General features: G+C 49.3%; 1 protein-coding gene across 1 annotated transcript; it reads right to left on the reverse strand.

Moving 5' to 3' along the window:
- Positions 1-6,296: 6,296 nt before the first annotated feature.
- TTLL6 (tubulin tyrosine ligase like 6) lies at positions 6,297-44,883 on the reverse strand. The gene is given in 18 exon segments (XM_026513073.4): positions 6,297-7,006; positions 11,019-11,278; positions 11,745-12,111; positions 19,732-20,013; positions 20,879-21,053; positions 21,911-22,099; positions 24,397-24,572; positions 25,826-26,051; positions 31,854-31,939; positions 32,563-32,706; positions 33,648-33,804; positions 35,562-35,692; positions 35,831-35,949; positions 36,895-36,935; positions 37,802-38,014; positions 40,386-40,392; positions 44,780-44,807; positions 44,809-44,883. Coding segments are annotated over 17 exon segments (2,676 nt in total). The 3' UTR covers positions 6,297-7,006.
- Positions 44,884-53,311: the final 8,428 nt, after the last annotated feature.

Consider the following 53,311-nt stretch of genomic DNA (forward strand, 5'->3'; position numbering starts at 1 on the left):
CGCTGGGGCGCAGCCTAGAGAGCAGCAAGAGGGAGGCGCCTGGTAACTGGCTGTCGGCCCAGCCCTGGGCACTGCTGCCGGGAGCTCCGGCGCAGCTCCTCCAACCTCCGTCCTACTTCTTCCAGCCCCGAGCGGATCCTCCCGACCCGGCTGGGGAGAAGGCCGGCTTCTCTGCGGGAGCCGCGGGGACCCGCGCTGAGCGCGGCCTCCGGGCCGGGCTCCTGGTCTAGGGCCGAGGCGGGATGCGCGGGGCCGGGCCTTGCTTGGAGCGCGGCGTCGGGGAGGCAGGCCGGGAGCAACGGTCCACCCGGGATTTTTCCCCGCCCAGGAGAGCGGGACTCAGCGCCCCGAATCAGCCAAACTCCTCCGGTCGCATGGAGCAGCAACGAAGGCCTGGGTGGTGGGCAGCGAGGTTTTCTTCTCCGTGTGTCCCAATCTCCAGTTCTGCGCAAAGTCGCCCGGAGGCGCCTTTTCCGCACGCGGCTTCTCCAGCAGAACTTCCAGACCAGCCCCGCACAGGCCTTTCTCTCTCCGGCGGATCCCCAGCCCCACACTGCCCCTAAGTCCTCTCCAGATCTGGGGAATGGAGACCACGCTCCAAGCATGCCTTCCGCCTCCACTTTCCTAGGCCCCTCTGGGGAATGGCATTTCCCCTGCAGGGTCCCCAGACGGAGAGCAAAGGAAAATGCCAGGGAAAGAGGACAGGTTGTAGGGTTTGAGTCTAAAAAGGGATGCCCTTTTCCTTCTTCTGTCTTTCCTTCCCCTCAGACAGGCACGTTGGAAAATAAGCCAGAATTTTCAAAGAATCAGGATATTTGCTGAGGAATGGAGACTCAGAAGAGAACAGGCAACCCCATAGCTTTTCTTCTCTCCATAGGAACCCAGGCCCTAGGAACACAGTCACTCCAACAGATATGAATAGAGCTACTGTGCATCTTTCCATGAAGTAGAAATTTCCCAACCAGGCTGCAAGGAATGTGAATTTTCATAGGTACACTGAGCGCTTGAACCACCAAGAGGCCAGAAGAGGGTCTATTCAGGTGATGTCTAAACACAACCAAATTAGAACATGAAAACCAGAGATCTTGATTCAGATCTTCTATGTTTAAATAAAGGGGGGGGGACACTTTTGAAATATCTAAATAATGGGAAATATTCTTAAATATAGTCATCTCACTGGGACTCTGGTTGGTGGATGTGGCAGACAGAATCTGGGATGTCAACTAGTTACTTTCTGGTCTAAAAACAAACATATCCCCGACGCACACCTCCTTTGAGCCTCTGCTTCTCGGCTACAAAATGGAAAGAACCCAAGTCCCACGTAGATGGTGGGAATTGACTTCGGAGAGCTCAGAGTGGAGAGGTGGGAGGGCGGAGGGAATGGAAAAGTGCAGCAAGCCCGGAGTCAGAGGCTCTAAGATTAAGTCCTGGCTCTGTGTCTTTGATGGCCCCTGGCCTCAGTGTTCTCATCTGTAAGAGGGGGCTAATACTGATCTCACAGGACTGCTGTGAAGAATAAACAAAGTAATACATGTGCAAGAACTTTATCAGTATCAGATTTTCGCTGGCCTACCCCAAGTTGAAAGGGGACCACAGCAAGGAAAGCAATGGTCCAGCTTGGGCTCTGGCCCAGGGATCGGTATGAGCATCCCCATGGCTACTTGATGCCCTGACATGTGGCTCCGCTGGCTCAGTCTCCCCCTCTGCCCAATCCCAGGGGAAGCGAGAGTCCACTGGCCGCAGGCCTGTCTCAGCCCCTGTTTGCTTTGGCCACGTTGTGATGGCCCTGCTGGGTTTGCCAACAGGATTTTGGTGTTTGCTCTCCTGCCTGGCATGACTGCTGAGGCAGCTGGCATTCTGCTCCCAATTACCCCGCTGACCAACGACCCAGGTTGCTCGTATCAAGAGGGCTCGGTCTCAGCTCGACGACATCCTGCTGCTTCCACCTCTTTCTCAGATAGATGGGGGCCCTTTTCATTCCTAAGACTCCTAGGCTTGGGAAAGGAGGATGGGGGAGTGATGGCACAGTCTTTCCCTTTAAAAGAGCTGCCCAAGAAGTACATTCTCAAGGATTGAGAGGAATCAGGAAATAAGCCAGGAAAAGAAATCAGACAGAGAGCCAGAGAAACCAGGCACCGATTCTAGATTTTTTTTTTTAAAGACTTGTTTTGCTTTCCCACATTTCTTTCCTCATGTTTTCTGGGGATAGTAGATAGTTCAGGAATAAAGAGGAAGTGGGACCCTTGCTGAAGGTCATCCCAGACCAGTCAGAATCTACGGGTCAGGAAAGTCATGGTGGACGTATGATTAGCAAGTGCCTGATGGGAAGAACACATGCTCAGAGCAGTCACAATCCCTCCCACCCCAAGGCAGCTCCTGGAGCCTCCGGCCACCTCCCCCAGCACGCAGTGTGCACTCAGGAGTCATGAAATAGGGGCGCCTGGGTGGCTCAGTCATTAAGCATCTGCCTTCGGCTCAGGGTGTGGTCCCAGGGTCCGGTGATCGAGCCCTGCATCAGGCTCTTCTGCTGGGAGCCTGCTTCTTCCTCTCCCACTCCCCCTGCTTGTGTTCCCTCTCTTGCTGGCTGTCTTTCTCTCTGTCAAATAAATAAATAAAATCTTAAAAAAAAAAAAAGGAGTCGTGAAATACTCTCCACACGACACATTGCCTGCTTGGCATTCCCAGGCTGCTGGTTAATAACTTAGAGTCATGGCTGAAGAATGCAAAATAATTGAAAGCAATGCTTAGTAAATTGCAGTTCCACGGTCTTCATTGCCTTCCTAACAATTTGCAAAACCCATTTCATTGCCTTTTTAGATTCCTTGAATTGAAACGCCACTGTGTGCTGTAATTAAGCTAAGTGACATGCCAGCTGTAAAGACAAGGGTTGTGAATGATGACATTCGGCTCATGCAATCATCCAGTTCGGGTGGGGGAGGACGCTCCAACCAGCTGCCCATCTGCCTGACTGCTGCTTCCCGCCAGACTGGGAGGAGAACTGGAATCTCCAATGGCCCTTTTAAGGCTAGGGAGAGTTTCCCCGGCCTGGGCAAGGTGGGCTAGGGGTTGTCCAGTGTGGGGTGAGCCAGATCAGTGGTTCCCAAATATGGCCATGCATCAGAACCCTCTGGGGGAGCTTTTTTTTTTTTTTTTTAAGATTTTATTTATTTATTTATTTATTTATTTATTTATTTATTTGACAGAGAGACAGCCAGCGAGAGAGGGAACACAAGCAGGGGGAGTGGGAGAGGAAGGAGCAGGCTCACAGTGGAGGATCCTGATGTGGGGCTCGATCCCATAACGCCGGGATCACGCCCTGAGCCGAAGGCAGGCGCTTAACGACTGAGCCACCCAGGCGCCCCTCTGGGGGAGCTTTCTAATCCAGGTCGACGCCCTCCACCAGAATGACTACTCTGGTTTTCAGGGGATGGGAGCCCACATGTCTTTTCAGCGGCCCAGGTAGTTCTGAGCCTGGAGAACCTGCCCCGTCCAAGACGGCTATTTTTAACCATCTGGTCTTCAGGAAAATAATTTTTGCACTTGGAGGGGTTTCCTTCAGTGCTGCTCTTTTCAATACATCTGGGGACAGGAATTCACCCACCTGCTTTACAAAACGGATGCTCTGATCTCCATTCCCCCCAAAGCTCCTTCTCCCAATGTTTCTATTTTCTTTGAGGGGACTCTGTTCTTTTCTTTTCTTTAAGTAGGCTCCGTGCCCAGCGTGAAGTACGATGCAGGGCTTGAGCTCAAGACCCTGAGATCAAGACCTGAGCTGAGATCAAGAGTTGGACGCTTAACCAACTGCGCTACCCAGACACAGGACTCAGCTCTTTTGAAGCTGTCATTGTTGTTCCCTTTTTCAACTCCCTTCCATTCACTCAGCTGTGATGTCCCAGCTCTACAGGGCTTTTCTCGCCTGCCTCCTTCTCTTTCCCGTGGCCTGCCACCCTAAAGGGGGGTTCCAAGGGCTTGAAATCCAGGCCACCATAGAAGCCTCCTAACCACTCTCCCCCATTGGGTCTCTCCACCTGCCAGTCATCCATTCTACCATTTCCTACCAGATTCAACTTTCTAATGCTAAAATCCCCCATTCAAAACCTCCAGTGGTTTTCCACTGAATTATGTAAACACTTCCCAGAATAAAACATTTTAGACCCTCAATATTCACTCATTCAGCAAACATTTACTGAATTTTTATCGTGTCCGGGGCACTAGGCTAAAAGCAGGGGATATAAAGATTTAAAGACATGGTACGGCCCCGCAGAGAGACAGACACATAAACAAGTTCACCATCACGAGGATGAAATCAACAACGGCACCAGGGTCTCCATTACGGTCTCACACACTATCTTCCCATTGTCACCTCCCAATTTTCCTTTCAGATCCAGCCAGATTGGACTGGACTTTCCTTCTCGACTGCGTTCAGGGCTGCTTTTGTTTTCTTCGAGACCGGTATGCCTCATACCACACCTCATATCCACTTCTAAAAATCATATTGTGGAGAGCCTGGGTGGCTCAGTCAGTTAGGCACCTGAGGCTTGGTTTCAGCCCAGGTCATGGTCTCAGGGTCGTGGGATCGAGCCCCACCTCAGGCTCCACACTCAGCGGGGAGTCTGCTTGAGATTCTCTTCTCCCTCTCCTTCTGTCTCTCTCCCCCGCTCTAAAATAAATCTTTTTGAAGCAATTTAAGATCGTATTTATCTTTTCCTGCCATCCCACATATCACCTCCTCTGAAGAAGGGGACTTGATCCTCTCAGCTGGTGTGAGGGTATTTCCTTCTCAACTAAGGACACTCTTTGTTAGTGGCCCTTAACTCAGGCCAGCTGTCTGTGGACCTGCCTTACTCCATTGCACACTCCACGGGGGCAAGGTCTGCCACAAGCATTTTTTGTCCCCCACAAGGATTCGGCAGACCATTGCTCTGCATAGCCCTGTGGGTAAACAGGCAGGAGGTACATGGGGCCTGCCATTTTGCCTTCTCATTGGATAACCCAGACCTGTTGAAGTCTCTAAGCGGGACTGGCCACATGATGTGGTGGGTGTAAAATGAAAATGCGGGGCTCCTCGTTCACAAAATGCTCAGAATCTCAAGAGGGTGATAACAGAGTGTTTAACCAAGGGCAGGGCCCTTCTAGGTGTGGAGCCCTGTGAGACTACACAGCTAGCATGTGCATGAAGCTGGGCCTATTTCTAGGATCAAGGGTGCTGGCACCACATTGTCCCCTAGAAAGACAAATAATTCTAACTTCACCTTATTAAGACTTCCTTTTTATCAGCTTAGGAACCTTGAGTGGCTGGGGCTGGTGACTAGGGAGAAAAGGGGAGAGATGTAGAGGTTCTAGAAAGCCCCATTTCAGCAAGTCGTACAGCTTTTGTGTGGTCCAGACTATAATCTATAGCAACCTGATAATGACAATGGAAAAACTGGCCTCGAATCAGTCTGTCTGGAGGCTTCTAAATGGCATTGGGAAAGGGCTGGCAAAGGGAGAGTTAATTTTTTTTTAAGTCATCTCTATACCCAACATGGGGCTCAAACTCACAACCTCAAGATCAAGAGTCACATGCTCCACCAACGGAATCAGCCAGGTGTCCCAGGAGGGTTCATTTTTCTCTCGTCTCCCTCGTTGTAATCCAGGCTTCCTTCTTCTGCCATCCATGTGGGCCTTGACTTACTTACTAAGAAGAACTCTACACCAGGAGTCCTTGAAAACCAGGCCTAGGTGGACATGAAGGTGTTGTGTTTATGTGTGCTTCAGAGCTGGACACAAATGGCTTCTCCACTCACTACTTTGGATAATTAAGAGAGGAGTACCGTAGGCTTTGAGTATCCCAGAATCCCCTGACATCCTTCAGGCCAGAAACTCATCCCATTAGGACTTCATAAAGCAGAGCCGAATCAACATTGTGATGCCGGTTCTCGACTTCAGATCTCACCCTTCTCCCACCCCTGCCCCATACTCCTCCTCCAAAGCTCATTCCTGGGATCTAACTCAGAAAGAGCAAGTGAGGCAAAGTCTTGGATCACATTCTTGGAGAGGGTAGAGAATGAACTGGCAAAATGAAATGTTATGCCTGGAGTTTAGCCAGGGTTGACGTTGGGCAGACACATGGCAGCCACGGCTCCCAGCAAGGAGGGCAGGGCTTACCCATTCATCCAAAGAAATTCTTCAAAGGCTCCTGACGCATGTTCGGGAAATTTGGAGCTTTCTTAATGAGGAGTGCTCAGGAGAACTCTCTCTCCCACATCCGCCTTCCCATTCTCACTAAAGGATCAGTCTCACCATCCCGACATTGAGCATGGCAATTTATTTTATTAATGTACCCTTCAGGGGAAGATGCGTCATGTCTGCAGGTTGGTGGAAGAAACACCTGCAGGCTGGGTACTCTCACCTCACTTCTTCATCAGCAAGATTGATGTGGATGTGGACTGGTAAGGGAGGTAGCAGAAAGGTGTTGGGCCCTGAGGTGGCTCAGGTGGGAGGTGGTCTGGTCTGTACCCGGTAAAGTGACACCTGTCCCAATTCCCTTACTCAGGACTCGAATTCTCCATCACGCCTCACCCTTTCTCTGTCTTTTCTCTTTGGGGTTGAAAACCAACTGACACAGACCTGAAGGCTTTGGATTCCTGGAAACGTTGAGTCCTTCTCTGAAACACGCCTCCCCTCACGTTGCTTTACCTGGGAGGAGTGTTCTGGATGATGGTGCCAGTTGAGGGACCCATAGGAATGCCACTTCTGGGGCACCTGGGGTGTGTCCTGGGGCAGCACCAATACGTCTCAGAAGTCATGGTCCTACAGCACTGTAAGCTAACTGGGAGGGCACAAAAGACAAGGCTGTTGGCCCAGTGGTGTTCATGGAAGGTAGTTACAAGACCAGGATATCTAGATGAGGAAATAAAACTTTCAGTTGACTCTATGGACATTGTAGACACTTTAAGAAAAGATAAATCATTTCCTGGGAGGAAGAGGTGGAAAGGAGGGAAAATGGCAGATATCCAGTCTGATTCTGAAAAGAAAAAAAAAAATTTTTTTCTTAGATTTTCCTTTAAATTGGCCTCTAGAATATTCAGGTCGATTAACTGTCATCACCATCCTGTCTAGTAGGTCAGGAGGCACTCAAGTGATCCACAGCCACAGTCACCAGAAACTCATTTTACGTGCGCACCATTCATCTTCCCACATCCTTACAGCGCCAGACATTTGATATGGACCATTTAAGGGCAGCCAAGATGGCTGGTCAGAGACAAGAAGCAGTAGTGGTCACGTGCTCAGGTGTAGGAGCTCTGAGTGCCCTCGTGCAAATTACTTAACCTCTCTCACTCTTGGCTTTCTCGTTTGACAGAGAATTACAATGGCACTCACCGCATAGAGTTGCTCTGAGGGTTGAGAGAGTGTATGCAGAGCTTTTAGGACACCAAGAGCAAGTGTGTCGTGCTTCAGTCCCTGTTGGGCTCGTCACCATCAACGCAGTGTCATTACCGTCCTCACGCTCATGACCATCATCATCACTCCAGCTACCCTCTGTTCAGTAGGGTGCCAAGCACCCCACTTGAGCAAGCTTTTAATCATCTTAAAATCTACAAAATGCGCTATTTAGTCCTTAAAACTCAATTGTTGACAGATCTGAAACCCGGGGCTCATTGACCGACCCGCTGTGAAAGTGGATCCAGAGGAAGGATGCTGCGATTATAGTGATTTATGTAGAATCATGGAGGAATTTGTCAGGGCCCCCTTCCTCACATGGGTCACGATGGAAGACCATCATGCTCTTTGTCCAGAACCCATCACTCATGTGAGGTTGGGCGAGTCATTTACTGTCCCCAAACCTTGATTCTCTTCATCTGCAAATTGAGGATAAAGTAATGATGTCTTCTTGCCAACTTCACAGCATTGACCTGAGGATTACATGAGACGGGGTATCTCAACTTGATGTGTGGAAGGTATTACACTGACCAGGAGAGCCCATGATCCATCATTGAGACCTCTGCTCTACTCTCCTTCTTTCATTCAACCATTGTTTATTATGCAGAAGCTCTATTCTTCTGCCACATCATCCTCCATTTGTAAATCAATGCGTCGATAGCCGGGCATTGCCCTGTACGCAACGAGATTTTATGACCTTGCCTTGTACATGTCAGTCTTCTGTGGACTGATGAATTGGGGATTTTTAGAAGCCATCATTTGACATAAGAGCGGAGGGCCAGCTCTGAGATCTGGTGACTCCACATGGCATTCTAAGAGGCCCCGCCTGATCTTGGCTACCTCTGCTCCCTGCAGAAATGCCTTCACTGAAGAGCTATTTACTACGCCCTTAGCTCCAACAGAAGACTACTAAAAATGCCACTGGAAAGAGAGATGGTATGGTTTGGGAATCAGAACCAGCCGACTCAAATCCGTGCTCTGCCACATAAAAGCTCTGGGACCTCCCAAAGGTTAGGCCTTTTTGAGATTCCATTTTTTTTCTTTTCTAAAGGGCACAATGGTGATGGGAATGAAATTTGATAAAAAAAAATATATGTAGACGTGTTCTGCCACTTAGATGGTAGGCTACCCAAGAAGGGGCAACTATGACCATCATTAATATTCATTAAAAAGTCAGTGCTTTCGGCCACTGTCCACCACGGTAGTAAATGTCTGTAATAGGAGACTCCGTATGACAAACTGCTCTTAGAAATTAGAGCCAGGGAAACAAGTCTCTTCTAAAGAACTATCCACCTATTTATCTTTACTGTTGAACTTATTTTTACTCATTTAGGAGAAAATATCAAAAACTTCTCAGCTAAGAAAATCTCCGAGTTTCTCAGGGGTCTGAACCTAAGCTGGACTTGGCTAAAGAATGACACAAAGATGATGAAATGAGCGCTGGGTGTAACATACAACAGATGAGTACCTGAGCTCTACATCCGAGACCAAGGATCCACTATATGTTAACTAATTGAATTTATTATTTCTTTTAAAGATTTTATTTATTTATTTGAAAGAGAAATAGAGAGACAGAGAGGGAACACAAGTAGGGGCAGAAGGAGAGGGAGAAGCAGGCTTCCCGCAGAGCAAGGAATGCAACGCGGGGCTCGATCCCAGGACCCTGGGATCATGACCTGAGTCAAAGGCAGACGCTTAACGACTCAGCCACCCAGGTGCCCCAGTTAACTAACTGAATTTAAATAAAATAAGTTAAAAAGAAAAGAATGACACAAAGAGGGACACCTGATGTCAGAGGTTCAGCTAAGCGAGCAGCTTTCCCTGTTTCCAGCTCACCATAACCCAGACCTGGTGTTGAGTCCCCAGTCCCGTAAGTGCCAGTATGGGGACGCCTGGGTGTCAGAGTCGGTTAAGCCTCCAACTCTTCGTTTCGGTGCTTTCTCTTTCTCCGTGATATAAATAAATAAATCTTTAAAAAAAATTTTTTTTTAATTTTAGTACTGGAAAATTGCAAACCAAAGATAGTAATGGTGAGTTTGACCTCCATAAGGATCGGAGAGTTTTGTCCCAATAAAAGGCCCACAGGTCAGGCCTGGCTGTCACAGGTTCCTCCACCCAAGCCTGGTCTAGATGCAGGACAGTCTTCACTACCACACCTGAGATACTTAATCAAGAGACAGATTCCCAGGGTCTCATCCCAAGCCTTTTGTGTCAGGATTTTCAGGGGTGTGACCCAGAAAACTGTAGGCTTAACAAGCCCCCCCACCCGACCATGATTCACATTGTCAGGGAAGTTTGGGAAACATCAGGCTCAGTTTTTCTCTGAGGGTGGTGAGAAGGGCATTAGAATCGTGGAGAAGACCTTCTCAAATGCAGATTCCTGGGCCCCCACTAGGACCTGCTGGATCAGAATTTCTGGAAGCAGGCCCTGGGATATGCATTTTTTTTAAAGATTTTATTTGTTTATTTGACAGAGAGAGACAGCCAGCAAGAGAGGGAACACAAGCAGGGGGAGTGGGAGAGAAAGAAGCAGGCTCCCAGCAGAGAAGCCCAATGTGGGGCTTGATCCCAGAACGCCGGGATCACGCCCTGAGCCGAAGGCAGACGCCTAACAACCGCGCTACCCAGGTGCCCCTGGGATATGCATTTTTACAAGCACCCAAAGTGCTGTCTATGGGCTGATGTTCACTCACCTACCCTCCTGCAGCGTGAGGGGGGCGGGTCAAACTGGCGGTCACAGTCTGCTTAGCAGCAGGAGTGAGGGAGACGATCAGAATGAGTAGCCTTGGGGCGTCTGGGTGGCTCAGTCGGTTGGGCGTCTGCCTCTGGCTCAGCTCCTAATCTCAGGGTCCTGGTATGGAGCCCCATGTCAGGCTCCTGGCTCAGTGGGATGTCTGCTTCTCCCTCTCCCTCTGCCCGTCCCCCCTGCTCATGCGCTCTCTCAAATAAATAAATAAATAAGATCTCTTTTAAAAATGCTTTAAAAAGGCTCAAGGCAGCCAAGCAGTGCAAGTCCCTGTACCTCACACCGAGCTGCACCGTAGAGCTCCCCTAGTCGGAACCTGTCACCTTCCAGAAGCGGCCCTGATGTTCTGATGGAGGGTCCCTTGCTATCTCCTCCGTCCTTGCACACGGTGGAATCAAAGCTTCTCCAAGGTCTTTGTTTTCAGATCTCAGGCTCCACTGTCCTGTTGCTCTGTCCCTTCAGTGCACGTTATGACAGGGCCAGCTTCGGGGGCAAGCGGCCTGGGCCGAGGCCAGGCTGGCACAGAATAAAAGGTGTGGAAATCAACCCCTCACAGTTGACATGGTTCTACTTCTGGGACCCGGGTTAATGACTCTCAGTTTTAGCCATAAGTGGAAGACCAGCAAAGTAACCTCCAAAGCAGTGGGGACAGAGCGGTCATTGCAGAATCACACATTGCATGGGGGCGGGGTGGCACATTGTGACCGAGGTCGGTCTTCATTGTTTACTTACCTGGATGTCTTTTATCAATCCAGTCATCCACCTACCTGCCCGATGTTCCAGAAATACATACATGCGGCCCCTGCCAGTGAGAGAAACCAGCACGTGAAGGCCCTGTGGGCGGACCTACCTAGACCCTCTCACATGCTTTCTGGCCAGAGATCAGGCCGCGGCCGTAGGCTTCCTGACACAGGTCCCTCCCGGCGCCGCTGTGGCTCCTGCCCGGCCTCCGATCCAGTCGGGCTGGCGTGGCCACCACCAGCAGATCTTTGAGACACACCTCGGGGCTGGGAGGACTGTGCAGGAGCAGGACGGAGGACAGACCCAGCGGCCTCTTCTCTCCAGATCTTCGGCTGCGGAAGTAGCACTCCCAGGGCAGGCTGCGGTTTTCTGGAAAGGCGAAATCATTGGCATCATCCATTCGTGCTGCCGGCCGAGGCACACATGGCTGGCCGAGGCACCTCCCACCGGGGTCCCCTGGCTTCAAGCCAGCTCAGGTTCCTGAATCAAAGTCAGCCTCTGCTCCTCTCCTCCAAGGAGCTTCTCTTCCCTGTTTTCATGCTCCGTGTCCCTCCACTGATACACTCAGCCAGATGCGTCTCACCTGAACGGCAACCAGGAGTCATCGAACAGGGTGCTTGTCAAAAGCGTTCTGTTTTTACCTTTTTTCTGTATTTTCAGTAAGACCAGAGGCTCCCTAAGGATGTGGACTGTGTCTCCACCACCAGGCGGGGGGGTCCCCCTGAGGGCAGGGGGCTGCACACCTTCCCCCCCACCAGCCCAGACTGGGCGCTCCTCAAAGACAAAGACAGGTCCCCTAGGCTCTTGGCACACGCCTGGACCCGCTGGCACTCACGTGACTTGTGATTCGGTGCCAACTTTCGGTTGCTGAAAGCCGGGAACAGGGAGAGCTTCTCGCTCAGTGGAACCTTGGTGAACAGCTGGGACATCAGAGGCTGCTTCCCCGTGTGCTTCTTCAGCGCCGTCCAGCTCGGCTTCCGACTTCCTAAGAGGCTCTGCGGTTTCGTTGGAAGAGACATTTTTGGTATTTGCCCCCGGAGGAGGTCCTGGGGCAGGTGGTGCTGCTTGTATTTCAAGACCACCTTATCGACCTCGGGGCTACTGCCTTCAGAGCTGGTCGTCCGAGTCCCGCTCGACACAGACTCCGCAGAGTCAGAGAGCTGAGTGGCGGGATCGGGGCAGGTTTCTATGGAGGTTAAGGGCTGGAAGAGAAAACAGTCCAAAATGAGATCGTGGAAGCCCAGGGCTCCTTCCCATGCCTTCCTGATGTAAACAAAGAGACTAAGGAAGCCAAGTTCATCAGCAGCAAGAAAGATGAGGTTAGAATAGTTTCCTCACCAGGGACTGGGCAACACTAGGGCAGAGGATGGTGGGGATGTCCCCAGAGCTTCCACTGGGTTTTTGGTTTTTCGGGGATTTTTTTTTTTTTAACAAAGGAGAGATTTTAAACACTAGAAATTGGCCATCAGAAAAATAGCTGTTATTTCGCAGCTATTAGACTGGCAAAAATTAGAAAGCTATTGGTGGAATGGGACACTCTAGGGACTGTCCTGCACTGTTGATGAGAATGTAGACTGGTACAGCCCTTCTGGGGAACCATCTGGAAACCCTCGGTCACATAAGATGACAAATACTCTGTAACCCAGGATTTCTGCTTCTAGTATACATACTGTTAGTTATTAGAATATGCAAATGAGTTATTCGATAACTCATTTTTAAAAAGTATGTACACCAATGTTCCCAGCAACATCATTCACAATAGCCAAAAGGTGGACATAACCCACATGTCCACCAACAAATGAATGGATAGACAACTATTTTGCCTTGAAAAGGAAGGAAATTCGGATGCATACTACAACAGGAGTGAATTTTGAAACATTATGCTAAGTGAAATCGGCCAGACACAACGGCATAAATATTGTATGATTCTACTTATCTGAGGTACCTAGAATAGTCATAGAGATAGTAAAACAGAGAGGAATGAAATAAGGCAGAAAAAATAGTTGAAGAAATATTGAAGAAATGATAGTCATAAACTCCGCAAATTTGGTGAAAGACATCAATTTATAAAACCAACAAACTCAAGAATCCTAAATAGAATAAGTACGGATAAAATCACACCCAGATGGGGTGCCTGGCTGGCTCAGTCGGAAGAGCGTGCAACTCTTGATCTCTGGGTGGTGAGTTCGAGCCCCACATTGGGTGTGGAGATCATTTTTTTTAAGAAATTTTTTTTAAAGATTTTGTTTATTTACTTGACACAGAGATAGAGAGACTGCGCACAAGCCGGGGGATCGGCAGGTAGAAGGAGAGGGAGAAACAGGTTTCCTGCTGAGCAGGGAGCCCAAGGTGGGGCTCGATCCCGGGACCCCAGGATCATGACCTGAGCCGAAGTCATAGGCTTAGCTGACTGAGCCACCCAAGTGCTCCTGGAGATTACTTCAAAAAAAAAAAAAAATAAAACCTTTAAAAAAAATGACACCCAGACATATCATAGTCAAATTGCTGAAGTCCAGAGATAAAGAGAAGAGCCAGAGAAAAATGACATATTACATATAGGGGACAATGTTATGAATACAGTTGACTTCTCATTAAAAAAGAAAAAGAAGACCGGAAGATAATGGAACAACATTTTTTAAGTGCTGCAAGAAAAAGGAAATGTCAACCCAGAATTCTAGGTCCAACAAAAATAGCCTTCAAAATGAAAGCTAAATAAAGACATTTCCAATAAACAAAACCAGAAAATTCATCACCAGCAGAGAGATGTGCACTACAGTAAATGCTAAAGAGAGTTTTTCAGGGTAGAGAGAAATGACATCAGATGACATATACATATACATACGTGTGTGTGTGTATCATGTGCGTATATTACAGACATACATATATACATATTTTTTAAGATTTTATCTATTTATTTGACAGAGAGAGACAGCAAGAGAGGGAACACAAGCAGGGGGAGTGGGAGAGGAAGAAGCAGCTCCCAGTGGAGCAGGGAGCCCGATGCGGGGCTCGTTCCCAGGACCCTGGGATCACGCCCTGAGCCAAAGGCAGACGCTTAATGACTGAGCCACCCAGGTGCCCCATATACATATATATTTTTAAAATATCTTTCCTCTTGGGGCACCTGGGTGGCTCAGTCAGTTAAGCATCTGACTCTTGGTTTTGGCTCAGGTCATGATCTCATGATTGTGGGATCAAGTCCTGCATTGAGCTCCATGCTCAGGGGGAGTCTGCTAGAGATTCTCTCCCCCCTCCCCGCGCTCTCAGCCCCTCCCCTCCCCTCCCCCACTTACACCTCTCTCTCAAATAAATAAATAAATCTTAAAAAAATTTTTTTAAAAGAAAAAATAGGCAAGTTTCCAGAATATACAACGAATTCCTACAACTCAATAATAAAAAGATAAATAATCCTAATTTTGAAAAGAGAGGAAAGCAAAAACTTGACATACTCTTCACAAAGAAAGACATATGAATGGGGGAGCCTGGGTGGCACAGTTGGTTATGTGTCTGACTCTTGGTTTCAGCTCAGGTCATGATCTCAGGGTCATGAGATTCAGCCCCGTGTCCAGTTCTGCACTCAGCCAGGAGTCTGCTTGAGATTCTCTTTCCCTCTTCCTCTGCCCCTTGTTCTCATGTTCTCTCTCTCTCTCTCTCAAATAAATAAATAAATCTTAAACAAACAAAAAAGATCTATGAATGACCAACAAGCACCTGGCAAAGGGCTCAACACACTTAATCATCAGAGAAACGTAAATTAAAACCACAATGTGAAATCACAAATAGGGGCGCCTGGGTGGCACAGCGGTTAAGCGTCTGCCTTCAGCTCAGGGCATGATCCCGGCGTTATCGGATCGAGCCCCACATAGCTCCTCTGCTATGAGCCTGCTTCTTCCTCTCCCACTCCCCCTGCTTGTGTTCCCTCTCTCGCTGGCTGTCTCTATCTCTGTCGAATAAATAAATAAAATCTTAAAAAAAAAAAAAAAGAAATCACAAATAACCATTAGAGTGGCTAAAATTTAAAAGACAACACCAAATGTTGACAAAGATGGGAGCAACTGGAACTCTCATTCATTGTTGGCTGAAATGTACCATGATACAAGCACTTTAAATAAAGATTTTGGAGTTTCTTATAAAGTTATACATACATCTACCCTTTGACCTAGCAACCCTCTCTTAGGTAGTTATTCAAGGGAAATGAGAACGTAGGTCCACAAAGACTTGTACAGGAAGGTTCATAGGAACTTTAATCACAATAGCAATAAAAAAATAAAAACTGGGAACAACCCAAATGTCCATCAACAGGAGAATGATAAACTAACCACAGTATATTTGTACAATAGAATATAACTCAGCAATAAAGAACAAACATCGTGAAATGGATCTCACAGACATAATATTGAGCTGAAGAAGCCAAACACAAAAGAATATATACTGTATCATTCCATTTATAGAAAATTCTAGAACAGGCAAAATAGCCCAAGGTCAAAAAAGTTAGAGTCAGGATAGTGGATTTCTTGAAGAGGGACGCACAGGACAGGGGGGCAATTGCCTGGGAAAGAACAGGCGGGAACTTTACAGAGAGGTCAGAAATTTCTATACTATGATAGGGATATAGGTTACATGGGTGCGTTTCTTTGTCAGAATCATACAGTTAAGGGGCGCCTGGGTGGCACAGCGGTTAAGCGTCTGCCTTCGGCTCAGGGCGTGATCCCGGCGATCTGGGATCGAGCCCCACATCAGGCTCTTCTGCTATGAGCCTGCTTCTTCCTCTCCCACTCCCCCTGCTTGTGTTCCCTCTCTCGCGGGCTGTCTCTATCTCTGTCGAATAAATAAAATCTTAAAAAAAAAAAAAGAATCATACAGTTAAGATCCATGCACTATGGGGCGCCTGACTGGCTCAGAAGAGCATGTGACTCTGGATCTCGTGTTTCTGAGTTCGAGCCCCACATTGGGCGTAGAGATGTACTTAAATAAACTTTTGAAAAGGGGGGTGGCACCTGGGTGGCTCAGCCAGTTAAGCATCCAACTCTTGATTTCGGCTCATGATCTCAGGGTTGTGAGATCCAGCCCCGATTCAGGCTCCTCGCTCAGCAAGGACTCTGCCTGAGATTCTCTCTCCCTCTGCACCCCGCCCCCCCACTGTCAATGTGCATGCATTGCTCTCTTTCTAAAATAAACAAATAAATAAATCTTTAAAAAAAAAGATACGAGTATTTCAATGCATGTAAATTTAATTAAAAAAAAAAGAAAAAACAGGTTCAACAAGGAAAAGAATAGGTCATAGAATGAGATAAATGACCAAGTCACATTTAAATAAAGTTTAAATGCATATATTTTTTAAAAAATCCCTAACTTGCCAGGAAACATACTAATAAAAGATGGTGGATAGAACGGGAGGTGAGCATAGAGAAAAAAAGGGGAAAATAAATAAATGAAAGATGAAAAGGCTTTGAATGAACCAGGGCTTTTTATTAAATTAACCTTCTGCACGTGAAATCCAAAAAAGAAAAAAAAAACAATAAAATGTTGCTGCCTTATTTTTCAAAATCTCTTTGGAGTTGAGTAGTACTACTGTGCTTCTAGATTAATGAGAGAACAAAGGCCATCTTACGAAGTCGCAGCAGTATTAAAATAACAGCTAATGCTTCCTGAATCCTATGTGGCAGGGGCCACTCTCAACATTTTCATGCATTCTTCCATTTAAGCCTCAAAGCAATTCACTGATAGGTACTATTATTAAAATTCCATTTTCTAAAGATTTTATTTATTTGTTTGAGAGAAAGAGAGAGACAGAGAGAGAGTGCACGAGCAGGAGAGGGGCAGAGGGAGAGGGAGAAGCAAACTCCCAGCTGAGCGCAGAGCCTGACAAGAGGGGGCTGGATCCCAGGACCCTGAGATCATGACCTGCACCGAAGTCAGACCCTTAACCAACTGAGCCACCCAGGTGCCAAAATTCCATATTTTTTAGATGGGGAAACTGAGGCTTAGGGAGATAAGAGCGACTGGACGCAAGTCATAGAGGAGACTCCAGGATCCAAACAGAGGCAGCCAGATCCCAATGCATACTCTTTACCCTTTTTTTTATTGCAGGAAAAAAGAACCGCACATACACATAGACATAAGATTTGCTACCTTAACCATTTTTTTTAAAGATTTTATTTATTTATTTGACAGAGATAGAGACAGCCAGCGAGAGAGGGAACACAAGCAGGGGGAGTGGGAGAGGAAGAAGCAGGCTCATAGCGGAAGAGCCTGATGTGAGGCTCGATCCCATAACGCCGGGATCACGCCCTGAGCCGAAGGCAGACGCTTAACCGCTGTGCCACCCAGGCGCCCCTACCTTAACCATTTTTAAGTCTACAGTAAGTAGCGTTAACAATATGCATGTTGTGGGACAGACCTCCTAGAAGACCCCCCGCTGAGTAGGGAGCCTGACATGGGGCTCGATCCCACACCCATGAGATCATGACCTGAGCTGAAACCAAGAGCTGGATGCTTAACCGACTGGGCCCCCCAGGTTCCCCTCGTTTTTTTTAAAGATTGATTGATTTATTTGAGAAAGAGTAGGGGGACAGGCAGAGGGAGAAAGGGAAAGAATCTCAAGCAGACACCACACTGAGCACAGAGCCCAACGGGGACTTGACCCCACAACCCCAAGAGCCCAGCCTAAGCCAAAACCAAGAGTCAGGCACACAACCAACTAGGCCACCCATAAGTCCTTTGCCCATTTTAAAATCAGGTTACCTTGGGTGTGAGTTATAAGAGTCCTTTATATACTCTGGATATGAACCCCTTATCAGATACAGAGTTTGAAAATATTTTCTCCCATTTCACAGGTTGCCTTTTCACTCTGTTGATTGGTCAAGTTTGATATCTTCCCACTTAATCTATTTTTGCTATTTATTTATTTATTTATGTAATCTCTACATGCAACATGGGGCTTGAACTCATGACCCCGAAATCAAGAGCCACACACTCTTCCAACTGAACCAGCCAGATGGCCCTGCTTTTGGTGTCGTATCTGTGACATTCAACGTCATGAAGCTCCAAAGCCTGCTCCCTTAAAGGTGTTTCTCGATCTCTGGTTGTAGACCTTTAAATAAGTCGTGAAATTCATTTACTGGGTTGTAACTGGTAATTTTATTTATTTGTTTATTTTTTAAAGATTTTATTTATTCATTTGAGTGACAGAGAGAGAGAGCAGAAGCAGGGGGAGAGGGAGAAGCAGACTCCCTGCTGAGCTGGGAGCCTGACATGGGGGCTCGATCCCAGGACCTGAAGATCATGACCGGAGCCGAAGGCAGACGCTTAGCCAACTGAGCCACCCAGGCGCCCCAGGAACTGGTATTTTTGAAAGAATAGATCCGAACAGAATAAAAAAATACCAAAGGAGTCACCATATATAGTACAGCTAGTCATTGTTTTAGAAACTTTTTTTCCAGGGTGTGTGTATGGATGGATGAAATAAAACAGATTTCTACTGTGGGCTATGGTTAGAAACTTGAAAAGCATCACACTCCTCCATGCTGCACTTGGACCTGGCGAAGGCCCAACAATGCCAAAGATTTTCCAGTACTTACAATACAGTCATCACATAGACTTTGGTGAGCCTGACTACAGGAAACACGAAATGACCCGCTCTAGAACCATCAGTACCACATTCATGTGGCACCTTAGTGTCCGCAAAAATAAAAAATCAACTGTCACATTCTATTAATATTTTTCAGTGAATTGTATTGGTGATGTTTGTTTTGGTTTCATAGTTGTATAAGAGTTATAACCATAAAGATACTATATATCTGGTTTTATGCTTGTATGTATCTATAAAAGTTATGGAGGGCTACAACGGGGATCTGAAAAAGTTTGCTTCCCTTGAACAGGTGTCCATACACAAAGGGAGTCTGAGAAACACTGTTTAAGGGATGAGCTGGGTTTCAACAGTGCCTCAAAGCTCAGGATGTGACCTTATTCGAAAATAGGGTCTTTTTTTTTTTAAGATTATTTATTTATTTATTTGACAGAGAGAGACACAGCGAGGGAGGGAACAGAAGCAGGGGGAGTGGGAGAGGAAGAAGCAGGCTTCCCACTGAGTAGGGACCCCAATGTGGGGCTTGATCCCAGGACCCTGGGATCATGACCTGAGCCGAAGGCAGACGCTTAACAACTGAGCCACCCAGGCGTCCCCGGAAATAGGGTCTTTGCAAATATCATGAGCCAAGTTCAAGTGAGGTCATACTGGATCCGGGTGAGCCCTAAGTTCAACGACTGGTGTCCTTATATGAAGGCCACGTGAAGATCTACAGAGGAGAAACTCAAGGCGGGAGTCTGTGTGACGACAGAGGCAGAGGCTGGAGTCCCACTGCCACAAGCCAAGGAGCTCCAAGGATTGTTGGCACCCACCAGAATGTAGCAAGAAGCAAGGAAGGATCCTCCTTCTAGAACCTCCAGATGGGGCATGGCCCTGCCAACACCTTGGTTTCAGACTTGTAGCCTCCAGAACTTGGAAAGAATGCATTTGTGTTTTAAGCCCCCAAGGCCGTGGTGATTTGCTCCAGCAGCCACGAGAAGCTAACACAGCAGGTGGGAATACCCCTAAAGATGGGGTGCCGAAGACGGCCGTTGGAAAAGTCCTAAAAGTACGCGTCCGTTCTCCTAGCATGTATGCTATTGCACAACTTGGGCTTCCCAGGTGGGGACATCGAGGCTTAAGTGGCTTACTCAAAGGGAGGCAGCAAGTCAGGAGGATAGAAGGAACCAGAAAGCAAGACTCCTTCACTGCCCCCTGAGCTGAGCCCTTTAGGGAGGCAGACCGCTCTACTCACCCTGGTGCTGGTGAATATGTTCACTGCAGAGGCCGACTTGACCTCCTTGATTCTGGAGATGGGGTGACTGAGCTCCAGCCCGGGGTAGCAGAGAAGGTTCGAGTGCCTCAGATCAGGTACGGAGGTGTACCGCCTTGCGGATATAGGCTTGCAGGGAGGAGGGCTGGCCTCCTTCGTGGGGGTCTCCTGGTCGAGGCTGCTGTCGGTCTCATTCGTCTTTGCATCTCTGACACCCAAGAGTAAGTCAGGCGTCCAGGACACTAACGCCATTGGCTGGAGATGCTGGGAAGGAGGAAACCAAACACAGCCTGTGGGAACCCAGCTCTGTCCACTTCCAGATTCACCAGCACCTCCTAGAGGGCTCATGGACGGTTTCACGGGGTCTTTGAGCCACTTAAAACTGCAGGTTTAAAACTGTATCATTGTATACTTTATGGCAAGGGATACCATAGTTTTTATCAGTTTCTTCAAAGGCCTGTGACCTTAGCAAAGTGATAAAATACAAAAAAACAAAAATATCCTGCTTTCATCCTGTCCCTTCAGGTGAGGGTTCGAGAAAAAGGGAATGGACCAAAAACCCAACTGAGTCTTTCCACTGAGCCGGAAGAGACAGTGAAGCAGAGAGGGGCAATCCCAAGATTCGGATTGTAGGACAACGGGACAGCTGGCCCCCCCGTCCTGGGCTGGTCCACACTTTGAGAAGAAAGCAGGCTGGAAGGACCCAGCTGTGGTCCGTCACCCCACATAATGAGGAGGGTCCTGCCTCCCTGAAGCCCTTCTCTGCGGCCCCCTCTCTCAGCTGCGCCCCTGGCCTGCTGGAGGGGAGCATTCCAACCCAAACTGGGGTTGGGACCCATGAGTATAAACAGTCCTGGCGCCCGCTCCCTACACGGGGATCGTGCTCAGACTCCCCGCTGCTTTTCCTCCCGCGGAGGTGGCAAGAAGGACAGACCAGTGAGGGTCCTCTGAAGGATGCCAGGCTCCTCGTGACTTCCAGGAGCCCCCTCCTGCAGCCCACCCCTCTGTCAGCCCCATTCGTTCAATGCGTCAGGGCTCTGAGCAGTGGTCTCCTGAGCACTGGCCCACGGGGCGGCCCCAGCCGGGGAAGGGTGCAGGGCGCACACACTCCCCTCCCAGCCGGGTTTACTTGTTTGGAGGCGAGGGCGGCGGCCTGGTATTTCTGCTGTGGTTTCTGTCGGCAGTTCTTCGTGCTCTTGCCCCTCCCTTGCTCGCCTGCCGACTCCCCCTGCATCTCGACCTTCTTCTCCTTTGTTGGCAAGGACTTTTTCTCCTGTTTCAGCCTCAGGTCCTGGATCAGCTGCCTGTCCAGGAGGAACGAGGAGGGTCATGGAGGTTAGAGGATGGGCTGCAAATGTGGGTGCTCCCCCTGAGGGGCTGGATGATGCTTGGCGAAGCGTGCAGTACTCCACGCATCCTCCCCCTCCCCACGTGTCCAGTCTGCACAAATGATTGCAGGGCCCAGAGCAGGAGACGGAGGGGACACCCATGCCTCCCACCGTACTATTCCAGCCTGGGGAATAGCATCTAAGGAGGGATGCAAAGTCAGCAGCTCTACCCAGCTCCGCCACCTTCTCTCTCTCCGCACTTCCCAGCAGGCCAAATCCCACATGTGGCAGGTGCTGGGAAGAGGGTCTGGGTAGGCGGCCAAACTGAGGGGCCTCTGTATTGGACCACTTTATATCCTGGGCCTCTCTGGCCAATGATGGAGTGAGAATAATACAGTCACATGGGTCAGGAGACGGGGATCCCAATTCCCCTTTCTCATTGCCTGTTATATGACCCCCTCTGTGCTCTGACGTCCCCGTCCATAAAATGAGGTGATGGGTAGGGACTGGACTGGGGAGGTGAGTCCCTTCCACCTCTTAGATTTCATGTTTAGGTGAATCCAGGAGGGAGCTAGCTGCCAGGGACTGGGAATTCTGGCCTGTCTCAGGGGCAAGTTTCTAGAAACAGCTTCATATCTACTTAACTACCCCATACAAAGGAATATTATGATTCCTGGTCCTTGTGAGACTAAAGCAAATGTTCCCCCTGGCAACTTCTAGGTCGGGGACTGAATCTCAAAGACCCTCCTCACCATCCCAGGCTGGTCACCCAGAAGGTCAAGTATGACCCAACCCATCCCAGCACCCACCCACCTCGCCTGGAGCCTTCCTACCGGGCATACACCTCCCGAGCCCTGGAGGCAACAGTATTCTGGAAGAGGGAGTTGTTGTCCTGGAAAAACTTCTCATACTTCTCCGAATTCAGAGTAGGATAAATCAGGCGGAACCCCCCACGGTTCTCCTTCTCGTACTTCTCAGTTTTCTCCAACCGCACGGCCTGGAAACCCTTGGCCTCCTCCATCCTGTGGGGGAACAGAACACAGGGCTGCCGTAGATTTTCTTGGGACAAGGCTTGGAAGGGACGGGCCAAGCTGGATGTGACGTGGGGCCAGGCCAAGGCCTCGCACACAGCAATGGTCAACCCATATTTGCTAAATAAACGTGTGAACGTTTCCCTGAAAGGAGATTCTAGCCCCCTTGGGATGGCCAGTGTCATAATGCGCGGAAAGTTGGTCAGAACAGTCTTTCTGACAGCTCACCAGACTCTCTCCTCATACAAACACCCATTTCCCCTTGGCTCAGCTCTGAGGAGGCAGACTGTCGCCACCTCCCCGTTTGCAGCCCCTATAACCCTCCTCTGGAGAACAGCAGCTTGCGTTTGGCTAAATTTGAGGGTTTCTAGGATGAGCTTTTATGAGCTGTGATGATCTCATTCTCCCTCACAGTCCCTCGGGGAGGTGGAGGTCAGGGAGGGAGGAATGATAAGCCCCTTTTACAGCAGGCAAACCGAGAGCACTGAGCTGCCCGGGGCCAAGTCACGACCAAGAGACTGATCCAGGGGAGGGCCTCAGCTCCTCCCTAGCGGCTGCTGCGTCCTCCTTGAGAAGTGGGGAGAGAGCTGGCATTCCGGAATCCCAAGCAGCATGCTCACTGTGCTCCGGCCCCAGGCCTGCCACTTCCCAGAGAGGGGACACTGCACAGAAGTCAGTTCCCCTTCCAGAAGCCTGGTCTCCTTAGCTCCAACGACAGGACCATACAACACCCCCAGCTACCTACCCACCACCCCCCTCAGAGGGAAGACAGGGCACAGATGAACACGCTCTGAGAAACACAGTGCCCCCCGAACATAGATGCTATTGCCCCCGTTTCCAAAGCCCCGTCCCCAAGTATCAGCGGGCTCTGCTCATGGGGGCACGGCGGCCGCCATAGGATCTGAAAAGCAACAAAGGCATCTCCGCCGGGTTTGGAGTCTTCAGACACTAGCATCGCTCGGCAGAACGAAGGCCCCTGTTTACAGGGAAATACCGCCAGGCAGGGAGCAGGGGACCCTCGCTCCCGGGACTCTCGCTCCCGCCAACCCAGTGACAGGGGGTAGGTCAGACAAATGTGTCTTTCTGTAAAAGTAAAGCAACGGTTTTATTTTTTGATTGGTAATCCCTGAATCTTCATGTTATGTTAGTGAACTCCTATCCATGAGATATAGTTCTGTCCATAACTTAATCTCCTATTTTTATGTACCAAAAAGAAGGCTCGCAGTAAAACTGTACAAACGGCCACATTCTGCAAATATAAACCAATTTTCCAAATAGGATTATTATTTGTTAGAATCGACTCCGCTCCCCACCAACTCCAAGCAAGATCCTTTTTTTAAAATGTAATGTCTTTTTTGTTTTGTTTTGTTTTTTAGGATTTATTTATTTGACAGAGAAAGAAACAGCGAGAGAGGGAACACAAGCAGGGGGAGCAGGAGAGGGAGAAACAGGCTCCCTGCTGAGCAGGGAGCCCGATGTGGGGCTCAGTTCCAGGACCCTGGGATCATGACCTGAGCCGAAGGCAGACGCTTAGCGACTGAGCCATCCCAGGCACCCCAAAAATGTAATGACTTTTTTTAATTGAAGTATAATAGACATAGAATATTGTTAGTTTCTCAGGTGCGCAAACGCGATTCGCTATTTGTATGAATTGTGAAATGATCACCACAGTAAGAACTTTGAAGATCTTAGCAACTTTCAAATATGTAATACAGCCTTACTAACTAGAGTCACCATGTTCTCCGTTACCTCTCCATGACTTATTTATTTTAGCACTGGAAGTTTGTGCCTCTTTTTGTTTTTTTAATTTTATTTATTTATTTGAGAGAGAGTGAGACAGAGAGAGCATGGGGTGGGGGAGGGTCAGAGGGAGAAGCCGACTCCCCATTGAGCAGGGAGCCTGATGCTGGACTTGATCCGGGAACTCCAGGATCATGACCTGAGCCGAAGGCAGTCGCCCAACCGACTGAGCCAGCCGGGCGCCCGTGGAAGTTTGTACCTCTTAACCCCCTTCACTCATTTTGCCGTCTCCCACCAGGCAAGACTTTCACCACCTCTAACACACGGTAGTGCCGGGCACTATGATGAACCTTTTATTACACATCATCTCATTTAATCCCACCTTATAGATCACTGGCTCCATTTCACAGAAAGAACACTGAGGCTCAGAGAAGAAACATAAAGGCCACATAACTAGTAGGTTGTCAAGGACCAGGACAGGCCAGTCTTACTGGGAGCAGGGAAGTCATAAAGGATGGGGTCCCCAGGGTGCAGGGGCACCTCTGTACCTGGTCTCCCGAGAACGACATTGCTGCCGGAATCGCCCCCGTTGTCTCTCCTCCTCCAAGACTTTCTTTTTGTCACAGCTTCCCAGGTTGATCAGAACCAAGGTGTCATATAGCAGACTGTCTTTCACCTCTTTATCCAGCCAGGAGTCGGTGGAGAAGCTCGGAGAGTGGTTGACCTGTGAGGGCAGCGGGGGGCTCGGCTATCCGGAGTGGAAGCAGGGGGCAAGGCCCAAACGCCACCTCCAGGGAGCTACCTAAGCCCAGCGTGGGCTCCTGGCTACCAGATGGGGGGGAGAGAGACAGGGAGAGGGAGTCGGCATCAGAGTCACAGTGAGGAGAGGAGGAAGCAGAACGTCCTCTCGTTTAACCAGTTTGCATTTCAGTCCTTTCCTCTTGAGAGGCATCAGGGGCGCCCCATCTCTGGTTTCCCTCTACCTGGTGGGTGTGCTCTCCTGCGCACATAGCATGCCCTGGAGCAGAGGGAAGGGGCAGTCCAAAGGGCCAGGCTGGGAGGCGGGCCAGGAACCGGAGTGATGCCTTCGGGACCCTCACCAGGATTGAGGGGGAGGCAGGTGGGAGGAGGGAGAGGCCTCATTCCTGCTCACAGTAAAGTCCGTATTATTTAGACGCACTATGTACCATTTGAAGATTTCTAGCAGTTTCTGCAGGCCTGTGCCTGGTGGCCAGTTCCGCTCTCTGTGTAAGAGCTCCAAACAGCCACATTCTCTTGGGAACAAGGGCCGGGCATGGCGGAAAGGCAAGGCCCCAGGAATGGGACCCATGACCCTGACTCTGTGCCAACCATCCTAGGACCTCTGACTTGGCACCTCGCTCCCCCAACTGCACCTCCTGTAATGCAGACTGCAGGGCCCCTTGAGGGCTGCTCAGCTCCAGTCTAATGGGAAAGAGGGACAGCCACCCAGATGCTTTTCCTCCTCCTCCATCCACCCTGCCGTGGGTCTGGGGGAGGCAGGAAACTCACTGAGGGGCTCCCCACCCATTCCCTTGGCCACAGATGCCTGGAGCTGAGTGGCCCAAGCCCCTGAGAGCCAGGCCTGGCAGCTCCTGTCTGATCTTGAACAGCATCCCCCCGTTTTGATAAAGAACACCCCCCCTTTCTGGGAGACGATTCTGTTACAAAATTCAAGTTGTCTTTAGAGTCTTTCTGTGCCTCAGATCCAAGTTTCCAGGTCTGGGGGGACCTCAGGAAGACACAAGGAGCTCTCTAATTCCCGGCCATCTACCCCCCTCTGGTGGCCACTCGTCAGCTAAGGGAGGAGCCCCAGGCAGCCAGCAGCGGCCGGAGGAACGGGCCTGGCCCGGAAGTTGTTTAAAATGATCTGGCTGAGCCAGGGAGGAAGGGATAAGGCTGACCCCAGCCGACCCCAGGAACAGCAGCCAGTTTTCACCCCTCGCCCCAAGCCCTTACCTCCAGCAGCCAGGGCTTGAGTTTGTGGTCCAACAAAATGTCAAAGCCCAGGATTTCAAAGCAGGCGCTGTTCAGTGTGTGGCTGGGGAAACAGGTGTGGTAGTTATGCTTGATGATGGGGTGGGCGGAGATGATCGTCTTGATGATGACATCCTCGATATCTCTCCAGATCTGCTCCATGTTGTAGCCACGGTTCTCCATGTACACACTGAAGGTGGAGAGCTTTCTGGAAGGAAACCACAGACCGTGAGGCAAGGCAGCCCGCCTCTGGTCATCTGAGGCCATGTCATGCTGGAAACCAGCAACTTCTGGAGGAGTTAAGTCCCTAGAGGTAATGGGAACAGACACCCAGGACCCAGGGTGACAACAGGGCTGTGTCAGCTCAGGAGAACCTGCAGGAGCCCCAGGGCCACAGTCCCCAAGCCTCCAGAGCCTGGAAGTGGGTGCAGATAATGACACATAAGACCTGGCTTGGGCACTGTCGCTATGACCCAGAAAACACCTGAGAGGCTGGGGCGGGGACTGGGGATTCTGGGGGGAAGTTTAGTGGGTGAATAAAAAATATAAAAAACCAATACCCTACCTCATGGTTTTGCTTTGATGGCAAATGGTTTCTCAGCCTTTGGTGTTTATAAGAAACACACAGGAAGCCTTTTAAGAACACGAATACCTGGGTCTCACCCCAGCCACCTGACAAGATTCTGGGGCCACTAAAGACCTAAGAAACTTCGTTTAAGGAGTATCTACAGAGAAAAGGCAGTCCTGGGGCATTTCCCCAGATAGAGTTACCCACGGTCCCAGGCAAACCAGGACGGTCCTGATTTTAGATAAAGAAGATGTGGTATATATATACAATAGAATATTACTCAGCCATCAAAAAAAAAATGAAATCTTACCATTTGTAACAATGTGGATAGAAGTAGAGGGTATTATGCTAAGCAAAATAAGTCAATCGGAGAAAGACAATTATCATCTGATTTCACTCCTATGTGGAATTTAAGAAACAAAACAGAGGATCATAGGGGAAGGGAGGGAAAAATAAAATAACATGAAATCAGAGAGGGAGGGGCGCCTGGGTGGCACAGCGGTTAAGCGTCTGCCTTCGGCTCAGGGCGTGATCCCGGCGTTATGGGATCGAGCCCCACATCAGGCTCCTCTGCTATGAGCCTGCTTCTTCCTCTCCCACTCCCCCTGCTTGTGTTCCCTCTCTCGCTGGCTGTCTCTATCTCTGTCAAATAAATAAATAAAATCTTAAAAAAAAAAAAAAAAGAAATCGGAGAGGGAGACAAATCGTAAGAGACTCTTAACTCTAGGAAACAAACTGAGGGTTGCTGGAGGGGACAGGGTGGGGGATGGGGTCACTGGGTGATGGGCATTAAGGAGGGCACGTGATATAATGAGCACTGGGTGTTATAGGCAACCCATGAATCACTGACCTCTACCTCGGAAACTAATGATACACTATACGTTAATTACTTGAATTTCAACAAAATAAAATTTAAAATAAGAATATTTAAAAAAAAAAAAAAGCTGGACGTCTCACATCCTAGGAAACCCCTCAGTCACAGGCACACTGAGATGGCTCGTCACCCTGTTACAGAGATCAGACGACGTCTACGGTTCATGAGGAAACATCTGAAGGGGGGCTCCGGTCAGCTCTGAGCTGGGTAGTACAGAGAGGAGGCAAATTGGCGGGTCTGAGGGACAATGGTGGGGACACAGACATACCCACTCACAGGCACACGCATGAGCACAGAGCTGAAATGGGAAGTGGGAATGTGAGAGGAAGGAACGCAGGGGCGTGAAGAGTGAAGAGGAAAATAAGACAAGAGACACGGCTCACAAGGCAGTTCCAAGAGCTCACTGGACCCCAGCCAGTGGAGCCAGAAAGGAGGAAGCAGGGGTGGCCAGCCCATGCACGCTGCTAAGGGCCTGCTGTACATGCAAAGCTTGGGAAATGAGGGAACCCCAAGAAACTGCCCCCACTGTCATGGGAAGCCTAAGGACCATTTGGGGGGTCAACACACATACGAAACAACGCAGGATACATTTATATAAAGACAGATCAGCGAAGGCCACTCAGCACAGAGGCCCACTGCCTCTACCTGCCATCGTCAGGCAATGAAGTGTGGCACATAAATGAATTTTCCAGATCGCTTGAAGCCAACTTATTCAAGCGCAAAAAAAAAAGTATTTAATTTCCCTAATTGTGAAATAAATTTTCCCAAAATAGATTATACACTTCCTGCCTTTTATAACAGACACTGCGAATCATAGCATAACCTCTTGCTGATGATTCAGGCACATCATAATGAATATACATTATTGTATAATTTCATAAGGCCCAGTGGTGAGCCAGTTCAATTGAACACATCGGCTACGTGCCAGGCGCCCGGAAGGATGCAGAGGACCTGGCCTCTGCCCCCAAGCCCTGCCAGATTTCCAGGCGTTCTGTCTTCTCCTTCACTGTTCCTGCTGCGTGGGCTGCTGGTGGGGGGTTGACCGGGGATGCAGTTGGCCTCCCGCGGGGGACAGGGGACCTGGGGGCCCGTGAGGCAGTCAGTATGAGAAGCAGATCGCCTCACAAGATGGAGAAGAGGAAGAAGAAGAAAGGTGAAAGGAAAAGGGAGGGACAGAAGGAAAGAAGGACTCTGCCCGGCGCTTGGGAGGCTCCCAGAAGGCCAGGGCGCCACTCTAACCCTCAAGGAGCTTAAGGACATGACAAACGTGTGCACCAAGCCAAGAGCAGTTAGGGGGTATGGCTGATGTTGACCAGAGGGTGGTGGGAGTCCAGAGATGGAAAGGTTCCTGTGGGTGGTTTGACATAGATTCCACAGCCTCGTCCTCCGAGATGGACCCCAATTCCCTCGTCTGATTAAGTGAGCAAACAGGCTCACAGGGAAGACTGGCGGCACAGCAGCGACGTGGCTGGACCAGGACCCAGAGCCAGATCAGAGCAGGCAACATGGAAGCCTAGCGAGCCAGAAGGGCCTTCAAGGATGTTCTGCCATGTTTTCGGTTGGAGCTGAGCAAAGATGGAGAAGCGGGAAGGAGCAAGGCCTATATATGGAATGTGAGCCACAGAGTGTCCTGGAGGAACACCACAGAGTGGACAGACAGACAGTGTGGCCTAGTGGTGAAGGGAGAGACTCGGGAGTTTTCATTGGGGTTCTATCACCTCCTAGCTGTGTGACCTTGGGCAAGCTACTTAACCTTTGACACTTGCTTCCTAATACGCAAAATCACGCTGATAATAATAACTTTTACTTAGAGGGTTGTTGTGAGGATTAAATGGGCTGAGGTGTGCATATTTCTTACAGCAGTGCCTGGCATCTAGCAAGTTCTCAACAAATAGAACGCTGACTACCCGTGTAGTAGGATAACAATGGAAAGTGGTGTCTGGTCAGATTACAGTAGACTGAGAAGAGCTTGAACTTGACACTCAAGGCACCTGGGAGCCACACTGGTGTGGAAGTAATGAGTAGAGAAGTCTCCCCCTTATCGGGAGGGGGTATGTTCCAAGACCCCCCAGAGGATGCCTGAACCCATCCATGGATAGTACCAAACTCTACAGGTACTGGTTTTTCCTCTACATACACGTCTATATTGAAGGTTAATTTATAAATTAGGCACAGTAAGAGATTCACAATAATGGCTAAAAATAAAATAGAACAATTACACCATAATAAAAAGGATGTGAATGTGGTCTCTCTCTCTAGCCCTCAAAATATCCTCCAGGACTGTACTCGCCCTTCTTATGATGATGATGTGAGATGATGAGATGCCTACCGGATGAGATAAATGAGGTGAATGACGTAGGCAAGTGACGTAGGCAAGTGACGTAGCGTTAGGCTACTGTTGACCTTCTGATGGTCCATCGGAAGGAGGATTATCCGCTACCGGACCTCAGTTAACTGCAGGTAACTGAAACCGCGGATAAGGGGGGACCACCGTATACGGAATACAGAATAGTTTCAGCATCCCCCTGCATGGGGGTTATGGCTTTTGAAGCCCATTCATACGCGTCATCTCAAGAGGTCCTTAACAGCCTATCTGAGGCTGGCCAGCCAGGATCGTATGTCACTGTCATTTTAGAGATGAGAACTTGGAGGGACAGAGAGGTTGAAGCCTAGATTTAGGGAGAAGAGCAAGGAGGCCCAGCCGCCATCAGGTCTGAGGCTGGAGCGAGGCCTGCATCTGGTGGAAAGGAAGAGACACGGAGACATCTGCAGGAGGAAGGTTCAGGACTCAACAACGGAGATGACACCAAACTCTCTAATCCTGCAGGTCAGGAGGCAGAGGAGAGGAAGCTGCGCAGGGGAGCCAGTTTGGAAGGCCAAGGTGGGAGCAAAAAGGGCGAAAACGCTGAGTTGGAGGCAACAGAGGTCAGGGTGCACTGAGGAGGGATGAGCCTGGAGCTCAGGGAGAGGGGGCAGGGTAGAGGCTAGGGGAGCAGAGCAGAGGGGCGAGGCCTCACCTGGAGGAAGAGAGAGGTGAGGAAAAAGGGGAGGAAGGGAAGGGGGTGTAGGGTGACAGAACAATCCTGCACACTCTCCCCTGAGTCCTGGCACCCCTACCACCCCCTCCGTCATGGCCTGAGAGTCCAAAGCCTGTTGTTGGGGTGTCTTCTCATAAAAGGAGGGAAATGGGGGCCCTTAGGTTACATGCCTTCTGACTGAGGAAAAATCGCAGTAACCACAAGCAGTGTCCCCGCGGCTATCACGGGTCATTTGAGCCTCACAGCGACCCTGGGGGGTGGGCAGGGCACGCTGGGGAGGGCAGAGCAGGGCGTCTCGCTGTCCTCACCTTACACACCAAGAAATGGGGGCTCAGAGAGACAAAGAGACTGGCCCACGTGTACTCAGCGGGAGAGAGTCAGGGCTGGGCCTGGAAGCCAGGCCTCCCTGAGCTCTGGCTCTCCGCCCCGCCCAGGGCGGGGAGGTGGGGGAGCCGAGGAGCTGGGAGAGCTTCGCGCAAGACGGGGTTGGCGCCCTCTGAAATAGGGGAGACTTCCCCTTCAAGCAGGCTTCATAGTGATTCTCCATTTGCTTTTTGGAACTCTGCCACCAGGGGAGTTGTGAAATTTCACGTGCCTCTCTGATGCTTTGAAGCTGAACAGACTGTGTGTTTATCAGTCCTTTGAAGCCCGGGGCAGGGGACAGGGCAGGCCTTGCAATCCGACAGACCTACCTTCTCATCCCGCTCTAGCATTTACGGCCGTGTGACCTTGGGCAGCTTAACCTCTCAGAGACTCAGTTTCCTTGTCTGTAAAACGGAGATGGTACCTAACTCCCAGCTCTGCACCTGCAGCGGGCAGATGGCAATGCCTCTGCCGTACCGTGGAGAAGATGCAATGGGGAAAAAATGCGCCCGGAGCCCCCAGCTCGGGCCCTCCCGCACGGGAGCCTTCGTAAGTACTGCCTTCCCTTCCCCTCGTGCTTGGCCGGGTTCGCTTCCTCCAGTTCCCCCCTTTTTCCTAAAACTCAAATGAGAGAGGATCCGACAATAACATGAATGTAATAACTGGGGAAACACTCACGCTTTCCTCCCATTTCCCCCCTTCTGGGGAATCTCAAAACCGGCTAGCCGCAGCCAGGCCACACCAGGCATCGTGACCTATCATTTGAGAATCTCCGTTGGAGCAACATCCCAGGAAACCATAGGCCAAAGGAACAACGGCCCGTCATGTCCTTCTCCCTTGGCTGACTAGCAATCGATAAATATCTATTGGTTTGGAAACGTCAGAAGGGCGCAGTGTATAAAAGCGTGTGTTTTGGTGTGTATGCGTGTGTGTGTGTGTATCCTGCTAAGGAAATGGCTCATGTTTCTCTCTCCTCCTCCCAACCTCCTCGGTTTACGATGTAGCCTTCTTTTAATGATTAACAGCCAGAGGGCAGAGAATAAGGAGGCAAAGAAATATTTGCTGAGCCCATGTGACCCAAGATGGAAACACTGATGGGGACGGGCAGGGTCTGAGCTCGGAGCCTGGCAGGACAAGAAGAGAGAAGTCAAGCAGCTTCTTCCTTACCTCTTGCTTCCGGCATGGGCATCTCGAATGAAATTGGAACTGTGCTTATTAATGGAATAATTAGTCAGGTGCATGCAGATATCATCCTGGGGAAAGAGACACAGGTCTGTGGGGTCAGGAGGAAGGGCAGGCCTCCTGCTGCTTCTCTGTGCCCTCCTGTGTGGCCCCTGGGGCTTCAAGGGATGGAAAAGAGAGGGAAAGTCTTGGGGCTTACTTAAAGTGGTAAAACAGAGGCAGGAAAGTAGTAGCCTGCAGCCTGGGGTAGAAGAGAGGCCAGCTCCCCCTGAGATTGGGTGGTTCACTGCCTGAGGGACATTTTAGGAGTCCTGGGGGGTCAGGGGGTGTGGGATAGGGGTGGGGGAGAGATGGGGGCTCGCCCGTGGCCTTCTCTCCCCAAGCACTGCAGATCTGGGGCACTATCTTTGCTGTAGGGCGGATCTGGCCATCTCTTCCCAGTTCTGTGACCTTGGACAAGTTCCTTAAACTCTCTGAGTTTCCATTTCCTCATCTGTAAAATGGAGATGACCATCCCTATTTCTGAGGGCTCCTAAGAGGGCTAAATGAAGGGGCGTCTGGACATCTGCAACCTGGCACATAGGAAGTGTTCAACAAATGACAGCCACATCCCCAGGGTCCTGAGAATGTGAACTGAACTGGGATTTTTCATCCCCCTAAGGAGGAGGGGGCAGGGCCCGTGCCCTGAGCTCACCAGGTTGTCTATGCTGGGGTGGGAGTAAGAGGTGGTGGCGAAGCGGGCTAGTCCTTCATTGTATGCAAAAATCCTGAGAGGGTCACAGGAGGTCATCAGCACGTAAATCCGAAGGTCGAACTTGAACCCATCAATGATAAAGGGCTGCGGGGAGGAGGGAAGAGAAGTCACATCAGCCTCAGAGGAGAGATTCAGACTTGAAGATAGCGCTTCATCTTGGTCTTGCCTGGTACTAAAGAGTGGGGGCTAGGAGGGGGCCGGGGAGGAGGACAGGGGGACTTGACCTGTGGGAGTCACTAAACCCCACTGTGCCTCAGTTTCCTACGGCTCAAGTAACCACCTCCCAGAGATCTCCTGGCAACCAAGCAAAGTAACATTAAAAAGTCCTGTGATGGGGGGACTGGGTGGCTCAGTCGGTTAAGCGTCTGCCTTCAGCTCAGGTCATGATCCCGGGGTCCTGGGATCGAGCCCCACCTCAGGCTCCTGGCTCAGCAGGGAGCCTGCTTCTCCCTCTCCCTCTGCCACTCCCCCTGCTTGTGCGCTCTCTCTCTTTCTCCCAAATAAATAAACTCGTTAAAAAAAATTAGAAGTCCCGTGACGAAGGACATGTTGTCACCATCTAGGGCCATGTTACATGGCAGTTCTGCAAGACTGCTTCCTGCAATGCTGGCCAGTCCTTTCCAGTCCATGCACACTTCCAGAGGGCTCCCTCCCTGCGGAGGGCTACGCCACTGTGACCTCTGACCTCTGGCCATGGAGCAAAGCCGGTTACCATGATTCCTCTGGGACTACTGCCCTCTCCCACATGAAGTGGGGCATCCACAGACCAAAGGTCCCTCCAGCTGTCATCTGCTAGAGGCGAAGGGCCAGCCTAGGAAGGCCAGACTGCAAGGGTACAAGGGTGAGGGATGCTCTGGCCCATACACATGTCACATCCCTGGTCAGAAGGCCTGATCTGACAACTTTCAAGGCTGAAGACAGCACTCGGCTTTGCCCCCGTCGCCTGCCTCATTTCCCATAGTGCGGTGGAGCTGGAGCCCGAGGCTGCCGTGCGCGAGAAAGAAATGATCACAACGAAGAAGTACCTTTGAAATATAGAGTTGACAGATCATATCCTCGCCTGGCTTGATATCTTTCACCGTCCGGGTGATGAATATACCTCTCCCTTGGCAGCCCGAATCCGGCTTACAAATGTACGTCTTATTTTTTCTTGACCTGCTGTAGTTCTGCAAATCTCCCCAGCTACCAGAGCAACGGGGAGGGAATGAGATACACCTTTAGCCGGGGGGAGCAATAAAAAGGAAGACTAGCTCTTTATTAAAAACAAAAAACAAAACCAACAACAAAACACTAAAGCTATGTGATGTGACAAAGCTTCAGAGTCGACGGACACGTGTCGGGAGATCTGGTAACAGGAGAGACAGCCATGCACGTGCGCACATGGTCGAGAGAGGGTGGGCTTTGGAGGGAACTCGGGCCTGGATTTAAACCCGGGTGACTCCACTCACCAGCCGTGTGCAAGGACTTGACCTCTTTAAGCCTCAATCCCATCATCTACACAACAAGGATAAGGACACCTGTCTTCTGTCTCTCTCTCAAATAAACTAAATAAAATCTTTAAAAAAAGGGGGGGGGGGCGCCTGGGTGGCTCAGTCGTTAAGCATCTGCCTTCGGCTCAGGGCGTGATCCCGATATTCTGGGATCGAGTCCCACATCAGGCTCCTCCGCTGGGAGCCTGCTTCTTCCTCTCCCACTCTCTCTGCCTGTGTTCCCTCTCTCGCTGGCTGTCTCTCTCTCAAATAAAATAAATAAAATCTTTAAAAAAAAAAAAAGGACATCTGTCTTGTACAGTGGTTAATTACGTGATAATACACGCTGCATGCCCCATGAAGGTAGCTGTGATCCAAGTAGTTTGGCTTTCTGGGTTTGAAGATAGGAGACGTGGAGTTCTGCTCCAGCCCTGACAGGCCGTGTGACCTTGGATCAACCAGTCTCTCCCTCTACTCTAGGCTTCAGCTCTTCCCCGGGGACACTGCCACCCCAGCCAGAGTATCAGAGCGCAACTACTATCCTTAAACACACTCTTCTTCAGAAGAAAGAAACCAGTTTAAGGCATTCTAAATCTCAGTCTTGCTACACTTCTTGTTTTGCACTGGAACTCATTGGCATGGTGACCACTGGTGAAGTCACTTCACTGCAACGTTCCTCCGTGGCCACTGAAACCTGGAGGTGCCTGTTGGCCTAAAGGCAAACACGTATCGTTCTAAGTTGTTACTAAGTCCTGAAAGTTGTTCTGGACAAGCTAGGGAAGTCTGGGAATCCTGGAGCTCTTGGTTTGGAAAAGCACTGGGTGCAGAGGACAGAGTGGGATTCTTGCCATGTGAATAGAATTCCAATGGCAATGCTTCTCTGCCCCCTTCCTCCTCATCCCAATGACCAGACTGTACCCAGGTCGTGTCCGTGTCATCTCGCAGCTCCTCGGTTTCTCGCTGGTGTGGTCCAGAGCATTTTGTGTACCAAGCATGGATGCCCAGTTTCAAGATGGATAAAGTGAGACAGGAGACAGGGAAAGGCTGGCCGCCCTGCATGGTCCTGCCATGGCACAGGGGTCAGGCGCCCCTCCCTGCTCCTCGTCTGGGCACTAACCCTTATCTCACTCCCTCCAGAAGTGCTCACGGTCCTTAAAAATTCAGAAACTGCACAGTTAAAAGGTTGGAACGAGTTCAAAATCAACAGCTTTCAAGGTCAGAACAAATTCTCATCCCAACTGCAGGCATGGGCTCCAAGGCACCCAGCCCCGAAATGTCATCTGATTTTTTATAGCAGAGCCTTGTGTTCGCTCAGCCTTGGACACACCCTTTGTCCCTTCTCTTCCTGAAAGGGAGAGAGAGAGATGGGAGATCCTCTGGGAAGGGAAAGCAGCACTGGGGAATCCGGAGCAAGAGGGGAATGCGAACCGGGGGTGGGCAGTGCAGAAGGGCACACAGGTGGGCACTCACTCGGCAGGAAGACACCAGGTCCTAGGGAAAAAGTGGAAATCCTTAGGGAACATCTTTAACATGCGGCTCATATTCCTGGCCAGCAAGTCCTTGCGGCAGATTTCACTCATCCCAGGGAAGTGATTGATTTTCTGCAAAGAAAGCCAGAATTCATGAACAATAGGGGCCACGGGAGTACCCATGATATCCCCTCGGGGGACAGTCCTAAAAGTGGGGGCCCATTGGGTAGATGCCACATGCATACTGAGGACCAGCTCTACCCCAGATACCTGGTAACTTTTCATTTCCAGCACCCTCTCCAGCGACACCGAGTAGTCCGTCCAGTAGAGAGTCCAGTCATTGGTTTCCCCTCCCTCTCGAAGGCCATACCGCTGGGCGGCCCTACGCACTGCCATGGAGTTGGACAAAGAAAGGCCTGTTAGCCCAGCAAGTGGGGGAGGAGCATGGGGTGGGGAGGTTATATTTCTAGATGCTCTCAGACCATGTGCTAAAGAGAGACCCCTCAGCTCATCGGGACTGGAAGCCATCCTGCCTGGTCTGAACACACCATTGCCAAGAAAGGAACATGAAGACCTACTGAGGCATACAGCCAATACCGAGCGAACCCCACAGAAGGTTATCTGGAAAGAATATTTCACCCGCCCCGGCTTCGCCTTGCCAGGAAGTAGGCTTCTGGCTTTCCTCCAAACGCTAAACACAGAATGTTCAGGGAATATAAACTAATCCTTAACATCAGCCAGAGCCAAGCTTAATTAGGAAGGTAAATTGACCAAAAAAAAAAAAAAAAAGTATACAATGCATTTCAAAACCACATATATGCTATCGCATCCTTCTTCCCCTGTCCTGTTAGCATTAGTAACTGGGAGCTGACTTCAACACCAACGCCAGTGCCTTCAAGGACCTGGAAAGGAAGAAGTACCCGCAGTGACCCAGGGGAGTTAGGACCAGCCTAAAACATCCAAATTTGAAATCAGTATAATGACCACACTGCTCTATAGTTCGACGTAGGTCTGTAGGTCATCTTCAGTCTGTGGACTGCCAGTCTCTAACTCGTGCCCTAACGAGGAGCAACAGCTGCCTTCCCTACAATCAGATTCCCAAATAAGCCTAGATAAGAACTATAGAGAGCTGAAATAACACACCATTGTGGTCAAAACCCGCATTTTCTTGGAACAAGATTCCCAACTTCCTCAAATAGTTAATTGAGGAAGGAAACAATGGGATATGGAGACACCCCCTTTTCATCCTCAAGAATATACAAGAGCGGCCCTTCCCCACCCTTTGGGGTAATCCACTGGGTCCCGTCCTGGATTCCTTGAATGCAGATGCTCACCGCTCTCATATCGGCAGGTGGAGAGATTGATCACCAATCATCTGAAAAAGAGAAAAAGGAAAGCAAGACAGAGACAGACACACTTGCCAGAACAAGTGACCCCACCCAGAAGCATCCGGTCCCGGGCGGGGCTGCATGAAACCCACGCTGCCCCACTCAGCCTGGTCTAACCCCCGACGATTGAAGACACGGATGGATCCCACGGGTTTGCAGAGTGGCGGAAGACATGGACTCTACCAGTGTTCTGCCCACAGAGGTAGAAATTCTGTATCACGGTTGTAACTAACTCTGCTTCAGCTTCATATGAACATCAACACCTCCTCCATCCTTCTACTCCAGCAGCCCATCGGGAACAGGAAATGAACATCTTTTGGACCAAATTACTTCCTAGTCTCCCTCCTCTTGCCCCCCACTGAAGGAAGTGGTGAGTTAGAAAGTGGACAAGCCTTCCGGCATCGGTGAGTCTGAGGAGTGATTCGTTGTCCCCGAAGGGAGCAAGGTGCCACGGACTAGCAAACCAGGACGCAGAAACCACAAGCAGAGCCTAAGGACTCAGCGTCAGTTTCATTGTACTTAAAATGCACTAAGTTCCCAGGACAATAAGCACTTCCTTAAAACGAGGAAATTGTCTCTCCCTACACAATTAAAAAAAAAAAAAAAAGGCATTCTAAACACAAATAGAATGAAGATTAGGACGAGGTGTGGTGTGAGATTACACACCATTATTTGATTCTATAAAACATCGTCAGGTGGATTCTTCTTCTATGAACTGAAGGGGGTGTGATTTTGAAGTTCTCAGCACACACAACATCTCTTGAACTCTCATTTGTGGCCAAGGCCCCGTCCCCCCTAGGTCCCTTCTGCTCCCAACAACATGGATCCCCATTCCCCATCTTTCAGTCCTAACCTCTTTTTCTTCCTCTTCTTCTTGCCTTGCTGCTGGGCATCCTGAAGCCCCTCTTGCACCCCAGTGTTCTCGCTCACGAAAGCCAGGGTGATGATCTCTTTCGGATCTTCTTGGGAACTGTCCTCCCGCTCTTCTGAGTCAGCCCCTTCCTCACCTTCCAAAGGCAGGCACTGGGGCATCTCCCCAGCCTGGGAGGCGGCTCTGGGGAAATCCCTGTGCACCCTGGGGAGAAAGCAGAGGGAGCAGCAGTTACTGGGATCCGCCTGCAGGGGGACCCCCTCCCTTGCTCATCTGGGTGGTAGACCAGCTCTGAGACCCGGTGAGGACTGCAGATTAGAAAATGCCACCCCACCTCCACGGTTGGTACAAGCTCGGGGAGAGAGCTGATTCCACCTTTTGCTCTTGGGGACTCTGACCTTGGGGACTCACTCAGCCAACCCTGGCTTTGGTTTTGCCCTCCTGGGATTTTCAGGAGCAGGCTGAGATGCTATGCATGGCATAGCATGGTAAACAATCTTATTAAAATGAGGGAGTGTCTGGAGACAGCCTCAAAACCAAGCCCTAAGCCTTCCCAACTGAGGGAGTTAGTCCCAGGGGGTACAGATGAGGTGCTCTGAGGAGGTCTGTTAACTGTTTCCACGCTGCACTGAACCTCCCAATGCCCCGCCTGCTGCTGATGATTTGTGAATGCAAAGGTAACTCGTGGAACGCAGCGTCAATACCTAGCTGATTGGACACAATGCAAGCCCAGGGCCAGACGGAGACCTTCAGAGATCCCAACCACAGAAAAGGCTACCGTGTCTCCTGCACCATGCAGTTCAACACAAAAACAAGACCAAATGCTAAAATACTGATAAGGAAGTCCAGCAAAGTTCTTGTCCCCCTCGCCCCATTCCCATGATGACTTCTTTGTTGTTTGCTTGAAATTTCAAATATCAAATTCATTTAATGGTTTTTAATGCCACTGTTTCAATAATCCTTAGGAATGTGCTTAGTGTGCCTTTGGGTAACCCAGAACAGTCCAGATCCAATTAACTGATCCATCTCCTTCACATCCAAGGCTTCTATGACCGTATAGCCAACTTTCTGGGGCTCCTCCTCCTCTTTACCTCCCAAACCCTGCCAACCTCCTCACCATGGCAACCCCTGTCCTTTGACGCCCTTGCTACTGACTATCTGTTCTTCCCTCATCGACTCTTGGGCTTTTAGAAATAGTAATGTCTTTATGATAATTTATTATAATGAAATAACAAAACATTAAAGGGAGGTTAGAAAAGGATAGGGTGGAAAATCACCATGGCTTTCCTATCCTGGTAGAGTAACTGCCCCTTTGGCATATTCTCTTTGATTCTTAATTTCTAAGCATAGGGGCGCCTGGGTGGCTCAGTCGTTAAGCGTCTGCCTTCGGCTCAGGGCGTGATCCCGGCGTTCTGGGATGGAGCCCCGCATCAGGCTCCTCCGCTGGGAGCCTGCTTCTTCCTCTCCCACTCCCCCTGCATTTGTTCCCTCTCTCGCTGGCTGTCTCTCTCTCTCTCTGTCAAGTAAATAAATAAAATCTTTTTAAAAAAATTCTAAGCATAATTATTCTTCCGTAATCTTAACCATAATAAACAATTTTCTATCTGCTCCTCCCCCACACACTTAATATCATATCAGAAACTTCCTTTTGGTGGTGACAAAGTTTACATGTTTCTGGTGTTTAAAGATTTTTTTTTTTTTTTTGGACAGAGACAGCCAGCGAGAGAGGGAACACAAGCAGGGGGAGTGGGAGAGGAAGAAGCAGGTTCCCAGAGGAGGAGCCTGATGTGGGGCTCGATCCCAGAACGCTGGGATCACGCCCTGAGCCGAAGGCAGACACCCAACGACTGCGCCACCCAGGCGCCCGTTTCCGGTGTTTAATGGCTGTGTAATAATACTTCACTGAAGGAATGTGTCTGAATTTAACCGACCATTGCCATGTAAGTTGCAATGTAAGTTGCTTCCAATTTTGCTATTATATTAATAGCTCTGAAATGTGCAATTTCGTGCATAGAAGGCCTTTTACTTCTTGAGGATTTTTTTTTAAGATATATATCCAGAACCAGGATTACTAGGTTAATATAAAAATTATATCGCTTCTGGTTTTATTTTATCTAGCTTATCTATCTATCTATCTTGCCATGTTGTTTCCCAGAGGGACTCCCAACAATTTGGATTACCACCAGCAATACGTGATAACAGCAGGCCCAACAGACTCACACAATCTCATGGGAATCACGTTTCCTCCATACCCACACTTGCTAATTCTAGACAACTTTTTGTACCCTATGGGCCATGTTTTTAACATTACTGCACCCTTCCACATCTCTGTGCCCTTTTCCCAATCCAAAATGGAGGAGTGGAGGGCTCTAACTTGGAGGCCACCTAGGAATAACTTAATAGTAAGCCCTTATGGGAGTGGATTTCTTTATGTTTCTCGAAGAGTTATCCCATACACCATCACACTGAATGCTCACGACCATCGCCAAGAGGAAGGGCAGCATTATGAAGTCAGCCAAGGATCATGACGGGTTTCTCTCTTGCTGAAGAGGGCTGCACTTACAGCCAAGCCCCTTTATGGCGACACTTGAGCGGGGGGACAAAGAGTTGTACGTGGCACAACGAACCAATGACACTTGGGCCTTGTGAGTCCGTTTTCCCAGTAAACAGGCTCATTCTTGTTCAAGAGGCCTAAGGTGCACGAAATCTTGACCTTGAGCTGCTCCCCTGATTCCAGGTAAACGTCCACGTCCACTCCCCTAGCCCTCCACAACCGGCTTCTGTTTACCAAGCCCTGGAGGAGTGGCTCCGTTTACCTAAAGGTTAATGTTAACTGGAGGAGAGAAAACTGACCCTGAATTTGGCCTCCGGAGTTGCGAGTTGTCTTTGCTCTTTTTTGAGTCCTTGCCCAAGTGGTAAGAACAAGTCATGGCTGCTGCTGTTTGCTTCAAAGAGAAAAACAACAACAGCAAAAAGATCAAATTCTGTTGACACTTGCACGACGAGAGGGCCCCAGGCACAAGGAGCTGAGCCCACATACTTCTAAAGGAACTGGTCACCACAGCGTACTTACCTACCTTCCCCTGGATTCTAGGCTATCTATGACATGAGAGCCACTTGAATGGTACCTGAGTCAGGGGCAAGATGGTAGAGAGCGGTCAATGCCACATGCGTCTATTTTGGCTTTGCCTTTGTCCCCTAGCTTTCTCTTCCCCCCGTCCTCTCCTTCCTGTTTCATCTCCAACGCTAAATCCCCGCTGACTTCTCTCAAAGGCTCTTGACAGAGAATGTCTTGCTCCAAGTTTGCTGGGGTGGGGGTAGGGGGTGCATGTGTTTATGTCGAATCTAGCCCACAGAAACGTTCCCTTAGCCCACCACCATGTGTCCTTGTGATAGTTTTAAATAGAAGTAGTTGCCAAGAACTAGACAATGTAGCTTTCTCATAAAAATCCAGATTTCCATTTTTTTCGGGAAAGCAGGGCCCCATTGCTTCATGCCAGCAATCCACCAGAGCCAATCATGGCTCCCTCTTGAGGTATTTTCAGTCTGTCCCAGTCCCATCTCTACAGTCTCCCTGATACTGGAGCCAGGCGACAGCTGCCATGGTGCTATTATTTTCCTTATAGTAGTATTAAGAGAGAGGGAACATTTTTGTATGCCCAGATCATCTCTCTCTTTTAGGCCAGAGGCCCGGCCTCATGGACATCTGGATCGAGCTGTCCTGCTTTGAGCACATCCCCAGCCCCCAAGCAGCAATGACTTAGAACGAAAGCTGCTCCCCCCAGAACCTCTCAAGTCTGATTGACTCCACCAGCCTTCTCCTTGCCAGTCTCAGCAGCCACTCCCTGCTAACCTGGGAGTTCCCACCTACTCTCCTGCCCAGCAATTTCGATGCCAAAAGTAGTCTTGCAGCCTTGAGGAATCAAAGGAGGAAAGGCAATAAATTCTAAGGACAAAGACTAAAGAGAATACAAAAGAGCGAAGGGCGGGCTGCCAGCATCCTGAGCCAGACATACACCCTGGTGTAAGGGCCTCCGCAGTCAGAGAAGTGACTTCTATTTATTTATTTAATTTATTTTTTAAGTAGGTTCCATACCCAGTGTGGAGCCCAACATGGGGCCTGAACTCGTGACCCTGCAATCAAGACCTGAGCTGAGGGGTGCCTGGGTGGCACAGCGGTTAAGCACCTGCCTTCGGCTCAGGGCGTGATCCCGGAGTCCTGGGATCGAGTCCCACATCAGGCTCTTCTGCTATGAGCCTGCTTCTTCCTCTCCCACTCCCCCTGCTTGTGTTCCCTCTCTCGCTGGCTGTCTCTATCTCTGTCGAATAAATAAATAAAATCTTAAAAAAAAAAAAAAAAAAGAGACCTGAGCTGAGATCAAAAGTCGGACGCTCAACTGACTGAGCCACCCAGGCAAAGCATCTGATTCTTTTTTTTTTTTAAAGATTTTATTTATTTATTCGACAGAGATAGAGACAGCCAGCGAGAGAGGGAACACAAGCAGGGGGAGTGGGAGAGGAAGAAGCAGGCTCATAGCGGAGGAGCCTGATGTGGGGCTCGATCCCATAACGCCGGGATCACGCCCTGAGCCGAAGGCAGACGCTTAACCGCTGTGCCACCCAGGCGCCCCCAAAGCATCTGATTCTTGATCTCAGCTCAGGTCTTGACCTCAGGGTCATGAGTTCGAGCCCCACGTTGGGCCCCACACTGGGCATAGAGCCTACTTAAAAAAAAAAAAAAAGAAAGAATCAGATGCTTAACTGAATGGGCCACCCAGGCACCCCCAGAGATGTGACTCTAAATCACTTGCTAAGAGGAAGCTGAAGTTTCCTTCCATTTTAGTGTGCGGTTTGATCTTGGATCTTCCCAGCAAGGCAAAGGGAACCAAACCGTAGCTAGACAGCATGAAATGCACTTCACTGGCCACCAGGGGGAGGGAACGAGCCCTGGGATGGCTTCGTGCAAACACACTGCAGGTTATCTGGAAAATTTCAAAGGGGGGACCATATTTCATCCCCACTTCTGAAGGATTCTACAGGTCAACTACTCTTCTTACCCCTGGAGGTGCTGCAGAGCACGGAAAATATTTAGGGCTTTCTTTTGCAAGACTGAATTCAAATAAGGTGTCAAGAAACTGGAGGAAAGAATCATTTGGTGGTTGATTAAGTAGATAGTGGAGCATGTTTAAAGTTTTAACCGAGTTTTTTCATCCTGACCTTCAGAGCCTGAACTTTGCTTTCGGTCTGCAGTACCATATATGGCACTGAAGAACTATCCTGCTGTGTCTGCTGGGGACTTCCGTCTCTTCTCCCAAATACTAGGTTTTCCTGCACCTCCTCGCCTTTTCATCTTTTGGTCCTCTTTCCCCTACCAGAAGCATCCCTCTGAAGGCTTCCAGTGGCCAGCTCTTGGAAAAGGTCAAAGTAGATGGGGAGAGAAGATGTGGAGGTAAGACCTCTGGATCTTGCTTCCAGCTTTGCCTCTTTGACTTGGTATGTCGTAAGAAGCCAAGTAAGATCTCCTCTTATTTCCTATCTTTTTTTTTCTTTTTTTTAGTATAGCTGATGCACAATGTTACGTTAGTTTCAGGTGTACCCTCATTCCCTGTCTTTTCTGTGGTTACAGGACCACTAAGAAGATAAAAACATCACATCTAGAAAAGTGCTTTGAGCTTTGATGCAGGCAGGATAATTAAGATGCTTTTTATGGCCTTTCGGCTTTCCATTCTAGTCACCCTTGAAATTTCAGTACAGGGACTGAATGGGTTCTTAGCAAGACATGGACTAACAAGGGAGGGATGGGGGCGCTCCACTGCTAAAGGGCTATGCCAGTAAAAAGTGCTGAGATCGACTGGCCACATTCCCTGGAAAAGCTAAGAATCTTGCTGACTCAGATGACATTTTTTATCCTGCTAAAAACTGAGAGGAAGGTGCAATTTACGGGCCAGGCTCATGTCCAGCCATCTTCTGCACAATCCTCAGTGCATCACCAGCAAAGACTGATGGATCTGGATTTAAATCCCAGCTCTGCTTAATAGCAGGTAACTTGTGGGTGAGACACTGAGCCTCTCTGTACCTTGGTCTTCTCACAAATAAAATGAGGATAATAATACCCATCTTGTGGGGTTATTTCAAAGGTTCATATTCATAATGCTCTTAAAGCATTCAATGGTTCAAAGTAAAAGCTCTATTGTAAAATGAAAATATGACAGTAGGGTTGGTCTACCTATTAAATAACTTTTTGAAGTGCCTGGCACATGCCAGCGCTTAATAAAGGTTAGCTCCCTTCCCACCTTATGCCCAAGTGTAAGTTCCATTTTTCCTAGGAGTCAAATCCCAGTGGAGAACATTCCTCAAGCTTAGATGAATTCCTCAGGGGGAGGAGGGCTGGAAAGGTGGGGGAGGGGTATTTGCAGAGGGCTGTGCTGGATATCCAAAACAGAAGTGTCTCTCTGGAAGATTTCTCCAGACAAAGGAAGAAAGATGATCAGAAGGACCCAGTGATGGGGAAGGAGGAGGCTGAGAGAGTTTTGCGATTCCCAGGGATCTCTCGTATCTAAGGAACAGCTCCCTGGGCGCACCGGGTTTGGGAAATCGAGGGAGGGCAGGAAGTGGGGGAAAGGAGGGACAGGAGGGATAATGGAGCTAGGAAAAGAAGAGCTGGCGTGTGGGCAAGGTCTTGGCGTCGGAGTCTTGAGCATGAGAAAGGGAGCGAGGGTATTTCCGAGGTGACCACGAATATGGGGCTGGGAAGAGATGAACTACTGCTCCAAGGGAGAGCAGGGACCGGGAGGGTGAGCGGCTTTGGCGGTAGAGCGCCACGGGGGAGCGCGGAGGGGGTAGCCCTGGGGACCTGGGCTTCGACGGGGACTTTGGGGGTATGACGGACCGGGTTTTCGGCGGGGAGACACTAGGAGGGCACGATCTAGGGCCAGCATCGGGTTGGGGGGGGTCTCTTACCCGCGATTCCTATGCCCGGGTCTTGCCCCCGCTCGGCGGCCCGTACCGCTCGCAACCACACCTGCGGGCCCCCTCCCCAAAAGATTAAGGAGACACGCTCCCATTGGCTGCCGGACAACCCGTCAGCCCGACCCTCGCTCCTCCTAACTTGGGGTGCGCCCAGCCCTCATGTATTTGCATATAGGGCTTTCTAGGTCTTCGATTGGCCCCAGCGGTAGGCTGCCGTGCCCCCCCCTCCGTCCCGAATCCAATTAACCGCCCCTGCTCTCTGAGAGGGCAGCGCCCGAGGTTGTCCCGGGAGACGCGGAGGACGCTTGGGCCGCGCTCCCCGCGCTCGGGGGCCCCTCTACCGCTAGCCCTGTGCAGGTCCCCGCCCTCCCCGGCCCGCGCCGTCGGGGCGTTGGGGCGTCGGGGCGTCGTGCGCAGGCGCAGGCGCAGCCGGAGCCTCGGGGCCGAGCTCTAACCGTTGGCCTGCGAAGCTGCGGCTGCTCCGCAGGGGAAAGCGGGTGGTTTGCGCTGAGCGGGGCCGCCCTGTATTCAGGCCCTCTGGGGAGGGTAAAGAGCGACGCCAGGACCAGGGGGGAACCCTGCAGACAGCACCGGATTGAGACCCAAGTCAAGACCGCAGTCTCAAACCTACAATGAACCGCTTTGGCTTATTAAGTCATGACATCTCAAAGAGTTGGGGGCGTGTGTCTGGCCGACGAGAGAGGCCCTCACTCCCCCCGGGGCTCTGGGATCTTGGGCTTCTCACAGCGACATTTTGACTGTCTTCTGGCAGGTAGGGAATCAGAATAGTGACTGGATTCAATTAATCGTGGTCGCCTTCCGCTTCCACCTGTCTAAGCGCAGACTTCTGGGTGCCAGACTGCGTGCAAAGGGTTGGCAGCCGCTAGAGCTGTTTCTGCTTAGTTCGGGATTGGTGAAACACCGAAGGATCGATTTAAAATTCCCGAACCACAGTGTTTTTAGGAAACCCTCTTACGGGTTGAGCCAAAGATGCTTGTTGCCCATATCCACCCCTCTCGTTCTGGAGAGTTCCAGATGCTTGAATTGATGCTACCGGAATGCAGCTGCTGCTGTGAGAAGGAATTGTTTAGGTCCAATGAGTACAAGTTAGGTAGGACTATGCATCACTACTCTCTTACTGAGGAGAGAGCTCTCTTCCCGCAGTTGAGGGGACACATACAAGGAGAGACCGGCCCTTCCCAGAAAAGCTATAGCCAGAAAGACTAATGGGAGAGGCAAGATCCTCGCTGATGTGGAGGATGTGGAGTCAGTCCGGGAAAGGTTTCTAGAGGATGTAAGCTTTTAGCAGATGAATTACGAACATTTTTTCGGTGTGTGCCTGGAACTTCATGCCGGCCTGTGATCCCTTATGTGAATAAAGCAGCGCTTTACAGCAGTGAGCTGGTTCTCTCCCTTATACACCCCCCAAACCCCGGGGTGATCTCAGGTCAGGCAGGCACTGTCCTTGGACACATGGACACTCCAAAAATTGTGTAAACAAGTCTCATCAGAGGCCCATTTTGAAGCCCTAACTCCCATCCCTTATAAGACTGATACATAATAAACCCTTATGCCTAGCTATTCGGACAGTTACTCAGACAGTTACTCACTACCGAGCGCTCTCATATGCATATAAATAAACCGTTGCCTTTTGGACCTAAGTTGGAGGAAGTTTTCCTGCCAGCACAGGGCACTGCCCTTTAACCTGCTAATCTGCTCAGGCAGGAGCCTAGAGGCAAAGGCATGGCTTAGCCCCCAGCGGACAATGAGAGTCTGGTTCATGATGCTTAAATAACACCCTGGAGGGCCTTAGGTGGAACCAGAGGACCGCCTGCTGCTCTTCCAGAAACCTCTCTGCCTTCCTATCCTCTTCCTCTTCCCTCTTCCCCCTTCCTTCCAGGTGGCCCTGGGCTATCTTGACCCGCCCCCTCTCCAGGGCCCAGGAGACCCAGGTGACCAGCATCAATTGGCCGTGAGCAGATGCTTCCCTAGGACCAACCGTCCCAGCTCTCTTCCCCTCCCCCATCCCGCCTCTTTCTTTCCCTAGGGTCCTACCAATCTGCTCTGCCAAGCTCCTGCTTTGGTCTCAGGTCCCTCTGGAGTGATATTGTGATGAAAATGAGGGAAAAGATGCAGGAGGGAGTAGCAAAGATTTACAGCTTCCAGAGGGTTTCCATTAAAATCCCTGACAACGGGTTATTTATGAGAGGGTTGGCTGCAGCAGGAGCTATTAGGCCAGAGGCTGGCACCCCTGTCCTTTCGGGGTGATGACAGGAACAAACACAGGGTGAACGGTAGAGCTACTCCACTGGAGAGCAAAGCAGGCTTGGACCCTGTCAGGCATCCCCTCCAGGGCCAGAGTGACAGCCAGGAAATCAGAAAGCATCAGTGATTTGTGCCAGGCAAACCCAAGACAGAAAAATCCCTGAGGCTGGGGCACCTGGGGGGCTCAGTCGGTTAAGCGTCCTCCGACTCTTGATTTCAGCTCAGGTCATGATCTCAGGGCCCTGAGGTTGAACCTGACGTGGGGCTCAAGGCTCAATGGGGAGTGTGCTTGAGATTGTCTCTCCCTCTGCCCCACCCTCCCCCCCCAAAATATATAAATAAGTAAACCTTAAAAAGGAAAAGAAAAAGAAAAATCCCTGAGGCAAACACTGAGGGTTTTTTTGGGCCTGGGTGTGAAAGTTTGAAGGAGTGTGTTGGAGTCTCCCTTCCAGTAGTCAGAAAATTGCAACTGTGTCCCCTCCCCTGGCTCAAGAGGCAAGAATGTGCAAGGGGGACTGCAGGACATAGGTATGAAACTTGTTTTCACTGTCTGTTTGTTCCTAAGGCACCTACCTGACTAAATAACAGGACAATAACAAAATCCTCAGAATGTTGTTTGCCCTACGGTCGACACACAGACTCTTTATCTGTTTGGGACTCTTTAAGTTGTTAATGGGGAAAACAAAGAGAGTCCTGCTTCTGTCTGTGCCAAAGAAAGTCTTGGTATATGTGCTGGGGTTGGGATAGGGAGTGGAAATGAGACGAAGGTTCTTAGATCGTTGTTTTTTTTTCCATACCCCAGGTTTTTTTTTTGCTTTAAGTCTGCAGAGTATGAGGCAATGTTGTGGAAGTGCGTACAATCACAGAATCAAAACTCTTGTTAAATCAGGAAAGCTCTTACAACTGGGTATTTCCCTTGCATTTACAAGACGAAATTGAGGCCCAGAAAAGTGTAGTGGCCTGACCAAGGCCTTGCAGTGGGTTCCTAGAGCCCACTACTCCCTCCTTCACACACTCTTATTACTGTTACTAGTGAAATAGAAACAAACTGCTGCCCAGCACCTCTTTTGGGTTCTCCCGTTTTGCATGTAGCTGACGGGGCTGACAGAGCCCCTGGGAATGGGGCTGCTGGCCCACGAGCAATGAAGCTTCCAGGCTGCTGTCTTTATCTTGTCCTTTGTCATCTTCCCCTCTTCCTTCTGGGGAAAACAGCTTTCCCTGAAAGGAACTGTTCCTCGTTGTTTTCAGGGCATCTTCTCCTTGGTGTGGATGGATCTTAGAAGCGAGTTCTAGAGAACGTGCCCTTCTGCGTGTGAAGTCACGGGCACAGAACTTGAACACTTCCTGCATGCAAAGCATTTTGCCGGGTGCCTTGGGAACCACGCAGACACATGCACTAATGTGTGCACCACGTGTACCAGAACTCTCTGCCGTCAAACTTGCCTTTTCATTCTTCTCTAAAGAGCTTGGAGCATCCATTTCCTGTTAACAGTTATTTTTGGTGGGTCAAACAAGACGTATGTGTGTGAACTGGGCATATAGGATGAAGTTCTCTTTCTTGCACGGTGGTATCATTTTATACGTAAAAAAAAAAAGTAATATATAGTCCAATCCAGACTTACAAGCAGTTAAATGCATAAAGAATCTTTGTTTTTTTTAAATTATTTAATGAGTAACTTAAATATTCAATGGTTAGAGAATAGTGAAGTAAATTATTGTAGAATTACTTATTGTAAGAAAAAAAGAAACCACTAATCATGAAGTTTATAGCTATATGAGACAGTGTTTGACCTAATAGTTGTAAGCAAAATAATAATAATAATAAAAAATTAAAAAAAATATATATATATATGTAAAGTCTGTGACTATAATTATGTCAAACGTGTATTTGCATGCATAAAAAACCAAAAGAAATGTGAATAGAATTTTCCCCAAAAGGAGACAAACCATGACTCTCGTGTTAGGGGTGTCTGAGTGGCTCAGTCGGTTAAGTGTCTGCCTTTGGCTCAGGTCATGATCCTGGGGTTCTGGGATTGAACCCTGTGTCCCTTCTCCTTCTGCCTCTGCCCTCCTCCTCCCCCCCCCCAGCTCTTGCTATCTCTCTCTCTTGCTTTCTCAGATAAATAAAATCTTTAATTGAAAAAATGTATGCATGTTAAAGATTTTCTGTAACTCAGTCAGTGAGGAAAGCAGTCAGAGAGCCAAATGGTTCAGCTGGTTCAAAAAGAGCAGCACAATTCCTCTGACAAAAGGAATGTTAAAAGAAATTGTAAATGGAGGCAAAACTGCTTCCCCCCCCCCGCCCCGCCCCCCGCCCAAGGAAAGGAGGGAAAATAGTCAAACCTCTACAGACCAGACAGGAGTCCCTTGCCTATCAGTTACCTACAATTTACAGAGTTGTAAAATAATTCTCATAGAATCAATTCAAATGAGCTAATCAAGGGAGGGTGTCCAACAGAGAGATTTTTCTCTATAGACAATGGTTTTGAAAATATGGGTGGGATTATGAAATGTCTCTCTCTTTTGTTAGTTTATTTAATGTAATTTTTTAAAACAAAGCTAGCCCTCCCAAATTCTTGCAGGGACCACTGCAAAGCACCTTAAACATCAACATTCCCTGAAGCGTTTAATTAGAAAGTACAGACTGAGGTCAAAATGGAGGTAGTTGAAGTCCTCTTTCAAGTCCAATTTCAGCAAAAATCCGAAATCAGCTTAGAGAGAATCCTTATTCTTGATATCCGATCAATCCTTAGTCTGCCTTCAGCAAGAATCCTATTAAATCAGTTTAGCAAGAATCCCCCTTTCTTGGTGTCTCCTCTTAGTAATTTTCCACCCACTAACTCCCTCATCCTTCCTGATGGCTGTAAAACCCCACTTGTCCTCATTGTTTTTGGAACTGAGCATAATTTCTCTCCCTTTTGGTAATGTTTCTATGGCAATAGTCCCAAATAAAGTTTTCCTTAATGTTGTAATACGCTTCAGAATAATTTTTTCTCTATCACCTTTTTTTTGAAACCTTAAAATTAATTCCATGTGTAAACACTTGGAATTCCTCTCAACACTGTGTCAATTCCTCTTATAAAGCCACTATCATGTGGTATCGTACTCGTTGATGCACAGGTCTGCCCTTACGGATTACTGAACTCTCAGAGTAGAGAGAGAGTCATGATTAAGAGCGTAGTCGCTTGGGTGAGGATGCTGGGTCCAAAGCCTTCTGATGACACTAGCCCCTGAGCTTGCACAAGTAACCTACGTCTCTAAGCCTCAATTGTCTCATCTGTGAAAAGGGGATCATAAAAGTGCTTCCCTTGTAGGGAGTAAATGAGAAAACCCACTGTCTCAGGCACAGAACAACTACTCCCAGCCCCAGTCTTTGTTTGTCTCCATTCCTAACACTTGAAGACAGAAGTGGAGGATTTTCTCTGTAGGTCTGAATATCAATTCCCATTTCTTCAATATCCTGTTATAAACAGTTGCACTCACAGCCTTCCCTTGACACTCCCATTGGAAATAAATCAGACTAATTAAATTTTTTTAATTAAAAAATTTTAGCTTCCCAAAATATCAACAAAACAACCTGTTGATAAGACAAAACTGAGGGATGCCTGGGGGCTGCCTTAGTTGGTTGAGCAGCTGACTTGATTTCGGCCCAGGTCATGATCTGAGAGTCCTGGGATCTAGCCCCGTGTTAGGCTCCACGCTCAGAGGGGAGTCTGCTTCAGGATTCTCTCACTCCCTCTGCCCCTCCCTCTCTCAAAATATAAATAAATCTTTTTTTTTTTTAAAGATTTTATTTATTTATTTGACAGAGATAGAGACAGCCAGCGAGAGAGGGAACACAAGCAGGGGGAGTGGGAGAGGAAGAAGCAGGCTCCCAGTGGAGGAGCCTGATGTGGGACTCGATCCCATAACGCCGGGATCACGCCCTGAGCCGAAGGCAGACGCTCAACCGCTGTGCCACCCAGGAGCCCCTCAAAATACAAATAAATCTTTTTTTTTTAAAGATTTTATTTATTTATTCGACAGAGATAGAGACAGCCAGTGAGAGAGGGAACACAAGCAGGGGGAGTGGGAGAGGAAGAAGCAGGCTCATAGCGGAGGAGCCTGATGTGGGGCTCGATCCCAGAACGCTGGGATCACGCCCTGAGCCGAAGGCAGACGCTTAACCGCTGTGCCACCCAGGCGCCCCCTAAAATACAAATAAATCTTAAAAAGACAAGATAAAACTGAGATGATTCTTGCCTTAGTGAGGAAGAACTCTATCTTGACAAAGTGGTAGTAGCAGCCCAGAGGCAGAAGGACAAAATAGTGGTATTTATTGAGTCTTTGAAGTTTGGTTTGGGGAAGGGGGTGGATCTTTCAGTGTGAGGGTAGAGGCAAAAGTTGATTAGGATAGGGTAAGAGGCATGATATAACAGCTTAGGTAGGATTGGTGGACACAGCCAAGCAAAGATTTTGAGGCTGGGGGTTCTAAGAGTCTTGAAAAGTATAGAACCGTCATGATATGATGCTATCTATTGAAGAATTGGTGGTTCTGGGATGCCTGGGTGGCTCAGTCAGTTAAGAGTCTGCCTTCAGGAGCGCCTGGGTGGCACAGCGGTTGGGCGTCTGCCTTCGGCTCAGGGCGTGATCCCGGTGTTATGGGATCAAGCCCCACATCGGGCTCCTCCGCTATGAGCCTGCTTCTTCCTCTCCCACCCCCCCTGCTTGTGTTCCCTTTCTCACTGGCTGTCTCTATCTCTGTCAAATAAATAAATAAAATCTTTAAAAAAAAAAAAAAAGAGTCTGCCTTCAGGGGGTGCCTGGGTGGCTCAGTTGTTAAGCATCTGCCTTCGGCTCAGGGCGTGATCCCAGGGTCCTGGGATCAAGCCCCGCATCAAGCCCCACATCAAGCCCAGCATCAGGCTCACTGCTCTGCTGGGAGCCTGCTTCTTCCTCTCCCACTCCCCCTGCTTGTGTTCCCTCTCACACTGGCTGTCTCTCTGTCAAATAAATAAATAAAATCTTAAAAAAAAAAGTCTGCCTTCGGCTCAGGTCATGATCCCAGCATCCTAGGATTGAGTCCCTCATTGGGCTCCTTGCTCAGCAGGGAGCATGCTTCTCCTTCTGCCTGCCATTCCCCCTGCTTGTTCTCTATCTCTCTCTCTCTCTGACAAATAAATTAATAAAATCTTTTTAAAAAAGAATTGGTGGTTCTTTTAGGTGGCTCCTAAAATGCACAACGGATTCATTTGCATTTTTAACATCCAGGCAAAAGTTCCATGAAATAGTTGTGTTAATATGGACAGTAAGGTATATGGCTGTAGGAGATGTCAATTCTAAGGGCTTTTTAAAAAGCTACTAAGTAAAATTAAAGGAGATATATCCAGGATACTGAGGGCATTTATCCCTGTAGACAGAGCTTAAAATGGAAGAGCATAATTTTGGTAATGCCGAAGGTGACGAACTTTCAACAGAAACCCCAGTCCTGGGGCGCCTGGGTGGCTCAGTCGTGTTAAGCATCTGTCTTCGGCTCAGGGCGTGATCCCGGTGTTCTGGGATCGAGCCCCACATCAGGCTTCTCCGCTGGGAGACTGCTTCTTCCTCTCCCACTCCCCCTTCCTGTGTTCCCTCTCTCGCTGGCTGTCTCTCTCTCTGTCAAATAAATATTAAAATCTTGAAAGAAAGAAAGAAAGAAAGAAAGAAAGAAAGAAAGAAAGAAAGAAAGAAAGAAACCCCAGTCCTGGTTTACTCATTATTTCCCCTGCCATCCATTCTTCTCAGTTGAATGCCACCAATTTTGTGACAAGGCATTATAAGGAATGCTCATTCTCCTGCCTGAAGCACAAAGTGTCTTTAGGGGTGTAAATTCCCCAGTTAGTTTGCATAGAAAGTTTCTTTCCAGATTTAGAAGGATGCTACTCCTTGGAGAAGAGGCATTTCTAAATTTAACCACCCATAGATAGCATGTGCAGTGTTAAAGAAATAATTATTCTGACACTTGTTAAACCATTAAGAAAGACTTTATCCAGGAGTATTGCCATAGGGACATCACAATAGAGGAGAGAGATTGTGCTCAACTCCAAATACAAAAAGGACAAGCGGATGGAAAAGTACTAAGAGAAGACATTAAGGATGGGGGGGGGGGAATTACGGCTGAACCTACTTAACAGGATTCTTGCTGAAGACATGCCAGGGATTGAGCAGTTATCAAGGGTAAGGAATTCCCTCCAAATTGACTTAGCAGGATTCTGAGTCTATTCTTACTGCAATTAGGAA

Source organism: Ursus arctos, unplaced genomic scaffold, assembly GCF_023065955.2.
Source record: "Ursus arctos isolate Adak ecotype North America unplaced genomic scaffold, UrsArc2.0 scaffold_24, whole genome shotgun sequence".
Classification (NCBI taxonomy): Eukaryota; Metazoa; Chordata; class Mammalia; order Carnivora; family Ursidae; genus Ursus; species Ursus arctos.